This window comes from Varroa jacobsoni, unplaced genomic scaffold (genome assembly GCF_002532875.2).
Source record: "Varroa jacobsoni isolate VJ856 unplaced genomic scaffold, vjacob_1.0 scaffold_218, whole genome shotgun sequence".
Classification (NCBI taxonomy): domain Eukaryota; kingdom Metazoa; phylum Arthropoda; class Arachnida; order Mesostigmata; family Varroidae; genus Varroa; species Varroa jacobsoni.
Window position 1 is genome coordinate 1 of NW_019213120.1, and position 71,524 is coordinate 71,524.

At 43.2% G+C, this 71,524-nt stretch overlaps 4 protein-coding genes and 1 long non-coding RNA gene across 5 annotated transcripts; 2 read left to right on the forward strand and 3 right to left on the reverse strand.

The window, feature by feature from the left end:
• Window positions 1-954: 954 nt before the first annotated feature.
• On the reverse strand, window positions 955-14,593 carry LOC111273712 (chondroitin sulfate proteoglycan 4). Its single transcript, XM_022855599.2, has 7 exons — window positions 13,326-14,593; window positions 7,063-7,260; window positions 6,046-6,236; window positions 5,381-5,517; window positions 4,975-5,217; window positions 2,498-2,656; window positions 955-1,216 (listed from the first exon to the last, which is right to left on the reverse strand). Exons 1-7 carry the CDS (start codon window positions 14,553-14,555, stop codon window positions 1,005-1,007), a joined length of 2,370 nt encoding a protein of 789 aa, XP_022711334.2. The 5' UTR covers window positions 14,556-14,593; the 3' UTR covers window positions 955-1,004.
• Window positions 9,548-13,214, forward strand: LOC111273716 (uncharacterized). Its single transcript, XR_002688000.2, has 2 exons — window positions 9,548-10,683; window positions 12,796-13,214. It is a non-coding gene; the product is annotated as an uncharacterized LOC111273716 (long non-coding RNA).
• A 1,780-nt stretch (window positions 14,594-16,373) lies between the features above and the next one.
• On the reverse strand, window positions 16,374-19,061 carry LOC147753804 (uncharacterized). Its single transcript, XM_086973607.1, has 3 exons — window positions 18,936-19,061; window positions 17,761-17,883; window positions 16,374-16,580 (listed from the first exon to the last, which is right to left on the reverse strand). The coding sequence occupies exons 1-3, from the start codon at window positions 19,059-19,061 to the stop codon at window positions 16,374-16,376; spliced, it is 456 nt and encodes a 151-aa protein (XP_086829733.1).
• Window positions 19,062-19,224: 163 nt separating this feature from the next.
• On the reverse strand, window positions 19,225-41,850 carry LOC147753805 (agrin-like). Its single transcript, XM_086973606.1, has 4 exons — window positions 41,757-41,850; window positions 41,537-41,659; window positions 32,194-32,460; window positions 19,225-19,420 (listed from the first exon to the last, which is right to left on the reverse strand). Exons 1-4 carry the CDS (start codon window positions 41,848-41,850, stop codon window positions 19,272-19,274), a joined length of 633 nt encoding a protein of 210 aa, XP_086829732.1. The 3' UTR covers window positions 19,225-19,271.
• On the forward strand, window positions 25,269-31,521 carry LOC111273717 (uncharacterized). The gene is made up of 5 exons (XM_022855604.2): window positions 25,269-25,651; window positions 26,239-26,311; window positions 27,417-27,627; window positions 28,543-28,712; window positions 29,961-31,521. The coding sequence occupies exons 3-5, from the start codon at window positions 27,421-27,423 to the stop codon at window positions 30,280-30,282; spliced, it is 699 nt and encodes a 232-aa protein (XP_022711339.1). The 5' UTR covers window positions 25,269-25,651; window positions 26,239-26,311; window positions 27,417-27,420; the 3' UTR covers window positions 30,283-31,521.
• Window positions 41,851-71,524: the final 29,674 nt, after the last annotated feature.

Here is a 71,524-nt window from a genome sequence, read left to right on the forward strand (position 1 = left end):
ATATCTGTGTAGCTGTTGCCCAAGATTGTAGGACCTTCTTCGCTGTGCTTCAGTTTGGTCGGCACTCTATATAGACAATCCTTGCTGTCGTTTTTTTCTTTCACTTTCGCTTAGACCGCCTTTTCTCTTGTGTAAAGATGAGAATGGGGTGTAATCTCGATACGAAATTTGGCATATACCTTAACCGACTTCTAAGCCCTCCTCGGTACTGCTGTTTATTTTGTTGGCCAATTTATTTGATCCTGGAGCTTCTGGAAAGCTACATGGTCAATACGCATGCTACACACGTTGTTATATAGGCCCACACGTATAGTGAAAAAGTGTATTACCGCCAACATAGCACGTATTTGTCCTGACTTCAAGCACTTACAAAATTTGGGTGCGGGATGGCTTCCAGCCGTTGATAATTAGGTTAGCTGTAGGTCACTGTAGGATACCGTTTATAGCTAGTCAACGAGTAAACCCCCGATATTACTATCCAAGCGGCTAACCATAGGACAGGCTACCCCACCGACGACGGCCTGTAGACAAGTTGCCTACCAATTTACATGACTAGGTCCAGTTTATTAGTAGACCGCCTTAATAGGATCAGAGTAGCTTTAATGTTACCGCAGTACGATGTAAGAAGCAGGCGGAGCACAACTGGTAATTAATCCCAAGTGCAATAATATGATGACGTGTGTTGCTTAAGACTTCAGTGAGAATAAACACGTTTAGTTCAACATGTGGTATTTGAGGAAAACGTGCAGAAAATCGAAAATGCTTATCCAGCGATCTGGGTGGCTATGCCTTATTATATAGTTTCTTGTCATAGCTGATCTATACCTTTTTCACTGATTATATTTATTTATATTATTCTATAAGCCATTTTCGGGGAATAGCACAGAGTCTGAATCGTGAAGTTCACACCGAAGTGACTACTCATGTCTTTATCTAAAAAAAATAGTCTCCATATGCAGTCGCCTAAAGCACTCATTGCATCATTCACATGATTTATATAAAATTTACATATACACAAGAGTGTAGCTACCTTTATTGACATCGGTTTGAGTAAATGAAGTGATAGGTTTTCCGTTTATGAGCAGCTGTCCAAGGCGTGGCGGCCTTGCAAGACTGAACATTATATCTTCCGGTTCAAGGGTCTCGTGGATCACGTTCAAGTATGTACGGCTCACAGTTGCAATCGAACCCGCATCCAGGTACAACGTAGCGTTCCCTATCAGGAGCACAGATTTTAGAACGATGAGGAAAAAACGTTCAGGTCACTTTTGCTCGAACTTTCAGAAAGGTGCCGACGTGCGTCTCATAGCGTGCGTGAACGACGGCTATAATAACGCTAGCATATGGAATACACGTAATTTTGCCGCGGAGCATTTAGTTGTGAATGAGCGAGTTGCTTCATGAACCTATCTGACATAGCTGGTTTTATTTTGCACAGCGTTACTATCTTGACTGGTCTTTTTGATTTTCGTTACGCGGTAGCATCGCCTAAGTGCGTTGTCTAGTGCAGAGATCTAATCTGCAGAAAATCAACTGGTAGAAAAAAACTGGCTTGTATAGGTTTATCATGAACACCAAACATATCTATTATAATTATATCAAGCTCTTTCCACTAAACAGTTATAACATTTGGCTTAACTAAAATTAGGTGTCAATCATACAAGGCTCGAACAGTAACTAGTGGTGCACACGTATCGACGACATGGCTAATTAGTAATCAAGTTCTTGTATTTATGAATAAGCCACTGATTTTTCGTTAGCATACTTGGCTTTGTAAATGCACAAAAAAAAAACCTTTTATCTGCTGAAATAAGGCAATACGGGCACTGAGTAATAGTTTAAACCTTGTCCTAGTCTGCGGAACGTTTTATACTATCATGTCAAATAAGAGGACGGTTGGATTGACATAACTCGCATCTCTCAAAGCAATCACCCAAGCAGAACAGAAGTTGAAGGCTTAGTACGTTAAGAAAATTCAAAAAGTATAAAAGGAGGGTGTGAGCCATACTTGTCCACACCCAAAATGCGGATAGTTGATTTACAGGGCTGAGTAATAATATTTCTGGTTTCTTTCAAGACATTTCAGATAGTGGCGGTGGCTCGTTCATTTTCTCCGAACGTAGAAACGAATCTGTTGTACATAGATATTGAATAGTTAGCTAACTAAGTTAGTTAGAAATAATTCAATTGTTCTATTTGCTTGACCACAATCAATAACACACAGCATGCGAGTGTCGCTCCATCTTAAGTATGTTGAAACTGTTGGCTTTATTCAATAGCTTTATGAATATGAATTTCTAGATATACGAATTTTTCTGAGCTGTATACATATATAAGGTATAAGATACATTATGTATCGTACGTGCAGACGAGGAGACAGATGTGTTCCTGTTTGGTTATCCACTAGGGTACCGTCGGACGGCAGGAGAAGCATTTATTCGAACGGCACGTATTTATGTCAATGCGTTCCGCACGTATATTCGTTGGTGGTACGTACCTCCTCCGGCCTTGAGTTGCATTGGCGTCCAGAACGTGCTCGGGTAGACCGTGATTTTGAAAGACGCCTCCTTCGTCACTCCTAGGGCCACCACGTTGAAATCGAAGCGATCATTGTAAGCGGCTTTCGATGGAGACGTGTGAACGTACTCAATAATACCTGTGTGAATGTGGTCATTAACAAGACACATCTCGATATGTTAGAAGCTTATATTGCGCCCTATTGAGTTATTTACCTATAAAGAATAAATAACGATATAATCTATTATTATATATGGTCATGCGGTAATATTCTGCGCTCAGCACAACTACCGTAGGGCCTTATGGAACGTATATTATTGGTTTCTCTAATTACGTTTGACGACGAAATTGGTGTCAGTTTTATCCAGGGGCATAGAGTTCGATTCAATCGAGCTGATCCAGAAAATATACGTAAGTAGGAATTGACAAAAAGCCATTTTCTTCGCAAACATGCGTATACATTCCTATCGGCAAACGTTTCTGAACCCTCTCTACTCCGCCACCCCTGTCACGCGCTCTATAACGACATGCCATATCATATACATATGGTACGAGTAAGCGCTGTAGCACAAGCTTTGCCCTTTGGTGCGTTATTTTCTCTTGGTACCGGCTGGCATCATGACACAGAGAAGGGGGATCCTGCGCCACAGCTTTACCTGCGGGCACCTGTACACAGACAAACACACGCACATGCAAATAGGCGGCATGCGAATTTAGCGTTATCTCCCAAAAATCCCATTTCCTCGATGCCTCAAATCGACACTCGACCCATTACCCCCTAGCATTCTCTTTTGCCTCTGCCTCCTTCCAGTAATGTTTACTTCTCTGGTGTTGTCACGCCAGCTAGTTGACCGGCCAAAATACCATCCTGACAACGCTTTGTTCACAATGTTCCGTCTTCTATATTGCTGTCTTACATTCCGGGACGACAAATGCCAGCTGCTCCGACGACAATATCTTCTGACAGCGGCAGAGGCCTGAATGGTGTCGACCTGGTGAAAACAGATGCTAGCTTGATTTCTTATATGTCTCTCTCTTTTTCCTACTTTATCTCTTCTTACGCTAAGCGGCCCTCGCCCGAATAGAGCGACTTGGGTCCGGCCTAGTCCAAAAGTATAGTACGCATCAGCCAACCGGTGCTTGCTTCAAGAACAGCGTATCGGCAAACGAAATGTCGCTATAGCGGCGTTGGTGCTTAAGGCGGTGCATAGTTTCCATGGCGCAACGCTTTTCAAATACCGAACGAATCCCTAAACACGCATGACATGGCTGGGTATGCGTATCGCGTTATGTTTAAACAGTCCGTCGGCAGTGGTATCTTTCCGTCACAAAATCATCACGTTGCTAATCTATCAGTAACTGAACGAGGCATAGAAACAGGTATGAATTTAGCATAGCTAGAAAACTGTATCAACTGCTACCCATATTCGCTGATCTGGCCCAGTCAGCGTGATTGTAGCATGAGACATAACGACGTAGCATTAGCATCTTGTCGTTATTGTGTGGGTCCATTGCCGTTCCGCTTGGTTTCATCCAGTTGTCCAAAGGTCCATCTGTCTTAACCAATATGGCGATAGTAAATGCGCATTGTAGAAATAACTCGATCATTTCAATGAGTTAGGTAACGACGGCAGCAACGGCTGTAACCTTCATGGCGACTTAATCGTCAGTGTTATTGCAGATGAAAACAAAGCTAGGATGCCCTCGGCTTAGAAACAAACCGAGTCTTTCAGTCTTTGGTAAACTAGTATTAACCTGGCATTTAACTATTTGCTAGACGGAGAGAGAAGCAAGGTAAGTACTAGGAAGTACGCAAATAAAGTTGACTAGTCAGCTTCACCCAAAATAGTCATCACTCAGAACAGTCGGAAGTGGTCGTATAGAAGACCGTAAAGGATCAACAGCGGTCGCTACATGTTTAACTCTATAAAACTAGCAGTGCAGACCTTCATGTGTCCCAAATTCCTTTTCAACTAGTAGAATAGTACTGTAATCCTCCCAAACGCAGCTGTTGTCTACGTGTGACTTCTGCAAATACACTTTTTGTGTCTTATAAACTTTCAAAATTATAAAACCCTTGACACTGCACACAGCAGACGTAGTTAGCAAATACGGATATTCAACATGTTGAAGAACTGTTGACCCGTCCCGTTGTTGAATTTGAAATGAAAGACAACTTTACACCAGGAAAAACTCTCTATCTCAGTATTAGCCATACGACACTATGGTCGCGCTAAACGACAATAATTTAGCTTATTTACACCCAAGCGAAACAGTTCCTTTAAATGGTGAACTTTGACTTGCGTTTGTAATTTGTTATATATATTGAAGTGGGTTAACATGAATGGAGGTGAGACGAATGTTGTGGGTATTGTGAAATAAAGGCTTGAAGTCGCAACCTGTTTCGATCTCCGTGGAAGCATTTTTTAGCTGTGAAAGTTCATGAAGACTACTTACCCTCCTGAACGTCTCGCATCGTGAATTTGTTGATGACTTGCTCGCTGCTTTGGGCAAAGCGTAACTTCCCAAGCGTCGGTGCTCTCATAACCTTAAGCACCACCTCAGAAGGTTTTACGTTAAGATTCGTGTCAATCGATAGATTACTTGGCAACAGCGGGGCAGACGACCCTTGTTCCAGTAGAAGTCCCGTGTTTGTCGTAATGTTGAGGTATGGCGGTGAAGCCACAATCTCCAGAATGCCTAATATATACATAATAACGTACATCTTTTTTAATGTTACGTTATGCCAGTTATACCAGCCCACTAACATAAAATTATTACTCACGTTCTATCACGCACATAAAATCCTAATACTGTGTGAAATGAATTCAGTAATTACGCTCTTTTTAGGGAATCTACATACCCGTAGCATAAAACTGTCCGTCAGAGATCCAAAATATTGCTCTACCGTAATCTCCACCGGTATGTCTGACGAGAATCATTTCATCATCGATGTCCTTCTGCGTGAATTGCTGAACTTCTTTTCGGCTGTCGTCGTTCCTGAGAATTTTATGGAGGGGATGGGAAGAAAAAAATACTTTTCATTTTTTGACATTAGCTTATTTTTAACTTAACCCACCAGAGTACTGGTTTAATGTATTGATGCTCAGCTATTTTCGAAATCTTAAGGCTATTTTCAGCGTATAAGTAGTAAGTACAGTTAACGATGTTCGTGGCAGCCAATGAAATAAATCACACAGTTCCTGCTTGACGGGCGTCACTCAATCAATAAGCTATCATGTAGACTAAAAACAATGAATGTATAGATATCTAAACTTTATCTTACCAATAATTACAGATGCACCTATGTCATTCAGCTCTATGCCTTTTTTAATAGTGGCCAATAAAAGGAAAGTTTCAACTTTGAACTGGTTCCGTTACAGCGAATCACCACTTGACCTGAACTTTAATTAACTGGCTTGCTGGACCGATATGTGTATATAAGGAAATGAGTTAATAAACTATTTTGCTCGCCTGTCAATCTGCGTCGGCAAGCGCTTAATGTATATTCTCTGTTTGTTCTCTTACCTGACTAACATTGCGTTGGGAATCTCTTTTCTGCTGATGGTGATCTTTGAAGGATCCGTATCCGTGTCAGCATCCTCATAGCGCAGGTGCATATTTGAAAGGATTTTTTCGGCCTGATACGCAATATGAAATACTTGCTCCTGAGTTCTTCGAGGCGGGTTGTCGTTCTTCAGAGAAATATCGATGTTTACCTAAAATCGAATGGAGAATAAAATCGAAGTTTCGTGAACAATAAATTTATATTGCAAGAACCCCGTAAAGCCATATAGCTTTACAGGCCATTCGAACTGGAACAGAATTTCGAAACTTGCGTGTGAAAACAGGTATCTACCAGTCCACTCCTATTGCTACGAGCACACAGTTTCCGGTATTGCTTAAGTAGGCGATCGAATGAGAAAGCAAATAATTCGGTATTGCATCCATATTTCTTTTCCAGTATTCAGTCGAGTGTCACTAGTACTCCCCAAAGGTTTTATATATTGGACTAGCTCACTATAACCACTATGAATCTAAGTACATTCTCCAGTTTCACATCTACGATGTTCTCCTGTCGGATCAAGAGTCAAGTAACCAGGCCATCTGAGAATTAGGAAGTAGATTATTCACGAGCGAAAATGGTGTCCTTAGGGGAAACGGGAATAGTGGCTAACGCGTCCTTCCCCCAAATCCGTCTCCCGCATTAACTTAACCTAGAGTATTCCACTTGGCCACGCTAATGGGAAGCATATATTTAGAAAGATATGAATTTACTGGGCTCGGCTAAAGCGCTTGCATTTAAAAGTACTGAAACACTTAAGTACCCTCGTAATTTTACAGCGATAACTGACAAAACGCCATCAGAGGCCGTAATTGAATGACCAGTCGTCGTTTTATTCGTCAGCTATTGAAATGAGGTTTATTATAGAATTAGCGTATAGAGCTATTACTACAATATGTTAATATTGAGACATAAAAGAGTGACTTATGTACACCAGAATTACAAGAAATTAGTTACGAATAACATTGTGATTTGTGTACCTCTCCGGTTTGCAGAACTTCTGTCGAGTTTTCCTTAACGACATCGTACACGACCTTATCCCGCGCGGATTCGCTGTCATCGTGTTTGTAGAATACCTCACCGGCTGCCACGGCTTCCGCAGAAAACTCCGTTACTACCCGGAATTGGCCCTTTTCTTCGCTACGTTCAATGGCGCCGTGCGAAGGTTCTCCAGTGATCTGCAACAGAGACCGTGCATTAGGGATAGTTCGGGCGTCCTCATGGTTGACATAGCAGCTACAAGTACCAACTTTACCGTCTAGCATAGCGTTACTCACTCTAGACACCTATGACATGCCGAATAACATTACGGTTTGATGTACAACACGCTGCCGCAAGTGGCGCGAAATTCTGAAATGATATCGGGCTTCCATAATTTGTTGGCATCATTTAGATAGCGGCTTACTATCATTAAGCATTGCACAGGCCATCTAGGGTCGTAGCAAGGACGGACCGAGAAGACAGGCAGCCCGTCTATTCTGCTTCGACGACCATGTTAAAACGATGCTGTGTCAAATGAGTAGATCATCTCTTTCTCCCTCACTATATATATATATATATATATATATATATATATAACTGCTACTAGTATTGGCGGAGTGGCTTTATTTCTAGTGCTGACAGCAGTTTGCTAACGATAGATGACGTTTACAGCTTTAGCCTTTCTAGTCAGAACGCGGTACTGGCAACGTTGGCAGGATGGATTTGCCACGACTCGTCTGCAATACTCTCTCCCGTTCCCTTCAGCTTTTACCCCGCCTGCGCTGCTTTGGTAGTAAGGCCGGACCGTGCTTGACGAACGTAGAATTACGCTATGAAATATAGAGTAGGCGGAATTGAACATAGGAGAGATGAAAGTTCGCGTGGAGCCAGCAGCGGAGCTACTCCCATTACTGCTACTGTTTTCTACTGTCACTCCTACTACCAGTTACCTTTGCTGCCGCATTTTCGCCGTCCGTTTGTTAGCCGGCTAGCTTGTAGCCTCGCCTCACTCGCTTGTATGTCATATAGAGGCGACGCTATTGCCCAGTTGCGCTTACCGTACTGCAGTGCCCACTGGTCTGTTGCGTTTTAGCTATATGCTTGAGTCGTGTTGCACCTTTGCTCTATTATGTGTCTTTGTTCACTTTCAGAGAAAGAAGCAGTAGTAGTAGTAGTAAAAGCTGTGGAAACGGCAATGGCAGCGATGGTCGCAGGGACAGTAGACTGAAGTAACCTTGACGGCAACGAAGAGAGTGAAGAACAGAACAAAAAACTGGACGTGGGCTGAGAGCGGGTAGCTTCGCTAGTGGCTTGGCCAACAAGAAAGGATACCAAAGCTGGCGTCGTTCTTTTTCGTCTCAGTTACGCTTCAATGCCTCAAGACGCTGTCCGAAATGGGTTTGTCTCCTGCCGGCTTGTGCCCGCAACAGTTACAGTGGGCATAAGATTTTCGTCAAAGGAAAGGCTTCTAGACATACCAACCCCGTTTGGGACGTATAGTACACAGATCCCTCGTCCTCTTTGCTATCACCCGTTTACTCCTCTGCTTTGCTTCTGCCTTGCCCTTCGCTTCTGTTTTAAGAAGCCCGAACCTCTACAAACGACTTTTGGAGACGCCCAGTTCTACGATTCCTTTCCGCCCCTGTGAGTCCCGCATGGGCTAGCTCGCAGCTTGCTTGTTTCCTTTGCCTCTTCCTGGCTGGCGATTTTTTCTCAAACTTTCTTCGCAAACTTCACCTCCCTTAGTCCCCACTTCTTTCTCGTGGGTCCTGTTGACTGCCTGATATCAGAGTCTTTTACCCTTCTTCGTTCGTTTTTTCTCCTTATGAGTTTACTGGTACGGCACACTACCACGGGCTACTTGCACCGCAACCCCTGCTACTAGACATGCCGTTCAAATTTTTCTTATTTATTTCTGCCTGTCTTCCGTTTTTAGTATTCCGGGTGCGTCCGATTATCGAGAAAGCGCGCAAAGGCTAGAACATATGCGTATAGAAGAGGTACTAGAAGACCAGGGATCGAGCAGCACTCGAGGCTACCATATTAGAAATGATTGTCAGGGTAGCGTTGTAGACTGACGTAGATGGCATCAAGAGGGCGATACAAAACAATCCAGAGAGATTGTCGAGCAGAGAGGCTTTACAAAAAAGTATTGGTATAGATATGGTCGTAGTAGCAGTCACTGCGGTAGAGTAAACAGCTCTTCTTATTAGAACAACTTAAATCTAAAAACGTGGAAGAGCGAAAAGGCTGACGGTGATCGGATTGATGGCATAGACGAATGGGAAGAAATTGTGGAAGGGCGCCGCGGGTGCCTGCTTACTTTCCGACTGGTTCACTGGCTGTGTTGCCTGTTCGTAAGCGGCTACAGAGATACAGATCTCACATAAGCTGGTGCGCGTTTCATCGTTTATTTCGCTACACCCCATACTTTCCTAACCCTTCCATGTATGTATGGATGGTCAACTGGTCGGTTCACTTTCTCGCAACGAGGAGTCATCTAGAAAAGCGCAGGGCAAGACGCCCCGTCTGCTTGTCACGATGGCTATACGCGCGGGAAACGAGGAGCTCTGGAAAGCGCTATGCAAATAGCATGCAAGCACTACAGCTACTACAAATGGACACGTATGCACGAGGAGTCCGACAAAGGAGTGACAACACGCGGAACAACGAAGAGGGCCGAGGGCTGGTTGGACAGGCTTTGTGGCGCCATCTTTCTCACAGACCCGCTTGTTGTTTTACGGTATAATGGTGTACAGAAAGCGGCTGAAAGAAACGGTGTAGCCGAGGGCATTACGCCGGTACATTGTAAATGCGGCAGCAGTTAAACATAACCGTTACAGCTAGTCAAATAGGGCACTGCAATGGATGAATAACAGGATGACAGCCCAGACTGTGTATGGGGGCTACTTGGGGAGGCTAAAGCTTTCGGCGTGAACGGCGCGGTGGTTGGAGGCAGGCTAAGAGAAAGGAATACCAGCGACGGCTATTCTGAATGGCTGGGTCGCGATAAACACACTTACTTGGCATCAAGAAGTGCCATCAGTGTTACCTTCAAGTACCAACTTCAAGCTCCTATTTTGTCTGACGACGGATCGGGCCGTAAAGGAGAAAACGTTTAAGAAAAGAGTCTGATAGACACAGTCCAGGGTCTGTGCGGGTCTTGTACGTCGTCCTGCTTGTTCTTCCCTTCTTAGTCCCACATTCGTCAAAGGAACGAGATACACAGAACAGGGAATTAAAGTACAGCGACTAAGCTAAAGCCCTACTATAGTTATAGTCTCATTCTTTGAGAAATCAACATTATTTATTGTACGCATGTCTGTCTATATGTTCGTCTGCCTCTGCATGCGTATATTTAACATGTCCGTACAGACGTATCTCTATCTCAGTTTTTCTGGCTCTGTCTGCAAGTGCGTTTGAACACAACCGGGGGCCTAGAGCAGCTCACAATGGTCATACGCGTCGTCAGTTTTCGTCGAGGAAAACAAAGTTTGCACAATATAAACAAAAATCGAAGGACGGTTTGGTTCTGGGCTATGCCACAGTCTGTCAATGTTTCAGCAATACCAGCGTGTAGAAGCTCAGGTTCATCATTGATCCGACGGCAAAGCCAAACGGTAGGTAAACAGCAACCACTGGGTTGGTTGGTCGCAACATAAATTTGCGATGACTCGAAGTGTCGTTGCAGTGTGGTGGGTTTATTGTCGAGAGCCTGGAACAGACAGAGCACACCAATAATTAAGCGATACGAGACACGAAACGTCCTTATACGTGCAACGGATGGCCGAGGAATCATGGCTTCTCGAAAAGTCCAAGTAGATGTCGAGGAAAAAGGTAGAAGCGGCACTGACAAACTTTACCCAGGTACCAAGTCCTACGCCCATGTTTAGGCCCAAGTCACAACAGTGCACGAAAAGAGATAGCGTCAACGCATTGTAGATTGGAGGCCACATATGCAGTAAAGCTCCGCTCATTTTGGGGGTAGTCCAGCAAAGTTGTTCACTCAAACAACTGCCACGCTCGTTGTGCTAGAAGGCGTCTTTCTTATCCTTCGCTCAGCGGCCGCTCTGGCGTCGCAGTGTTCGGGACCGATAAGGAGCACGAAGGAGCGATTTGGGAGCACACTCGAAGGAGCGCATCCAAGTCTAGAGATGCCTAAAAGCAAGAGTGCCTATAGAAACTGAACAGCGATAGTCTATGATACATCCTCTTTATTGTGCCAGAGACAAAAACGAGCGATCTTCGAGCTTCGGGTGCTATTCGGGCGGTTCAGCATGCTCCGAAGACCGCAGCGGCCATATATGCATCAAGACGAATTGGTCTAGGTGGAAAATGACAAAGTACCAAATCTCACTTCTCCTTTTGGCTATATTGTTACGATCATCTATGGCATAATACGATACCCCCTGAAGAAATTATTCTCCATGGTTATCCGCTATTTATTGTGGGGCTGGCTCAATGCTGTCGACGGCCTGGACGTACCGCTGCTCCGTTACTTGCTTCCTGCTTTTACTGCTGGGCGCCTGATTTGCACATCCACACATCGACGACTGTGGGGTTACTGCGCCAAGACCAGCAGCCAGCCAGCCAGCTGACGGACGCGACGAACCAACGACTGCAGCATGGGAGAGACTTAAGAAATGCAGGAAGTGCCGAAAAGACTGGACAGAGGAATACTATAGGCGCTTGCATATGCAAAATAGCGGAAGAATTTTTTCGTGGTCGCGTATGGTACAAAATGTAGCCATTAAGCTCAATTACGGTGGCCTTTCTCTTGTTATTGCTGCAGCGCGCACATGACTATTACTGCCCGACGTTATTCAGTGACATCATCTGTGAGGACTACGTTGGATCGTGGTCTCATATTATATGGCCTCCTCTGTTCGTGGACGATTTCTGCTAAAGCAATGAGCAAGCACCCCCGTTGAGAAAGTAGAAGTAAAAGTAGACGGTTGCTCTACGATGGCTAGCCTTCTTTAGGCCATAGGCAAAGAGGTTTTCCTCTTTCCATCGGCCGCTTACGGCGCTGTTGGTGCAAATCAACTCAGTGAGAGGCGAACGATTCAAAGCTGACTACCGTAGCTAGCAGCTTAACGGAATGATAGCTGCTGATAGAAAAAGCGAATATTGGCAGTAATCCTTGTCCGCGTGAGGATGTTCTCACCAAATGGAAGGAAAACTAGAAGGAATTAGTTGGCCAGCAATATAGACAGAGCAAACTCGCATAGCCCATTAGGGAAGCCTCATGCAATGTCTATTCAATGTTTTTCCATAACTTCGTTGAATAGTCCCACATGTGTTTCTATGAGTAACGCAAACCCAGAGGTAGTGTTTCGCATTTTAACGCTGTAATGTGTAAATGGGCACATTTACGTCTAAAGGAGTATATTATAGAAATATATGTAAGGTATTAATATACCTACAGTGCACTACAAAAACTAATGAATGATATTTAGTTAGATCTTTGTATCAACTCAATTATTATGAATTGGAGTTTTGAGGATCTGGCTCGAAAGAAAGAACGAACAAATTTTTTTACGCTTGAAACTCTCGGTAGCTAAATCGCAAACGTATTTTCTTCCTTTTTAAGGGTGTTTTGATTTAGTTCTCCGAAGGCATTTTTTCAAACCGTATTATTATGACATTGTGTTTCCTAGATGAAAAGCTTTTACGTTCGTGAGGATCAAACGTCTTTATTTTTTCTAATTCCGTCGTAAACTCTCTTGCAGGCGTTTACGGCATGAAGTTCAATATTCTACACATTTAATTAACCCTACTAAACTACTGAGACTACACTATAATTACTAATATGTAACTTGTGAGTATTAAACTCTAAGTAACTCATGTCTAACTAACTAGCTGTCTTCAATGGGCACCAATGGTTCATTCCGCCTACCTTTTTTCAAAGCAGGTTTTGCAAAATGCTAGATGCAGATTATTTTACATATATTTTTACAAAATCACATAGTGAGCATAATTACACTCTCGATCGTTCTAACTAAGTACTACCGGACACAAATGACTGTTGATTTATGCAGATTCGCGAAATGTACATTGTCAAAGAGAGATACAGATATGCTAACCACTACGGATTAGGTAAATTACGAAGAGGTTTTGGATCCGATAAATATGCACTATTTACTTTTTACTGCGCTGTGTCTTTACTCAAATAGCCGACCCTAATTTAACACATATATAAATAGATAATTTTTTACGTGAGCTACATAATGGGTTCATAATGTTATACCTCTACATTTACCTTAATAACAAGCTTCTTCTTTGGCGATTCCTTCGCCAGTTTGAACGCCAGCCGTTCTCCTTCGGGTACGCGCATGTTAGCTACAATCAGCAAATCACTATTCGCCGACCGAAGGGTAAACGTCTGTCCAGTGAGACCCGCCGTCGCCGGGTTGCTTGAGAACACGTTGAACTTGAACGAGTCCTCGAAGAAGATGACCGATTTCGACGGTCGATAGACGAGGTTCTTCTGGGCGAGATGCCGCTGGGTAAAATTCGAGCCGACCGAGAGCACGACCCCGTTGAGTAACAGCCGACCCAATTTTGGTGTGGCTGTCAACGTATATGCGATGCGTGAGTCGGCATATCCGTCCAGATAGCGAAGATCGCGCTCAGTGAGAACAATCTGCCGCGTGTCGTAAACAACCCGTGTGTTGTTTGTCGCCGCGAAAACGCGATCGGAGGTAAAACTTAACGTGAACTGGTGCAGGGTCGACAGCTTGGCCTTTTCGCAGGACACGGTGAACACCAGTGCGTCCTCCACAGGCTTGTCGATGGCGGCCTGGGGCGTCGGCACGAACCGTACCTTGTGACGGGTCAACTGCCGCTGCGAAAAGTGCGTCGTGTTGGTCCAAACAGAGTTGCTTTTAAGTCGCTGAATCGTGCCGTACTTCGGTGCTGTTGCAATGTCGAAGCGGATGTCAAGACCCTGTTCGGGCGCGTTTGTCACGAACGCCAACATCTGGTTCGTCATGATTGTAGGCGTCGCATGTGATACTTTGACACCGGTATTGTTAACTGAAGTGATGTCGAGCGGAAATGTCCGCACATCGACGAGGATCTCTTTCGTCATTGACGGCGAGTTGTAGGAGAGGCCAAACGATGTCGACGAAGCGTTGCCTCGATGATTGTACCAGATTAGGCTTTGTTTGAGATCGTGAAAAGTGAAATTGTCTAGAGCGACGCCGGGGTTCTTGAAGTTGTCAACGAACCCAGTATTCTCTGCCTCTTCAATGTGGACCATGAAGCGAGCAGCGCCTTCATCGACAAACTGAACATCGTCGATCTTTAGCAGATCGTTGGTCAGCTGCTTTTTTGTGTGTCGTGCCAATGTGAACACGACTTGTGTATCGTAGTCGTGCGTTGGCGAATTCTGTTGCGCTAGGATGGCGATGTGCAGCATAAATTGAATCTTCTCGGAAAGTGCTTTCGGCAGGCGTTGCAGTAGGAGCGTCGATGGCGCGACGCTCATCTCAAGAACGATGCTATCATTCGCTGCCTCGCTGCCGTCATGCGTGTACACGACGCGATACCGACTAATATCTCTGCAATTGTAGCAATATCACCGCATATTAAAGAACCACTATCAGTATTGTACCGTAAACAAAAGCCAGCAGTCAGTTTCGCTCTCCCTCTTTCGGTGCTATTCCAGTACTCCCGAGAATAAATAGCCACACACGTTTGGGACACAACGATCCGACATGGGCGGATATGATATTACACAACTGAAAGTAAAAACTACTGTTTCAGTAACGCTCACCTCTATTCTATATTATACGTAACGTCAATGTGCTAACTACCTTTTTGGTCAAACGGTGCCCGGAAAAGAGAATAGATACAAGCGGGTCGAAACGTTTGTCCCAATGTTATTTGGTTTCTGACAGTTGTCTTTCGCGTGCAGGTACTTTCTCAAAAAAAAGTTATGGATGAAGCAATCATCTTGAACCGATGGAGCCTTAGTTCTCAGGTGGCCCAATGCCCGAATGCGTGCGTTCAGATTCGCTTGTCTCCTTGTTCGATGTGTTAAGTAGCTTATTTCTAACAGGACACATCCAAAGTTCCCAATATCGCTAAGCATCAATGGCGGAGAAGAAGCCGTCGGCAGCAGGTTCTCCTTTTACCGCTACTGGCTTGGCGTCCACCGCCACTCATGTGTTCCAGGCCATTGACTTCGAAGCTGGAAACGCAGCTAGTATGTCCCTTCTTCGAGAAGCCTTTTGCTATGGCCAACTCAGTTCGCAACTTGAATGCATTTTTTTTTTTTAGCGTGCTACTGTAGCTGTCCTGACTGCTACGATCAGCACGGGCCTGATAATGTCGGCAGTAGGGAGCATTTACTACACAGTGGTACAGGGTATACAATAATCTGTATGGTCAAGTTGAGTGCGATCTGGGCTGAGCCGGAACGGTTTTGTCTTCTTGAGCTCTCGTGTTTCCATCCATTCTTGAAATTCGATTAGCTCCCTAGTGGGCAGACAAATGGAGCGCAAAAGCCATCCGAAACGAAAGACGCTGAGAGAACACTGCATATGCGTACAAGCTAGGCCGAAACTACGCGCAAAAACTAGACATCGCTTCGGCTGCATTGCGCAATGGTACTATAGGCCGTGTAGTCGGCAAAATCGAGAGCAGGACAAACTAATGATGCGAGCGTCCTTTCGAGTGATTAGAATTACTAAAAAAAAGACGCTACGGAAACAATTTCTCTCGAGTGGTGCTCCTTTTTTTTTGTCTTTTCGATCTTCTTTTATGTTGATCATGCTTAGCCTCTTACTTATAGCAACCATACTGTCAGTAGAGCTAAATACAGTGACACTGCGCCTAGTAGTAGCCTCGTGTACTGCCGGTACAGCTTCGTCATATTGGCATAAAACTCGAGCACTGTGCAGTCGAAAGGAATGGCCTAACTATAGGCCGTTCGTTGGTAAGGCCACGGAAGACAAGAACATTTCGATGCATCTGTTGCGAACTGCAGTACCAATAACTATATTATGTATAAAATATGCATAATCTCAAAAAACATCAATACACACTGTGGTACGATTTATATGAATACACACCTTATGAGATAAACGTTGTTAAGTGTTCTGCAACTAAATGTTTGTTGCATGTTTTTCTCTATATTCAAGCGTCTGCTTGCACTCGATAATTTGATTAATTTAGATACGTTTGCTAGTTTTTACCTGTATCTGTGTATTACTTCTACGACCGACTATTCCTGACAACCTCGAAGAGTTACAACCAACCATTTTTTTGCGAATGCATAAATGATCAGCAAATTTTATGCTTTTCACCTGTATGTAAATGTAGTAATCACATCAGACGTCTTCAGGCGCTCTTTGGCTAGCGAGCCGTGGTGGGGGCCCACGAGCACCGAGAAATGTATATCACCCGGACGGAGACCTAACTTCTGAAGATCTACCAAAAGATGAATGTGCTCAGGACTAAGGTGCTCAATGCCACCGTCATGTACCACAACCGGGGTTATGGCTAAAACCTGAAAAATCGAATATGCTAACGTAATTATTTTACCCTGTCTGCTCTGGCTGGGGTTTTGGGCTTCACTGAGACAGATATTGTAAGTTGTACACTTAACGAAACCTGTGTTATCTGGGAAGCTGCGTCTCACTGAATTCGGTAAAGTGACAATACAAAGCAGGCAACAATCAGCTCATTAGCATTTGGTTTAAATCGTATTACAAAAACGATTCTTATATTGATTATACAAAAGTACCTGTACGAGTTCTATATATGCACACTTATTGTTATCACAGAATGATACTTCGTTTTACTCTCTTAAAAGGCAATGCTCATTACACATATCATACGCATCTGCAAGTGCAACACAAATCAGTGTGTTCTATTTCAGCAAAGACCAACGTCATCTCTATAGATCACACAAACGGCGATAGTCCATCGTTTAGTTACGAGGGCACATCCCATTTGAAGCTCTGACCAAATAGCCTCTGCTCCGAGACCCACATCCTGTGCATGCACGTGTAATTACTACTGCTGCTGGCAGGTCAGTCGTTAAAATTGGACCGGATAGACAAGCTGATTGATAAAAACTCGAAAACCCATATCCTGTCGTAGCTATGTAATAAACGACCAACGAGCTAGGCTTAACTGTGCTTAGACGTGCTGTATGTAAATACCTGAAGAAAGCTTTAAAATAAATAGAACGATATCATAGTGCAATATGCGTGTACGTGTGAAGGAGTTTTTGTTGAAACCACAATGCAAGCACGTATTTCGCCTAACGTGGATCAAAATAGGATTTTGCTTGAAATGCCAGAAGGGCATGTGCCTGATGAAACCGCGGTAGAATCTGCTTGATATCAAAAAGTGGTTAAACGGAAGGTAAATACAATTATTGTTGTCCATTTCAAATAGTGTGAAGAGTTCTAAAGTTTATAGGAAAAAAGAGTTGACCATATGTTTCCTTTGAAACATCTTTATAAAGGCAATCTATTCTTTATTGCCGCATAATTGTGCGTGTTTCGGTTAGGCTCAATAAACTAATGGTTCGTTTTTTCACAGATGAGGCAACGAAATAACGAAAGCCCGTAGTGTTTGAGTTGTCCTCATAACGACAGTACGATTTTGGCTCATGTTGTTGAGAGTAGCAAAAAGCATTATTATTTAGTAGTAACTACGTGCAATCGGGACAAACTTACATTTTCGCTTGGAGAATCATCGTCTGCGCTAGTTGCATATGTCTCCTTATAGTTAGCCGTGAAACTCTTCTTCGTACAAATTTTCGCAGTGTCGCAAACGCATTGAAAGCTGTCTATTCCAACCTAAAAAGATCACATGGAAACCTTCAACTATCGGCCGGGAGATCTAAATAATGAGAGTTATATTTTCGAAGATCTCACTCCTGGTTCCATTGGACTAACTATTGTGAGCGATAAACAACAACGGCAGGATGGCATTAGTTATAAACACGTAGATGGCCCCAGCATTATATGGAAAAGATCATCATAGTTTGATTTTTGTTATGGCCAATTGCTGCGACACGCCATGCGTTCGGTTGTTCCTCTTACTGTTGTTTACAGTACTAGCGCACTTTTTTAAGGAGTAAGGGAGAACAGCTTTTTGAAATTCGTGGTTTGTCTTTTCAGGAGAGCTTCGATTGTGGCAAGTAGATAATATAGTCAATTTCCCTATGCCTAACAATAAATTACTCATTACTCATGTACATTGTCATAGAGCAGTCAATCTACATAACACACAGAACTGCTACACTTTTAGGATACATGGCAACATGAACATTCGCTTGTCGTCTATTGCTTGATATATCTGTGTCCTACATTGTTATTTCACAATGAGAACGTTTTGCGCGTTTGGATACGTTTTATGAGCTCGGAAGTGTACGTAATGCATGTATATGTCAGGAACTCAGTTACACGTTAAATTTTGTTGACTACTACTGGTCATATATGGCGCACTGTAGGTTTATCGCGTCCAAACGACCGAGTGGGTGGACTTGCCCAATTTTAGAAGCGAAAAAATTGGCCCTAGCGTATCCAACGTCCTACACGTTCTGATGCAGCCGGGAACCGTCATAGTCAAATAATTTAGAAATTCATCTTCCTAGAACATCGCGAAAAGACTCATAGACGACATCAGGTCGTACGGTTCGGATAAATACCTGAGTTCCGTTAAATGACCTAATTTGACCTACTAGTAAGTTTTAAACAACTATCTTATCCGCGAAAATCATTTTCGCGTATAAAACAGATCCGTACAGCATTGGCAGCAACTACAATGAAACTTTGCTCCACTCGAATGATTTGATGGCAAAAGCAGACGCTTTCAATGTCAAACAAGTGCGAAATATCTGTCTTACCTGAAGACAATCAGCGCCATCAACGCAGGGCTCTTTGAGGCACGGGTATTTCCAAACACAGCCTTTGGAGACGGACTTTGTCACCAGTGCATTCTCTAGTCCTCTTATCTTGCCGTTCAATCTCATGTAATGAACACAACCTACGCACCCAACGAAGAGTCAGAGTATCTGTCACGCACTGAGCAGGAACATGTTGTTCTGAACCTTTTTACCAGGCTAAAAAAGGCTGATCTCGTACTAGATAAACATAAGGCCAGGTCAACATACCGTTTTAAATGCGCGTGTACGATTATTTTTATATTTAAGGGGGGCTAAAGCAGCTATTAAAAAGCGTAACTAGCCTGATAGTGAGTATTGGTATGGTTTGACGCCTTGTGCCTGTGCTCGTTGCCGGTTCTTGGCATCCACTCCACCGATGTAAAAGTGAGTATCAAACGAACAATCCTCTTCTGCTAAAGACTGCCTTTCTCCACGGGTGTAGTTTGCTGGAATTTATTAATAATAATATAATAAATATACCGAATTAACGCTGAGAAAGATGACGTCAATAACGATGCGGTAAATCATGTAAACATATCGATACCTAATCTTACGAAAAATTTCGAGATAAATGGAAAGCGTTTACGGTGCCACATCAGCTTTGTAATCCTGTTATTACTATTCCTATGGGCTAAATCCATGTAGCTTAAATTTAACTTGATTGAATCCGTGAGACAACGCGAGAAAAATATATTGATAAAGAGGTAGGGGAAAATGATTTGTTCCCCCGCCGAGTCTACCGTGACGGCGAAGAAATAGGACACGAACAAACTGATGTGATGTATTAGCCTGTTCGGAGAAGGACAGTTGCAGCGTGTATCTCAAAAGTGTCCTGTATCGATTACATTACATCTTTCTTTTTCAGCTGACTTCACCATGACGTTTGATCCCTTTGACTGGCTGGCTGGCTGGCTTCACTGAGGCGCCTTAAGGCGCAATATCAGAAGCCACTCCATCAGAAGCATCCACCTGTCGTTGCCCACGTGACAATGGACGTTGCATTAATCGTTCAAGCGTATCACCATTCATAACAATGAACTCATTTGGCTAGACATTGACATCTAAATTTAGCTCCCAGTAATATGCCGAACTTTGAAAGGTTCGTACCTTAAATGTCTTAATAAGCGCTTGTATGCAACCTTATCTTCAACCTCAAGGGCGCTGACACTGCTTTACTTTCGTCAGTTCTTTGGTTGCTGTTGATCTTGTTAAGTAGTTTGTATGTGGCAGTTGCCATTGTTTACATGCTTTTTTTCTGACAATTGATGCTTTGAGGCCGTTCGCTACGTTTGTGCGAGGCGAGCGTTTGACAAATCTATTGCCGACTCTGGAAGAAATGCAGCTTCCCTTGTTTAGACTACACAGTTTAGATGCAGTCTCTCACATACGTACATCAATGAATCCATTTGTAATACGTCGGAAGTCGCCATCCGGCCGGTAACCCAGGCCTTGTCAAGGGAAGTTACACAGACCTAAGGATTTTTCAATTCCGGCTACATTAGCCTTGTATAGGTGTTTCGTCATTAAATGCGCAGATTCGTCTCAGCCTGTTCATGTATACGAGGTCTCCGTTTCATTCGAGCACTGCCGCAAAGCAGTGATGATAGCGAAACAGAATCCTTAGTGCCATTAGCATTCGTTGCTGTGTCTGTATGTGGTAGTGGTTGTGGGCAAAATGGCACGAGTTCTATTCGCGTCTAGGGCAAAAGAACCATAACTGTCACCAGCTGCCTCTTACCGAAGCGCTGACGCCCCACAAAGAAACAGCACTAGCAGGGAGAAGCTTCCCTGTTCTTACCCCCTGTAAGTCAAGCTGCAGCGTGCAAGTAAGTGCGTGGCTCTATATTTTTATTTATCTGCCTCTCACTGATCCCTTACTTTCTGCCATCTGGGAGCATCTGTTGGAGTTCAGCGGGAAAGGAATCTGGTGAGTGTCGGAGCAAGTGCTATGCTCAGCTGTAGAGGATCGGTGTATATCAGCGATAAAGATGGCTAGCACTGCCAGCAAGGAGGTGTGATAATTACTATTTGATATATCGGTTAATGCTTGCCAACGTTGAGCTTGCATACAGCTGGATAACGGCAGAAAGCATGGTGAGTGCGCGTCAGACCGCTGGCTAGTGGGGAATAATAGAGCGGCTGGTGAGGAGCTAGTTGGGGCTAAAGGCAAGAAGCATCAAAACTAAGTAAAGAAAAGGCGCAGGCATGGTTGAAGCTTCTGCAAAAACACTTCGGACATCACCAACATTACTGTATTCGTGTCGCATCCTTATGCGTAGTTGGCCGCGTGGATGTGCAATGCTGCTGCATGGCAATATAATGGTGCTAGGCTACTATGCAGACAGCTGGGAAACGGACCATGTTAGAGGCAGTGGTGGCACTCATTGTAAGTCTTGCTGCAGCACTAACAAAGACCCCTTTTAGTTTTCGTGAGATACCCTTAATGTGCAACGGCATACTGGAGCTGCTTTTGCTGCTGCTGCCCCTAGAGGGGAGAAGCTATCAGTTAGTGGGTGCTATGGCGTATGCTTTTGAAGGAATATCTGCTGGCTGTTTTTATTGAAAGGAGGTAGCTTCCTCAGCCGCTTTAGTGCTGTTCAGGGCAGGAGATGACGTGGGCTCCCTGGCTGGCTTACAGGCCAGACCTATATGCTCCAGTCGAGGCATGCCGCTGCCATTGCTGACATTTCTTCGTCGAGTGCTGAATGGAACATCACGCATACGTGTAAGCGTGAGGAAATAGGAAAAGACGGATAGCGCTAGCAGGGGACGTTTAGAGGAACAGAATGAACGGGAAAAAAACGGGAAGGAGTAAAAGTCCGAGGAAGAGACAAGTGTTAAGACGCTTACAGCAAAACGTGCGGGCCAGCAAAAATAAGCTACGAGAGAAGGCGATGACAGCAACCACTAACAGCCAACCACCATCATGGATGACAGCATATGTCGGGGTCCTAGCGCTGGGTTCGAAGAGGGAACATTCATGGTTACGCTGCTTGGCTCTATCATGCCTCGGCTACCGACGAGTGGTTTAAGCCTAAATCGCTCTCGACGCCTAGCTTACCGTCTGCCCTTCTGCGGCCCTCATACATCTAGGTACTATTTTATAGCCTTGGGGCTCGATGGTGACCTAGACCTGCTCTAGTTGATCCCTACCTAAGCAAGCATACCCTGCCCTGTCCTACCCTACCAAGTCAAGCTTTTTACCCCCTTCTGACTAATACTGTTCTAAAACGACTTGCAATGCTCGTACTAATGTTTACAAAATCTATGTATAGGCACTTCGGCTTCCCTTTCCCCCATCTCTCTCTCTCTCTCTCTCTCTAGGCAAGTGTCAAGAAGATGACTGACGATGAGTAGCAGAGGCTGCGTAGCTCAGCTGCCTGCTCACTGCCACAAAGACGTCACTTCTGTCGATATTGTAGTATCGGACTGGGATGAAAACGACGCCTTCTGTTTGGCACTAGGCTGGTTGATAGCTGCTGTTGCTGAGTTTGCTATGCCAGTGGTCTAGTCACGCTGTTGTGACTGCCGCTCCATGCCGTTGGCTGTGAAGAAAGAACAGTTTGCTTGCTCCTGGCTTTCCAATGTAACGGACGCCCGCCTCACAGACGCCGTGGTGAGGTTGAACGAACAGTACCGATAACGGGCTATAGCTTGCACCATTTCAGTTCTTTTCTCTTCACTCCTATCCTTTCATAAAGTAACGATTAGCTCCAGAGACGCAGGAGAGCTAATCGAAATAAGTGGTTCTATTTGTGACTATACAACAACACAAAGTTAAAACATGCAGCCTTTAGTCTAGTCCGTTACTCATTACCTGTCGTCTGTGGGCTAAGCCACGTTTAGGCTACCCATCGACATTAATTACGAATAGGAACCTAGGAGCTGGCGGGGAAAATCAACGACTCAACTTTTGAATGGCGGCAAGGTTAGCCGTTGGTCGATGTCTAGGCCTTTGCCTTAGTAACTAGATAATAACTGAGGGCAGGGCATCGAAAGCAAGACCCCTACTATAAAACGCGATTTTCGCTTACTCAGAATAACAGCCTGTCGTTCGTCGTACCTCTCTACGCTTCGCCGTTTCGATTGCTGCGTCTTCTTTACAGCCATAGCGAAGGTTTATCGTATTCGATAGTATGTCGAAGCTTTTCAGTGTCTTTTCGTCGCCTTCCCTGCAGGTCTTTCTGGCTACATCAGAGCAGCAATCGCTTCAGCGTTCGATTATATTCGTCCCGAACGAGGTAATCATTGCCCAGACTTTTTGGGTCCGATTCAACTGACTTCACTCAAGCATTGGTGCGTCCGTCCGTCCGTCCGTCCGTCTTCCCTTTGATGCTTTCATACTCAAACAGAGAATATCGAACGTCAGTCAAAGGGGTTGAATTATCGGTATAGTTATGTAAGAAACGACTAAGCCGATACTCAAGAGTACCTGATAGCGCATAATAGCAATAACGGGGCTAGAACAAAAAGGACTATCGGCAGTTTATGTTGAAAAGTAGACATCTCAATCGAAGTTAGATATCCTTTCTGCTTGGTTATTGTGACCAAGATGGCGTGGCGATGTCCCACGAGCCTGCTCGTGCTCCGGGGAACATCAGCTCGGTCCGGAATCCTTCGCTTAGCAAAGATTTCGCTGTCTGCTAAAGACGGTGTGTTTGTCGAAGGGCGCTCAAGGTCAAACACTTAGACATTCTCATTTGAACCAAAGTCAAATTGACAGAGTTCTCGGCTGAATCTGGCAAAAAAAGCCTCTATTTTAATATTTTGAGCACCAGGCAAGCTTCCAGGATACGCCGCGCTAAGCCAACTAAACATAGATTACGTTGTTCTACAAAAATAATTGTTTTTCAGCAACTGAGTAATGATGAGTAAAAAACCTACCGATTACCTTAAATCGACTCAATTTAAAAAAAAGAAACGATCTTTTCTTTACGGACTCAATCGTTTGAAATAGTATAAACGTAGCAGAACAAATGTTCAAACTTAGCACTTATTCAGGCATAACGAATTTTCATATTCTTGCTTAAAATGTGCTCTGAACACCGTATAATTATATTACGCAGTCTACTTAATAGGATCCTAAAACAATCAAACTTCCAAAAACATTTTAATAGTCACAACCGGGGCAAGCATCTAGTTGAAGACGTACGAGGTTGTCGAAAAACCAGTTTTCCAAGATAGTTTGTAACAGTTTTTTTAGTCACATTGTCCTTTGGCTAAGTCGAGCAGGTAGGGCCGATCGAGTAGCATTGTCGTAGACAGAAAAAAAAAGTATGCCCGATAACATTTAATTTCAACGACCACCTGATGGCTTGACTCGTTTTGTGGACGAAGTGTGACCGCTGCTGTATTGCGTCTTTCTCTCCTCTCATTCTATTTAGCGGTATGTTTTTTTCGTTGTCATTACCCAGCACCAGACAGCGTTGTGCGCCTGTCGATGGTAACTAGAACGTACTTTACCTTAGAGGCAAAATGATACTGTATAACGTGCCCCCTTTGTTTTCTGTCGAGCGTAGTCTCTTTAGTGAAGCACAAAATGAGGATATACAATGCTACTTAGCCACCGTTGCAGTGGACAGCTGGATGCGTCCACCCGAGCAACCAACTGAACTATCTAAAACAGTGCTCTCGCTCCTTCATTTCTCTGATAACTTAATGAAAATGGGTTTACTGTTACGTTTTTTTTTTTTTTATATGTACATATGGCGTAGTTGCAGGCCATAGAATATACAGGACAAATCGAATCATGTAAATTGGTGAAAGTTGTTTTCGTTAAATAGGCGTGGCAAAAGTTCCTGTGGCTAACAGTATAGTTCAAACAGTCAGATGTAGTTCAGTAGAGTCAAACAGTTCAGCTCGGAAATAGTACAATTTGTTTTCTTAATATTTTAAACAGCTGTTTCAAACGAATTCCGACTCTCCTTGTTATGCGCATAGCGGCACGTATTTAGGATCGATAATACGAATGTAACGAGTTCGTCGATTGATCGCTCTGAATAGAACCGCAAGAAATACGCCCTTCCTAGCATCACGAAACTCGTTAATCGAACACGTGACCGTTATTTTCGTTTCTGATTCAAAGAAAACACTATAGAATTCTATTAGCCGCCTCCCCCCTCCCTCAAGACGCTTCACGTCCCGCTGTTCTTGACCATGCGGCGTCTGTTTTCTGTTTGTGTTCCGTAAAGGCGGCAGGCAATCCGATCACCAAACGAACGGCGACACAAAAAGCGTTAGCGATCAGGGTAGATGTAGAACCATGGCAGCAGCAATAGAAATGATGAGATAGGAAAAGTAGGGAAACTATTTTGGAACTGCGGATCCGTCTCGCAATCTAAAGCCGCTTACAGACTGCCTGGTCGGCTGGCGTCGTAGACTACGCGTTGAATTGACCCACATCTGCGCCACTTGACAGGAACCGTCCACTAGCTTTTGTGGCGATGGAACCCGTACAGCTGGAAGTCGTCAGCGGGGGAGATGGAAGGATCCGGCCTGAAGAGTGCCGGACCACGCGATAAAGACAAGCCCTGCATAGCTTATTTACAATCAACACGGCGACAAGGCACTCTTTGCCGTCAGTCACTTCGTGTGATTTCGCTGGTTAAGGTTGTGCAATTCAAGGATCTGTGAAAAGATAATCAACCTTTTCCTCATTGTACCGAGCCTTTGATAAGGTAAGTGGTGAAATTATGCAGTATTTTACTAGATGAAGCATTCTGCACTACCGATGAACTCAAGCATGTGCGTAGAAATTTACGTGTATTCGAGATATTTTTTATCGCACTGGATAGGCTGAACTGAAAATATTTAGAGAAAATAAGCATTGCTTAATGCTTATTAATTGCTCGGGTCGATTTAGTAACAACAACACAGCGGAGGGTGTGCAAGAAGCGAGACCACAGTATAAGTCTGTCATGTTCAACGCGCGGCAGAAATCAACTTTGGATAGTTCCGTTAAAGCTTGTATCCATAGACAATGTGGTCTGGCGAAGTATATTCCATTAAACAATAGCGACAAAATAGCGTAGAACAACGTGTAATATAGTACAGTTTCTCCAAAATCTCTAAAAGCTCGAATTAGGAGTAGCCCGTCCCATAGGTCATATGTACATTAACATGACAACAGAAAATATATCCGTCTCTACGGCGCATGCCAACACTTCTCTTATCACCAGACGCTACACACTTTGAAAGACGACAGTCTTCGACGTTAACTTTGATACAGAACTTTTTAACCTTGTGTTTGGTACTCTAACCATAGGACGCATCAGGAACTTGAGAAATTTACTTCGTCCAAGCCAAGTTTTGTCCAACGAGCTCAGCGTCTGTGCACTGTAAGTACATTCATGTATATAGTAATACCTGATGAAAGCCCGCTAGATCAAATCATTGTTAAGCTGTACAGGTTCATCTACTGCAAAACGAACACTGACAGTGTTCACAGGCAACCGTCAATGCCAACCGTTACCGTTTCATATGACCTATTCTCAGGCTATACAAATAAATGCTATCAGAATCACCTGTGTTATTAATGAAGCTCTTCGATGTCCTACTTGCCAAATATAATTAAGCTCTTCGAAAATCGTGTCATGTGTGTGTGTGTGCGTGGGTGATTCTCTTTGAAAACAGTCCAAGAAAGTACTTCACTGCCAGCTGATAAACGATAATCTATGTTCTCATGCTTTTGTCAATGCCATTGATAACTACTAAATCATTATTTCGCAAAACAACAGCAGTCCTATATGTATACGTGTTTGTGTTCGTGACGCAGCTGTAAAAAACAAGCATCGATCATGTGTGGTAGATCTGAAAGAACATTTAGTGATCTGGACGGAGCCGGTCAATGGGCCAACAATAACTAATGTGCAGCCTGGGTTACAAGTATTAAATAGAAACCCTTATAGTCGATGCGGCTTAAATAGGAAAATGTTAAGGGGAAGCTTGAGATAAATGTTTTTCATTGCTCTGTACTGTGGAAACGTGTATCAGTATCAAATGAAATGTACGTCTTTATTGTTAAGAGTTATTTATTAGAAGAAGTTAATCGATGTAACCATCAGTAACTTGATTGCTGTTTCTTTATCTGTTGCTGAATCTGGTTGCTATACTTCGGTCTGGCTACCAATAAGCGGACAGGAAGCAAGCTGAACTACAAGCATTTTTTTCCAAAACAATATATTGCTACAACGTTACATCTGTATATCCTTTGATATTACAACTTTGTTGTGAAAGTTGAGATTGTCAGTGTTCGCTAAGTCCTACAAACATCTAGGACACAAGACGTTAGTCGATGGAAGCGAAGAAAATAACATGTTTTTTTTTTAACACTTAACATGTTACTCGTCCAAAAACGGATCAGATCGGATTAGTTATTAGATCAGCTAGTGATTAATAGCGAGACGCTATTGTAATTTGTGCATTTTGCCGTTTTCATCGTAGGATAATGAAATTCTTAATTGCTGCAATGGCATTGGCGTGCGTTCTAAACGTTGTCATAAACGCCCGCCTTTTCGGTCAACGACAGGAGGAGGCAGAAATCGATTTCAAAGGCGAAATTGACCACGAGGAGGACGAAAGTTTGGCCGAAAATAAAGAGCTCGACAGAGCTCTTCAAGAGATTCTCTATCAGGACGAAGACCAGGATCTTTCGGTACGAACCCGTGCCTAATACAGGGCTTTTCTAGCTAGTCACTGATTTAGGTATTGAGCGAACAAATTCGAAATGGTACAATTCTCTAGAGAGTTGCTACACGACATATCTCAATTTGGCTTGGCGATATTGATGGCAGTTCTGCCGGGGGCTACCGTGCTTAATTCGAATAAGTTGTACACTTTCTTGACACTGACATGGATGCAATAACATCTAAGTAGTTGGTCGAGCTGTCTTGGCCTTTCGGGCTTCCTGCTCTAAGGAAGAAAACATCAAATATATAAACAATTCTTCGTATTAATATTATTCATTCCGTCATTACGGAACAAAAATACAATGGCTACCTTACTATAGGTTTTCCAACAGCTAAGGGATAATGTGTTATTCTTCTATCACACATTGAAGTCGGGTTGGCTCGCATAATCGTACGCGTTTTTGGTCCTTCTATCCATCACTCGTGGTGGAATGTTATAGCTATACAAGAAGACGTTCGTCGTCCCTAAAAAGCTAGCCCCGTTTCGAAATCTCTGAAAAAGTTTTATGCTGAAACCTTGAACTATCGAAGTCTTGTAAACGCTGTTCCTAAGAAAAGCTAAGGAAATTCACAGACAGGAATTGAACGATTGTAATCTCAACCGAAAATTGCTCAATCTTTCTGAGTCTAGTTGGGAGTCGGCGTGCCTTCATTTATAGTCCTGACTACCTGGGAGTTTAGCCAAGCATATCTCTAGCCTACCAAAGTTTACCAACGTGACGAATGAACCCATCAGTACTTATACCTATCATCTGTAAACAACATGGTTCCTTCCCTCGTAAAAATGAGAATCCAGCGTGCAGCCCAAACAAAACAATAACCACCATTTTTACTACTATTACCATCAATGCTAAACTAAGCTGCTTAAATCGATCTTGCAGGCTCGTGCTGCTATAGCCAACGGAAACGCTACCATGCAGTGCCGTACAATCTTACCAAATGCCGTATCAGTTATCGGCTATTCGAATTACAAACATCCCTGCGTGGCCTTCTGCAAGTATCGGTACCTGGCCGTGGCGCACGGACGGGTTAAGAGCCTCTACGATGCTACGTAAGTCGTACATTCCCATACAACACAATTCAGTATAATGCCTTACTAGCATTAACAACACCCCTGCCTTGACCTTGTTGACCTGCCCACCGTAGGCAGGAGCCGGCCTTGAGCTTGCCGTGAGTGTGACTTTTGCTATCTGCATTAGCTTCCCTCGCAGGGTGAGGCTCGATCCGGTCATATACTTCTCTCGCCAGCTAAGGGCTTTTCTCCTTGCGGCTCGACAGACTAAATAGGTCACTACCGATGAAGGACACAAGAACTCGAAACAAATGAGAGCGAAACATAAGAAGCAAAGGTATGCCTCAAAATGATATTCCGTCCGACCGCGGAAGCTCTGCTATGTAAGGCCAATCGTACAGAGTGAATGGGGTAAACGGCCATTTTTGTGCTACTCTAAGATGCATTTAGGACTATTAGTCGGACAGGCGCCAGATCCGAAGAGAAATTTACCCTAGCCTTGCCACGGGGAGCAGGGAGGTCCAGCTAACCAAAGGTTGGCTAGCGTAAACAGACTGAAGGCAAAATAGAAGGGACTACTGATGAGAAAGAACTCCGTGTTGATGCCAACTATGCGACAGCGGATGTCTACGCTGAGTGGCTGACAGTCTTAGTGAGTGTCTGTACTCGCACATTATTATTGCCTATAGAATACTAATTATCAGACTATCACAACAGGTCCGATCTGTTAACGAGATAAATTCGCTGAGTTTTTTCCGCCTTGTTCTCGACATAATGATTATCACAGCAACGTGCGACCCAAGGCAGTCCCCATAAAACAAGGGAGAGGGAAGCAAGGAAGCATAGTTTTCATTTGCAGAAATTCGAATGCAAGGATAAGCACTTTACGAAGAGATTGGGTACTGGCATAGCCCCATCAATGTAGAAAACGATGAAAAAGGAAAAGCAAAACAACAAGATTCGTCACAGGTCTCTGCCATCATTGAACCACTAAGTGTGCATTTTAACAGAGATAGTTAGTACTACCACGTCGCAGTAATGTGAACGCAGTACAGTGTAATCCTAGACTGAACGCTCGCAAAGCATAATAAAGTATATTATTCGGAACATATTATAGCATGTCTAGTTGACTCGGTCATGACTAGCGTGAGTAGACAAGAAGGTAGAATAGAAGAGAGTGTCGAAAAAAAAAGACATCTCAAAAAACGTCGGCCCACACGTAAGTTAACAACCGAAAAAAAAACATCGTCGCTGTATGCTTAACTAAATACTGTTTCTATCTTGCAGATACATCGCAATGAATGCCGTTGCAAGTTGCGGTGGCACAAACAACGAATACGTGTGTGTCGGCAGTAGGTGTGTCCTTCCATCAACCAATGACGCCGATAATACTACCTGTCAAGCCCTTATTCCGAACCCTACGGTTGAAACTCGGGCCTTTATTGTCAAGCCCTGTCAGATTCTGTGTGCTGACATCGGCGCATACGACGTTCCCAACAAAAGTCAATTTCAGTATGCTTATCAGCCGGACGGAACTACTTGTTTTTATGATGGCCAGCAGGCAACTTGCCAGAAGGGGCATTGCTCGCTACAGAACACGAGCACATGAATCGCTGGGCAATAAGCTATATAATTATTAGACCGACACGCAGAGTCGATTGTATAGACAAACGGTGTTTTTCTTTGAATTCGAGGAGATAAGCGTCGCTTCTCCGACTTCCTTGGAATAAAATATGGTTAGATAACACAAAAAAAAAACTTGGACATACCAGCGGCACACGATATGCGGCACATATCAACTGCTACAACGACTTTTTCAGCTAAGAAATATACGGACGTATATTTATTAGGAGGAGTTTAATGAACGCTCCGTTTCATTTCACTTCATACGTACACTTCGTTTTGTGAATTGTTTTTCTTCTATTTGAATGGAAAAGGCACAACGAAGTCCCACGATGTCTATTATAACAAAGCGAAGTCAATGATCGCATTTAACATTGACTTGTCAAAAACGTCTTAACCATTTTCCAGCCGAACTACCCGACGCAAATACTTTTATACGTTAAAATAGTAATAACAATATTATTACTATTATTATTATTATTACTGAACTAGGTATTTTAATTGATGATCTGTTATCTTTCCGGTAGCACCATATTTCGATCACTACGGTTTCTGGTGGAAAAATTAAGACAAATGATTTTTGCATCTCTCCATTTACACTGAATTACGGCAGGTCTGCAGAGACCGAAACAGATGATGGTCCGATGGTGCAAGGTCCGGGCTGTACGACGGATGTATTGAAATTAGCCATCCAAGCTTTTTTCATTTTTGCCCCGTTGCTCATAAGGTATGTCGTCTGCCACTGTCACACGACGCTATTTCTTTTTGTTAATTCCGGTCGATTTTTTCGGTGGCAACGGTTCGATTACGTTAATATTGCTAGAGAACTTCGCAGATAGAAATACAGTTGAGTACTTATCTTCCTTCAGTTCACATATCGCCTCCTTTTTGTGGCTAGCCTACTTCAAATGATTTGAAACTGTCCTTAGCGATATCGTGCCTAATTTTCATACTACCTCTATAAACCTTTTTTTCGTGATCGGTTAACTAAGTGATGCATCTTTAACATTAAAACGAAAACGACAGACGTATTTCTGTGCGGTTTCTCTTCGTATATTTCGAATAACGTACCATATAACTATAAGCCGCATGGACCTTTCTTTGTGCGTCTAGGCCGTATCTTCACCATAATAAGACGGCGATGCGACCTCAAACTACCTGAATTATATAATTTTGAATTTATTTATTAGCTAAAGGTAATAAACTATGTTGTGATGTCAATCAACGACTTACTGCTATTTTTTCAATAGTGTTATATAATAGTTTATTTTCTTTTGACAACAATGAAAATGTATTATAGTGAAGTATTGGAGGGTTTGCTATTCTTCTTTTTTAATGAAAGAAAGTATTTTTCTTAATGGATCTCGACAAAGATAGCTTCATTTATAAATATAGTTAATTACTAGTCTGTTGAGAGCTGCGGCACCTGTATAATATTTGTTCATAAACGGTAATAATTGCTGATACAATAATAACTGTGCATGCAAAGGTACCCAAGCAGAGGCCTTTGCTGTCGAAAGTTATCGCCTCAAGGAAGCACTGAACCCCAACGTGTACAATTTTTTGTTTTTTTTTACGGGATTTGAGTAATACTATTTACGCACTGTCACACCAAATTCGAACCTATTTGTTGAAGACCGAGCGTGGAGCTCAAACCTGGCCGCTGGGCCTGTTTCCACTACCCTCAGTAATTCCCAGTTTCTCCATTTTGTTTCACCCCGTGACAGCCCATAAATATCTATATATTACATATCGTTTTAGCTCGTAATCTAATGCTAAGTTAGTAATAGTTGTTATTCTGAATCTATTTCGGTGAGCTAAGTATTTAGCTAAAAAAAACGGCTTTTTTTGTATTATCGTAATTATTTTGGCTAGTAGACATAAGGATATAACTTACCATCCCACGTGATCTTACTGGTGTCCACGTAAAAGATAACGCTTCCGTTGGTGTGCATTTCGATTTGTAACTTGTGCCAATATGCGTCTGAAACACGCTGCGGGCTTGTGAGTGTATTAAGCTCGCCGCTTCGTTTAAAAATTAGATTCACTCGCCCATCATCTAGCTCTAGAGCCAGCACGCTCCTCCGACCCGACTGATAAGCGAGAAGGCCCTGCGGAGAACTCGTCTGGAACTGCAGGTTTAATTGTAGGCCGCCAGAGCATCCTGCAAAAACCGATATGATTATAGGCAAAAAAGAACTGTAATAGTAATCAATCCACGGCTTCAGTCGAGCCAGGCGCATTGCAAACTAGATATATATATATATATATATATAAATGTGGTCAAGAAAGTACACAATAACCGACTGCTAACCCAGACGTGGTTGGGGTACAAAAGGCGCAGCCGCTTGCTGATATATCGTCCATCTCCGGCTAATGGGTTAGTTTTTCACCATGTAGTGACAGCTATGAAGTCGCCGCCGGACCAAACCTGTGAACCATGAATCCTGGAGATCGGCCACCAGATTCCTATTCGATTGTAGGACACGGGGACGTACTACGACGATCGAAAGTGCAAGGATACCAGGGTTGTTGAAGGACTGTGACGACGAGGCACAGCTTTACGTAAAACACGAGAATGGGCGTAAGATGAATACTGTTTACATCTTATTTCTTAGCTAAACACTTGTAAGCTTCAAAAACAGTAGACTGATTTTGAAATCATGATGGCCAAATAGGCTGTAGCTGTTGGCATTGAACTTGATAGCTTTAAATACCGCAAATCAGAAGCACATGGCCAAAAAAGCGTCGTCTGGGTAGTGTTTGACACTAAGGAAAAACAACCCATTTCTTACGAAGACGTATGGCCTTCCAATATGGTCACTTCCGTTAGTTGTGTCTTCCTAAATCTTATGATTAATTGAGTCTAAGACAGTGGACAATGAACGTTATAACCTTGAGTAATGAGAACAAAAATGCGTACCACACAATTACTAATTGTCGGTACTCAGTCAGTGGAGAAGATCATTGTTTTCTGCAGCCATATTCCGAAATAAACAAACCACGAGCGGTTCGAAGATGATTTACGTGTAAACAACATAGCCGCTAACCGAACGTTATCTGTATCCGATTCACGGCGTAATCCGTCTCCCATATATGTATATAATTTATACCGATATAAAAATGCTTCTCAAACCTAAAGACTGTCTTCATTCTAAAGCCATACCGGTACGAATCATCAGAGAATCAGTTGTCATCGCGGGCGATCACGCTAGACTACATACATATATATGGTGCAGTGCACCACCAATCATAGCAACCGGTCCCATAATGGTTAACATTAGTATGGTGTGCATTTAAGCTGTACTAGTTGGTAGGCTTAACAATAATTAATATCGGTCAATAGAACAATTAGCCCATTCACTAATTAAAATTGACCTGCATAAATTATATTAAATACTATGAAGTACACAAATAGTTTTACTTGTTTTTATGTCTTCACAGGCCTATGTCGTATGTTATGTATAATATGTAGAACCACACGACAGGTGTGGTTAAATAAAGAGACAATAAAAAGTTAAATTCCATAAAAACTGAATATCTGTCAGTAAAATTCTCGTTACGCGTTACACTTGCATTTGTCGCTTTTTTTTTTTACTTCTTCCAACTTATCTCGTCGGGACAAAGTTCACGATCATCCACGCATGCAGATCCGCGAGATGGTTCGGGTTTAAATCCTCATGTGGACACTGCTGCTTCACTCAGTCGTCGAATACAATGTTATTCAGAACGTACAACTTATCGCACACTTAATTAACGTAAATTTGTCACCACCATTTAGTAGCCTTACTCTGTTTTCAATGCACTTTTTTTTTGTGTTATAAACAAGAGTGGCAGCGACCTAATCTGAATAGCTCCTCTTAGAAATTCGAGTACATTTCAGCTAGCCTGCCTGTGAGCCTATGTTCCTTCACTGGCACTGGTGTACAGTTTAGCGAAGCCTTTCACACCCGTTACTGAGTTCACTGCTATTTCAGCCACCTCAGCGTTCATCCTTTATTCGGCGATCGTCGTAGTGATGTGATCCTTTGTTGCAAACTCTCTTCCTTCTACCGCTTCAGCCACCTTAAGCTGCAAGAACAGCGGCGAGGCGAGATGTGCGTCTATGCGATGCCAGACCTGTGTGTGGTATTTTCTCAAAGCAAAAGAAACTTTCGCAACGATTCGCTGCAGCTCCACCATTGTAAGAGCCTCCTGTTGCTTGGCTCCGCTAAGGTATGCCCGCTAAGAATCCAGTCCTGCTGTCCATCCAAGCGGCAGAACAAGTAACCGGGTCAGTACCATCAGCTGCCGCAGGCAGGTGGTTGAGCCTATGTTTGAATGAGAGGCGGAACAAACTCACCGGTAGTAGCGACCTGCTTCAACCGCCGTCGAAAAGGAGAACAAGAGAAGGCCACTGCTTTCTAATCGTAACAGCAGCAAGCGACAATGACGAAAGAGAAAAGTGCTGCAGCACGGATCAGCTAGCGGTAACGGAAGGCGTACTGGTGTTAGACTAGGCCGACGGAAAGGTGCAGCTAGGACCGGGCTGAGCAGACGATAAGGGCGACGTGGGAAACGAGCGAATGAGCAAATAAGGGATTCAAGAATTAAAAAGTTGTGTTACGATGCCCGTCATTCTCAGAGTTCCACTGTCGACCATCGCTGCCAGTACCGGTAAGGTCCGTGCCGTATTTTCTAAAGCCTGTTTACACATTCACATCCAAACGTTTGGATGGTTGCAGCATGCCCGTCATCAGGTCATATAGCGAAAGACATGGCCAGACACAAGCAGTCGAGAGACAGCCAACGTTAGCAAGAACATTGTGGACAGCAAAGGCTGGATCAGCATTGGCATGATGAAACCATTTAATTTCTTGCCTGGGTCCGTCATCCGCTCTGTTTGCGCGCAGTGGCGCGAGCAGCCAGCGTTTCAGGGAAATGAAAGGAAAGAAAGCGAGTGGAGACCCAAGAAGGACGCCGGCCTTACATATAGTACTACGATGACACCGGCGTCCTACTGCTCTGTTCCTACGCGTACGGTCTTTCTCTTGCTTTATTTTAGTTTCTGTCCCAAGTCTCCTTCTCAGGCCGTTTTCCAGATAGCCCCTGCTATCCTCTGTCGGTTGTCGTGGGTAGAGGTGCATTCCGCTGAGATATTGAGGTACAGAGGCAACAGCGGTCTGGCCTGTGACGGAACTAGCACAGAAAGATGATAGCTAGCTCATAGTGAAGGTAAGACTTGCTATCGTGCGTGGTTTGGGAACGTAGCTGCCAAGTGGGCCTCTGACACCTTTGTCACTTCTCTCGACATCTCGCTACAGAACACAGCGCCAGTAGGAATAAAGCAGTTCGCTCCGGTCGCCACGAAGCCGAGAACTTTCAGCAGCGGTTCTTCGTCTGCTACTCCTGTCCTTGCCCCGGGGCCCCACGTTTAGAGGAAAATAGGGCAACTGAGTTGGATATAAAGTAAGTCGTTCGTGGTGAAAAGTATATAGTGGTATGGCTTCGGACGGATCGAATCGACGTCGTGCCTCTGCGCTGCTCGAAACAGAGAAAAGCCTCACCCCTTGTCCATTGGCTGCGCCGCTGCCATTTTGCAGTCAGCACTACGGCTGATTCTCGTCACGTCACTACGATAATCTGGTTAGTCCCTGAGGAAAAAGCGGTGGAGATTCGCCCTGCTTGGGTGGTTGTCTGTCACTTGCCTGTTTTCTTGGAGTGCGGCACAGCGTCGGGCGTCTGACGCTCGGCTGGGCCTTTGATAACCAAGCAAGCGATCCACTCACCCTGAAATCGCTATCAGCGAGATATAGCTTTCAAGGTCCAGCTTTGGGCTCCGGGCTGATCGAAGATACCTTCAGCAAGCGAAGCAAGACAAGTAACCCGTTACGGTGGGAGCAATATAGCGCGCGACAGAGAAAGCGATGAAGCATCGTGGGTGCTCCCACCTCCCAAACGGTTGCACTTGTTTGGCTCTACTTTGCAAGACGAGAGGGAGCATGGCGAAGCAAACGTCAGAGGATGGTAAGATGAGGCACAACGGAAGATTTGTGCCAATAAAGTTCCTTACGAAAAAATGCTCCCCTAGAGACTTTGGTCACTCCGATTCGCTCAACCTCGTCGAACAGAGGTAGCAGGATTGAATGAGAATGCGTTTCGAAGAGAAAGAATAAGGAAAAGGGAGAGGCAAGGGAACGCAACGACAAGGATAAAAAGGAGCGAGTCTAGGAACAGAGCCAAATTCAGGGCCAATGTTACGAAAGGTAGCGACCAGAGTCGCAAGGTAGCGCAGAAGCGCGTTGCTGTTACGGTGAGGAGGCGGTCGCACACGAGGGCAGCGCAAGGGCGTGTGGCAAAGCCAATACAGCTCCGGTGATTCGTTGGTAATGTCGTTAATAGAAGGCGGTTAAGTTGAGCGTTCATGAGAGCATGACGGTATGGAAATGGACTCTTGTTCGACGTGTCGGCTATCGCCCGGGAAAATGTAGGTGTATTCTAAGGCCGGTCGCGCGTCGCAGGACGCTAATAGACACACTTGTGTAGCGCGCGAATGCAGAAGGTGGCGTTGATGTGAAGACAGCTTCTGGCGAGATAGCCGGAGGTTAAGGCAATAAGGTTGGAAGTTTACAAGGGTGTCTTCAAAATAAGATAAAAGTGAGCCGCGGCTCAACAACTAGCCGGCTTTCCTCGGCGTCAGCTAGTATTGGTCGTTGGGTATGATGGCGGACACGGAAAAAGTTTTTCCGGTATGCAATTCTTAAATAGTCGTTTTAATTGACTTAAGTTAACCGAAAACGTTTTTGTTACAACGCAGCAAGAAAGTGCGACTGGCTGGTTTCTAAGAGGTCCACGAAGTATTACACTTTAGCGCATATACTTTAATTAATATGAATATTTATTATGTTAAAGCCAAAAAAATCAAAATATTACGGCTCCACGAGACAACATTCGGTATCAATCACGCAAACTACTGGATTCTTGAAAAGTTTTGAACATTTCTAAGCCAGAACTTAAATACATATCTTTATTTTAAAATAACATTATTAAATATGCATTATTTTAATAGATTATTTTCTAATGTTTTTCTGGTAACATCAAAACTATTGTAGAACCTCCATCGCCATAGAATTACTATGATTTCTAGACGAAAAATTGTGTGAAGCTCAGTTGCAGCACTGATATCTAGCTTTCCCAGCTTTTTAATGACTTGCTGTTAAAAGTCTACGAAAGATCTGAAGTAAGCACAACTTAAACTATAGATGAAATGCGGTCATGGACAACAGCTGTTTCTTCAAATTCGTGCGGTCTTCTATAAGATAAGGTCATCGATAAGTTGTCGTTGCTACTATTGCAGGCACCAGCTGGGACTAAGTTGCTGATTATCTATGGTTCTACATAACGTACTTGATACCAGTGTCTAGAAATAAAATTCTATATTAATAGAGCGTAGTTTGAGATGAACTATTAGGGATAGATCATTAGCATAAGCTCATCAAGAAGGAAGACCATTAAGTTTGTAAGCATCCCCTAACTTATCTGATTTGCAAATGTAGTTGTCGGTAATCGATTGTGAACAATGCTTTACTACGTTTATGTTTCTTGCGTTCACTGAGTTTATAATGTGTTCGCTACCAGTATCGTCTATGATACAAACTAACGGATGCATGTGCGTCTAAAAATGAACGATTTTTCTGCTGTGTGATCTTTGGGCCTACTCATGTCTCTCTGTGGCGGCAGAAACACGTTACTTTGTTTTGACGCAATGTTCTCGCCGTCGGTCGCCCCTATGCACGCATTTTGGACAGCGAACCCAAGCATCAGAAATCGTCGTGGCTGCAAACGATCTTTCTGCCGCTTGACTAAATTCAGCACAGTCCAGGTCGTGACGGATGGAACGATGTGGAGTATACGGGATAGACGAAGAAACCAGCTTTCATCTCATTTCTTGGGCCATACATATTTCCACTCGATTTCGAGTCGAACTCAAAATTCGTCCTAATCTTTCTATGCGCGTTGTCGTTCCATCGCACTCTCCACTCTCCCCCCATTTTCTTGGATATCGCCTGACTGGCTGGGTGTCATGCGGTCCACTCGTCTAACGCAGGAATATATGGCCAGATTGCGTACGGCCCGAGAAAGCCGTTTTATGTCGCATGCGCCCGTCATTGTGTTGCGAGTTCCTCGTGCCAGCGGGTACGCACCCATACTCGCAGCAACCGCTTTCGCTAGTCCGATTATTCCCGATGCTATTTCTTTGATCGGTAAAAGGCACCGCAGCGCCTTGATGGCTCGCTTGGCTCTACCCGGCTTGCGGATCGACAAAGATGCCCCACTGCTGATGGAGGGTTGCTAGATAACGAACGCGGAGCTCGAACTGGCGATTTGCCTTTCTACAACCAGCTCTGCTGACGGCTTGTGCACTTGAGCAAGACATCGCTTGAGTTTAACAGTAGCAGTTACAGTTGCTCCCGCTGCCACTTGCACCGGTGAAAGCGCCGCTGTGCTCTCACACACCCAATAGACACACATCGAGGCCGAGCAGACAGCTTCCGCAGGACGTAGACGATCGAGTCGGGCAACCAGACAGGGCGCGACCGAAAGGAAGAGGGAGCAGCGAAGTCTGTGTTCGTTGTTCTGTTGCAATGAGGTGCCTCCATTTCATAGCAAAGGTAGATACTTGCTGCAATAGTAAAGATGGAGAAGGAAAAAGGGGCGCTTTTTTAGGGACCCAATCGTGGGGACTAGGCATAAGAACGCCGTTGGTGCATCTTGGGTTGGCTTGGATGGGACGGCCTCACTGAAACGGAAACGGCATTGAGTAATGGTGTGCTCCGTTCGCATCACCCGGTTGTATCACAAAATGAACGCAAAGAGGGGCACAAGGAGTTGATAGCGCCAGGAGCTCATGGAGCCGTCAACAGCCCTAGAGGAAACGCAGCCGTGCAAATGGCCAAAAGAACTGTCGTAGATATAGCAATTACACGAGAAACAGTAGCAGAAAAGCAGTTACCACCGTGGCATTCATAAAGACATATAACAGTATGGCTCCTTTCTGCCTTTCGCACAGTTCTTTACTATTTTATATTCGTTACAACCGGGAATGGGTGGGAAAATCAGGAGAAAAGGAGATATTTCGTACCATTTCTCTGATGTGCAAGACTACCCCTATGAGCGAGCTATATAGCTAGGATCTAGTATTTCGTACGTGTGGCTTATGAGGCTGCGTTGGAAACAATACCAGGTAATTGCATCTCACTGCTGTTTGGCCAGTGCCGTCTCGATAAAGGACACAGTGCAGAAATTATTTTGTCGCTTTGAAAGAAACTGGCTGTCCAAACAAACGTGTAACGCGTGGATACGTAGACGAATATGTATGCACAATATGTACATAGCAGTATGAACCGTGATATTATTAAGATGTTCGAATCGCACCTACATAACATATACAAGTAAGCTGCTACCATGCACATACATAATGTTTACAGGCTGTCATAATAGTGAACCTACATGTTCGCTGGAAAAACATACAACATGGAACGAACATGGAAGAACGTGGATTAACGACCTCCAATGTGTTCTGTGTGTGTTTGAACTTCAATATTTACATAATATAAAATGTATTTGTTCAACATCTCTACACGTGTACATATAACGATAGAGAGAGATCGCACTTCGCTTAACAGCACCCGCTCTCTATCGAGCGTTGTATCGTTTCGCAATGGCATATCTGTGTTGCGCGTGACCACCTTGTTCTTATCGAGCCAAAGATCAAGAGGCAGGTTCGGTAATATCCCGAAAAGTTTATAACGCTTTATTGCTATTGATCGTTTAGATGTTACACGTATCACATTAGATGAGCAGCGGCGAAAAAAGTATCGTATAAACATTTCTGAATACACAAGTAGTAGTAATGATGAAATAAAAGGCTAAATGAGTGCAATAAAAAACGAGTCAAGGTGACCCAGTACGGCTAGTACGTGCATAATACCTGAAGCATTGCAAACGTGCAACTATGAGAAGTAGTAGTGCCTGTGGCTCGCATGCCCAGAAGACTATTTTCACATCCAAATTCAATTATGGCTGCTTTTATGTACCCTTTTTTTTAAACCCGACCCATTAATATATATATATTAATGAGTCGGGCATCTTTCAAGCTTTCTCTAGCCTCTTCGAGCGTTCAACTCGCACTTTATATAGTCCTCACTTGATATAATGGCTTCGTTGTACCATAGAAGTTTGGCTTGAACGTTTATCACGGGCGCTGTTTAGTGCTGGTCAACATAGCGGTGATAGAGCCGCTATAGTATCCGCCTACGGTCATTGCTCTATCCTCGATGCTACAGAGTGCGTGATGGGATAATACTGTTGCTATGTAATGTTTAAACTACAAGCGCTTCACCAGTGGGCCTAGGCTCCTGCTCTCTTCTAGCTGCGACAGTCGTAATGGACGCTGTTAGGAGCAGACTAGACGGATATGATAGTCTAGCCTACAATGTATCTGACATGGTGGCGGGCAGGCACTAATGGGGTATAGGGATAGTGGGCAGTGGAGCTGAGGGACGAAATATATAATTCGACCCCGCCTTGCAGTGGCCCATTTTGCCGGCTGGATTGCGATCGATTGGATCTATGCCGTTGTTTGTCGTGGCATATCTGTCGATCTACTGCCGCGTCTACAGTCTCACCGGCCATAGCCCGCACGAAAAGTAAACGAACGAGAGGGCCCGACGAAAAAAAACTGATAAATGTCAGCTGTGGTATTTTGCCTTTCGACGTTTATACACAGCACCCGCGTATATCGTTCTAATAATGCGCAAGATAATGCCTCTTTTTTTTTGTTCGCTACTCAAATACGTTCTCAGTTTCTTCTACGTGGCGTTGTTTTAGACGAAGCTTCTGCCGTTTGATTTTCCGGAGGTCGGTGAACTTATCGAGCTGGAAAATGCCGGTGTGATTCATAGATAATGGGGATTTCTGCCGAACATACTGAGTTGAAGCCCGTACTATAGACGTAATTTCGGCATCGACAACGGGATTTTGTGCAGAGTTGAGGTGACACTCGTCACGTAACTACGCAGATAGGTTTTTTTGGCCTATCTATCTTGAGTGTCCACCAATCAATTGAGGTTATCTACTGAAGATATTTGATTTTAGGAAGAAATTCGACATGCTATAGTCGGAAACTTACAAATGCCCTTGGTAAAACATGAATAATTATATAGTATAGTCGGTAATTAAATACTTGCTGATTCGATTACCTGGAATTGTTGGCAGTGCGACGAAGGACTGCTGTCCATCAGTGAATGATATAGCATCCGAGTTTGTTGCCTCAAAGAGGACAGGACATCGATGACCGAATTCCACCTCGTATAGGACACCATCTAAGATAATAACGACAATTCGAGCAGATATTATTTAAGTCAACGAAAACATTCAACACATGAACCTATCTGTATTTATTTATGTAACAAAATGTACCAATCAAAGCTACGAGCATCACATTCATGCCCTGAGAGGCCACAGTCCTGGTTGCTTCAAATATTGCATACGGGTCACTAAGCAAGCGTTTCATCCTAACAAATGTGATATTCTCGCGAATTCATTGTGACTATAAAGAAAAATTGAGTTATATGTACATGCCTGTATTATAGGTCTTGGGCACTTGCGCTGTGCCACTTTGGGTAAAATGGCTTTGGGATCGTCGCTCGACTTCTTCGAAATGAAGTTGAGTAGCTTCACTTTGTCGAGTCAACGAGTTTGTAACAGCAACGGATATCACTGCTAGAACTGTTTTCAATGTTCTGTTTCTGAAAATAGGTTTGCTCCATGCTCATTGTACATACTTACATATTCATTGTTTACTTTCATGGCTTTTCCTCACTGTTAAAGGCCTCTGGCTGCCAACGCCGGCTTTAATAGTGCGTTTCGCATTAGTGCCATGTTTACGATAACCATCCATAGAATATATTAAAGGACTGAAAAACTATATAGCGCCACTATACAGTAGGTCAGGAGGTATGTTATTGAAGATCTGATCCATGGCAACGTAAGGCAAAGCAAATACATTAGTCAGGCTCAGCCGAGAGGTCAATTTAAGGCGGAGTCTGCAATCGACAAGGAAGTCGTTATTCAAGGGCACATCGAACTAAGCTATGGCCAATCAGGGCAGTGGTAGTTTATACACTCGTAAGCATAGCGTATAGCGCACGAGAGTGCAGAAGTAAATCCATTTCCCAATTTCTTGACCCTTAAATATAGGCTATAGGCGCCACCGGAGATCTCAATCGGCCGGGAGCTCGCTAAATCAGACTGGCTACTCAAATACGTCCAATACAAGAGCGATTGCAATAACGTCTATGCGACATGAAGGGCTCGTCGCAGACGCCAGGTGCGCTAGACCTTAACAGCAAGTAGCCTAACAAATTGCGGACATAGCCGAAGAACACCATGTTAATGTTGAACTCGAAGTAATGCGACCAGCGAGAAGATGAGATTAAAGCTACGCGAATGCAAGATAAAAAACGAACAACTAAATTATCTATCCTAGTATTTTTAAACAACGATAAGCATAAGGCTAATCGACTCTGAGAAGTAATTTATACCGCTTATGTTCACTTGCAAAGAAATACTACAAGCATATGGTGAAAATTCGTAGGGTTTAAGAGATCTGGCAACAGTCACATGGCTATACGGTCGAGGTCAGGACCATTACGCTTTCGGATCGTGACCCATTACTACGCCGGTTGGTCATGTGATTTTCAAATGAACCGATCCAGCGATTACGAAGGTAGAACAAAAATTGCGATGATACTACATCGCAACGTATCGGCCGCAGAGCAGAGGCACCAGCCATGGACCTTCTACCGTCGCGAGGGATTTAGAGGATGTTCTGTATACGAAACCATTTATCCTATCGGGGAGCACAACTGGTTTTTTTCAGATTGACAGTCCTGCTGGCGTTCGGATCGCAGCAGCACCACGGCCCTGGCAAGTATATTCCGCTATCCCAGCAAGAAGTCAACTATTTTTAATCTTTTTTCCAGGCACAAACTGTTAGAAACAGAAAGATATGTCGAAATCATGGTGGCGGCTGGTCCGGCATCCATATACATAGCATTTATAAGTGTTGAAAAACAGACCCGTAGAAGCTTGAAAAGTTATTTCTTACTAATGAAACCAGCGTCAAAGCTAGAATTTATGTTTTGGGAAAATTCATGGCGATGCGCCAACGGTCTCTGTTCGTGAATGCTATCGCGTATCCCGCAAGAATGAATGCTGACCGTAACATTCATTCTGTCAAATTATACCGAACTGTTTTAATAAAGTTCAGATATACTTATTATTATTATGATACGCATGCTAACTGTGTGATAGACCTTTGTGGGAAATAACAACGGAATAGCTTTACGAGTCTCCAGCTAAGTTATATTACATTATCTGCCTCTATGGGAATACCGTAACTTTAGGCAGATATTTATGTTGATATTGCTAGTATAACACAATGTGGCACGAAATTACTTGTGGTCCACCCGCACCTCCAATGACCACCTCTAATTACTCGGCGCACTGTCTACTATTTTAGGTTTTGTATGTTCGATAACATGTGAACCTTTTTTCTTCAGTATCCATGGTGCGCCCCTCGCACAAATACGCAACATATTTTAATTAATAATTAAAATGATATCTAATCGCTTTGTGCAGCCCCAGAAAAATTATCAACAGTTATAGTAATATCGAATTGGGCTCTGGACTCACCTGATTTTTTATTATTTGTTAAGGCTCTATGGAAGACATTAACGTTGTTATAGTAAAGTGACTCGATACATCCACGAAAACTGGGTGGCCTTCCCGTTGACAGAGGACCTGCGTAGCCCCCGAGGCCTCCGACATACACCGTGGACTTCTGTCCAGGTATGTCTAATGATGATGGCGCACCTGTTTCAATATAGAGACAACGAACTCCAGTAGTTTATAATATGCGCTACTAACAGATTCTATTTCTATATATATATATATATATATATATATATATATATATACGAGTAAGTTTTCTTTCTTTCTAAAACTGTATCAGATACTTCAAGTAAATCGTTTGCTTCCGCTACGTTGCTAGCGGTCCTGGTTGTTTACTATAGTCACGCTAGCTTTCACCTAAGCGACTCCTTCGTTATTCTCGAAATGTTTCCTTTTTAATCCACAATGCTAATCGTACGCCAAGCAATATTGGAGGTGTGAACTTCCTAAAGTGTCACTTCAACACACTATAAAAAATTATAGCGGAAATTAATTTTGGGCTGATGACGTGCTAAAGCTTTCAAAAATGGAGGGACGAAACTATTCAATTCTAAAAAATGCTAGAAGAGACCAAAGTGTCAAAAAGGCCAACCGTTAGAGCTTGATGAACGATCCACTAGGTGAATCATACTAAACAGCCGTTAAGTTTTCCTTGAATAATCCAGGTATATAAAAAATGGCTTTTTGAGCCCTTTTGATCTATTTTTCAGCGCTTTAGATCTGCAGCCTATTGAGGATTTCCCAGGATACCTCATGGAGTTATTTTCCAGAAGCGGAACGAAAACTAGTATTGCTTTCGGGCAAAGAAGAAAGCCCCGTTGACGCTTCACCCAACTAAAAGATTGGATAATAGGCCCAAATTCTGAAAACTGTACACTGTTTTTCGCTATGATGGGCCTGTTGTTCTAAAGAGAACTGCCCAAATGTTTCGCGTTGGGCACCAACCGTCTCATGGATAGATGCTTAGTCGGACCGGAAACTCGAAACATGAAGAAAGAACTGGTTTTTCTCTAATGACAAGAGTAGCGGGTAAGCACATGCTTGCTAAGATAATTAGCTCGTTAAAGTATACCCTGTAAGAACCCCGTCTATATCTTAGGCTGTGGATACAGTCTGACGAATTGTTTAATATCTATTTTCCGAATTTTTACTTTATTATCCTCACAAACCTTCCATTTGCTCACATTTTTTAAGATTCAAAAGATAATTTGCTCCTAGCTGTGGCTGACACCGAATCTATTGCAATCTTGCTTACTGCTTTAAACATAGTACATATATTACTTTTGAATTTTTCTTACGACTTAAGGACATCTTGCACTAACTTTGGTCAAGTCAGCCAAGCGAGCGTCCGGGCTTTCGCATACACCTGCGGTCCATGGATCAAAGCTAAAGCCCTTTTTGTCGCAGCTGGTCTTTTCAGCCATCGATGGATAAAATGAATTTGTGAGTGGAAGCACGCGTACGTGACAAATGAGAATACAGACGTTGGCCGTGAGCGCACAAACGCGGTGGCTCCTACCAGTCGGTGGATACATGTGTCGGTCGGTCGGTCCGCCACGAACCCGCTCAGAGGACTGAGGAAACGGGGTACACTTTGAACCATCTTATCATCGCCAAGAGTAATAAAGACAATGGAAAAAAGAGCCGACGGACTAGAGAGTGAGCATCGAACTGCAGAGGTAGTCTGAGCAACTTTCTCGGACAGACGAACAGCGACGGGACTTGTTCGCTAGGATCTAAAAAAATTGGTGGGTCCTTGGGTATATGCAGACGTGCGCAATCGTATTGGTAGATAGCAAATGGATTTTATAGGCTTACCTCTATGGTATATAGCATAGCGTCATTCATGCATGCTCAATGTTGAGGTAGGCAGAGCGCTGCAGAAAGCAAGTGTTACGTAAAAAAGCGGCAATGGATCCAACGACGTGCTCAGAGTTGGAATAAGCTTGAAGAGATATTGGGGCTTAATGTTCTTCTCCTGCTGAGCGTAAAGGTGAGGTTAGTTAGTATTTTCTAAACAAATGCGTGTCTAAGTCAGAATGAGATTGTAGTCTACTGGCTAATGTATTTACGGATGAGTGTACATCGAAACAGTTTGTGGAGAAACACAGGTGTTCGTCATTCAAGCGTTGCTTAAGGTACATTTAGTACAATTAATTTATCCTATAGGATCCACTCATAAATATGTGTCTCTCGGTAGTGTTTGTAATACTTCTCTCAAAACAACTGCCATTAAGCTTCTATAAACATGAATTTTCTATTAACCCTATGGTCTTAAACCCATAAGCGTTTGTGCATGCTACTGTGTCAAAAACAACCCTCATTCGCTTTTGTATCATCTGCACATATTTCAATCGATCTAATCAAAATTGCTGCCTTTGAAAGATTTTATACGGGTTTATTGCAAGCTTCTTCCCAGTAATTAAGCTTCGGAGCCCAATTGTGAGAACAGACCTGATCTACCTCTTGTTTTCCTTATGAAATCTTTTTCTTTCTCCTCTACAATGGCCTGTCCGAGATCTGTGAGACTCCCGGAAATATTTCCGAACTCTAGAAGCCTACGGGACGTTTGTAACGGCCATGAGATGCAAAAGCATCATATTAAGTCAAAAATAAACAAATACACTAGCTTTACTTCCGTTCAAATGCATGTTACTTCTGAGTCTGTATTTGTTTTTACTAATGATCTAGTAAAAGCTAGTAGCTATCAAAGTCTCATCGAAACCAGACTGATGCTATCTCGAAAAATAATCCGTGTTTTTATGTTACAAAGTAAATTGTGGGGGCTATTTTTGTTAACTAACTACTAAAAAAAAGCTCTTTATGCTTACCTACATTATTAAGGCCAATGAGTTTCACTGTTTTCGCTATTTGCCTTATGTTATATAGTTTGTTATTGGTCCTCACGACTTATGGAAATTATCGGCTAAACAAGAGTCCAATTTAAGACTCTGATGCCTCACAAACCACGTCATGTTGTCAAATATTGTTGATACAATTTATTATTATAAATGTAATAATATTCTATACAGAAATACGAGCATCAAGAGCAGGAATAGCGAGTTAAATATTCCTTGTTTCATTTTTATCACTTCTTAACAGCTGTGTAGTTCTAGATGCGAGAGCATATATCTCTCTAGGAGGCTCTCTGATCTTTTGCATCATGTCCATATTGCAATGTTGTCTTCTATGGACGATCGCTCCGCAATGACAGGCAGTGAAAAGTGCTGAGTTACAACCAACCCCTCGACTCCTTAGCCAAAACCTCAACCAGCAGATCCAACAGACCCGCTAGTAAGCCATCCCTCTTCTGTGTCGTTTGTCGCCTCCTGATCGTCTTACAGATGTCGGCCAATTTCCGTTCACCAACGGGATGTCAAGGTGTCCCTGCCGTCGGCAGTTTTGCCTGCTTTCGTTTTAGCCAATATCAGCGCTCCGCTCCTACTCCAGTTTTCGTAACTCTGCAACTTCGAAACCCCAGCTACACCCGGGTTATGACATCACCCGTATTACTGAGCATCCCTACAGGTCTACACTGCGACCAGATTAGCTAGCATCGGAGACCACTGAGGCGCTCTATGAGGGCGCCGGACGGAAGCTTGTGGGACGTAACACCAACTAAACTACTTTAGAGGACCATCCCGGTGAAGACGATAGTGAAAACGATGAATGTAAAGAATCCATAAAGCATGTCTGCTAACCGGCTGCCACTAGTAGCTGTTAATGGTGCTTAGACTTTACTTTGGTCATTTTGGATCGTCATGGTCACGTTAGCTTTATGATACAGCCGATTAAGGGTAGAATGTTGTAATATCATCATTAAATAGGTGCGCTTTTCCAGGCTGAGTTCCGTCAAAGATTTTTGATTCGCCGGTATCGTATAGTCATACTTTTGACACACGTGAGAAGTAAGTTACTCAGCCTATGTTAAGTAAGTATGGCTTTTCCCAATGTAAGCTATTGTTTTAATACTAACTGAAAATTGAAAATTTGTAGCTTTCTTAACTTGGCAGATAAATAGACCTTTGTTGGCATTATATATCTACGTGTCAATATTTATGTTATCATAATGCAAAAAAATACCTCAATCTCTATCATGTAGTATTATACGATGGGTTTAGCAGGCTTGTATAAGTTTCTTGTATGCATCCTTCCGTATGCTGCAAGCTTGATTGGTTGTATTATGATTTCATACCGTCTTCAACAGGGCTTCCAGTGAGTTGGCACTTTCCCGTGCAATCGAACGCCATGGAGTACGCGGATTTTACTACGAAGAACTCCACTGAAGATGCATAACAACGACGGAAAAGCACTCGAGGCCAAATCGTCACTCACATAAATAGCTAAAAAAATAAGGCGTCGCCGACAATGAAGGCTCCTCCTCAAAAACACCTGCTACAGTGATAGATTTCCATGGACGTTGTTGCAAGAGAGCGATAGTCTTAATACTGATGAATGACCGATGGCCGCATAGCCATACGTACACATGTGAAATTAATGATCAGACTCGACCATGAAGTACTTCAATTCGCATCAGCAACTTCTTGAAGAATGATTCTATCACCATTGAAGGAAGAGATCAGATATTCGCTCGGCACCAGCGAAAAACAGAGAATATTATTGGTCGATATTACTATGAGGTTGCAATCTGTAGTTTCAATTATTTCACAGCTATGCACAAACAAGCTACGAGTGCAGGCCCATCGTTTGGCTTTGTGGACTTTCGGTCGACGCCAGAACGGGTGAATCCAATATTGTTCACTCATATAGCAATGTAGCAATTTCTATGGAAGTTCCACTAAATTGGAAAACATGATATGGTATTACTAAAGTGGCATCAGTTTTTTCCCTTTGCAGTTAATTGTGGCACTTTTAGCGGCGTGTCCTTTCATAATTCTTACGAACGGAGGATGTAACGACGGCCTGCGCACGTAACGCTTCAGCATTTGCGTAGTTCCTACTTAGTATCATCTAGCTCCATTGACGGCTTGTATACATATACTCGCCTAGCATGTCCTCTCCGCAAGTAACCAGAACTGTCCAAGTAAATTTCCAAGAGAGATTTTTGCAACCAACTGAGCGGCAAGAATGGAAAGTGCCACTGAACTCTCAACACTGGGAGTTTCGTATTTTCACGTAGCTGTTTTGCTTAGATGTTTTTCCTGGCTATGCTTTTTGCTAACTCCTAACTTACTCACTGTACCATAGAGCCTTGAAAATGAGTTTCAAGCACATCCAGACACATCACGCTGTACGACCTGCATCTTTGGCCAGCTAAGTGACCCACGTTGCTAAGAATAGCAAGATCCTTCTAGCGAAAAAAAATTGCTCTATAGCTGCTTTGTCATTGCTTACCAGACTGCTATGTCTTGTCGCTGACCCCATTGCGCCAGCAGACAGGCCCACGTATGCCTTAGTTTTGAGGTTAGCCATCGCAAAGCTTCTCCACAAGCCCATGCTTACTGTGTCGGCAGCACCGTCACGGAGCCGTCAGCAACTTGAGCTGTAAAGAAAGTCGCACAAAGCTAACTTCAAAGAAAGGCTTAAGGCTTAGAGAAAAGAAACAAAATGGGCCGAAGCCGTAGTAGCAGAGGCTTTTCAAAAATAGGCAGGGTGGATATTCTTGAAGATGACGGGAAAAAGACACTGGGAGAAAATTTTAGTAGTCCACATGTCCTTTGCGGGTAGAAAAGAAACTCATATAGTTGCAAGGCCACCTAAGGCCTTCACGACCCTTATTATCCCACTGGCGTGAATTGCTAAGGCCCGGTCGTGCATATCTAAACGGCGATGAGAATGACCATACCAGAGAAGGCGGCGAGATGCACGAAATTTCGACGCGCAAAGCAATTGCCAAGGGTCTCTGTCTGCATGTAGTCTGGTGAGTTCCCGGAAAAGAGGTGCAAGGCCACCCGCCAAACGTAAACGGGGTGGCAAGCAGCGCGGCGTACTTCTCCGCAACTGCATCAACACAACATGAAGACGCTTGTCCTCGATGAAAAAAGCCTGCCAAATTCCCCTGCGCTCCTTGGATCTGTGTCCATTTCTCTATTACCTATTACATTTCTCGGAATGAGAGAAAAGTATTCTGCACTCATCTTTTGGCTTATTTGTATGTAGGCGCGTCAGTGTACACTGGGAATAGTAGCGTATAGCGCGTGTGAGAAAAATACAGCCAATTTTGATTCCCATTATGTCGCTGGAGAATTCTGCGTCACTTTATCTCGTTTTGTTTTCGCAGCGTGTAGCGTGTTTTGTATTATAATATTATATATGTGTTCTTCTTTAAACTCTAACAAGTAGGGAGGAATAAGCTTAGGCTGTGCCTGGTGATACAGAGAATAGCAAAAGTGTCTTTCTGAACCATGTACTAGTATTAAGGTAATGAGTGAAGGTGAGATTCGCCAAGGGGAGCGAGACATATAAATTTTTTCACGGTGAGAGAGAAAGTGATGCATGGGTTTAAAGTTAAGGCAAGTGGCTTCACTTTGTCTGTGAATAAAAAAAACGTTTTGCTATAGCGTGACGTTCTCTCGCGGCGTGCCCGAGATGCCACCGGCATTTCCTCTCGCTAGCAGAAAATAGAAAGCAGCTTAAAAAATCAAATCAAATACTTTTTTTTTCGCCATATCAGTTTGTGATCGTCGCTCTACAACTACTACCAGACATGGAACGAGTGGCTTTTGGGATCCGACGCTTTTGCTCGCTATCCGATTCTAAGCGCGGTCGAAAGTTTGGCTTGTCCCCTATTGACTCTCTGATACGCTTTCAATTATACCCATGAAAATAAAGACCCTGTATTGAAAACTCTCTCAGACCAATAGTCCGTGTGCGAAGAAACAGCAACAATTATATCTCATTTAAATCTCCATTGCGACAGATTTAAGCGATATATATATATATATATATAAGCTATTGCTTTGCCTTAAAGAGTCGTATCCAAAAGAGATGAGCTCGTATAAGAAGCGGCTTACAATTGTCGACGATTTTCTACATATTCGATTCAATTAGAGCATTTTTTCAGGTAAAACTTGTTTATGTGGCCTCTGTTTTGGATCAAAAGACAGGCCGTTTAGATCTAAGTTTATTTGTTCAAAATGATTATCGGAAGGTTAGTTTTGACTCTGACATAGTATTTCTGTAGGCGCCGTACACGCTGCATGGCAGAACACGAAGCTTTTAGGACAAGTGGTTTTACATAGATCCGCTTGTCGCCAATGAAAGCCCAGTAGAGGCAGGCAAGGCCTGTTTAGTCTGAAGGGTCCGTTTCCCTTTTGCCACGACTTCGGTCGTGTTCGAAAGGCCATCCGCCAAGCTGAGGGTTTGGGCCATTGGCTAAAAGGTGGAGCACGTATGGCGATGGCAGTGCATTGTATATTTCCGTAGGCTGTGGATTTTTACTGAATAACCTTCTCAAGAATGCATCCAATGCCCAGCAGTATAGTCTGTATGGCCGGTGATTGCCATACGCCGACACATTTACATGCAACAGCAGCGGTAGCATCATCAATAGTAGCAGTATATGTGCAGAAAAGTATAAGAATGCATACAAGAAGGGCGTCGTATTGGTTCTGGCTCGCCTTGCCTCTTTCCTTGCTCCTCTATCCATTCCTCCTCGCCATTCTAAGTCCGCCATGCGGACGCCCCTTGCCTAGTCACTTAGCCCCTCATCCCAACCGTCCTACCGTCGGCATGGGCTCTATATAAATCAAGCCATTAGCTGAAGCTTGGAGGCCCAGCTCGAGCTCTCTTCTCTCGCTCCTTCTCTCTCGATTTTCCGCTTGGTGTCTGCGGCTGATGTGCGACGAGCGCGTCCACGCGCAAAAATATGCCCTTCGTTTAGCGTCGATGGTAGTCGTCGAAATCGGCTTTGGATGCTGCTGGCAGAGATGTTACTGCTTGCACTGTCAGCGCCTGCTGCTATACCTAATGTTGCTTGAGCAACTGGGGAAATTGTGAGCTAACAGGCCACGGCCGCCGGCGATCCAGACCGAAAAATCGTAACGGCAATCTTGATTCAAACAGCACGTCTAGTGAGTCTGGTCGCCGGTTCAATTTCTTATCTGGCATAATGCCTGTAACCATCAATTTCTAACTGAATTCAGCAAAATCCTTATATACATATATATTCATGCATGGGTCGAAGAAGAGATCGCGAACTAGCTACCATTTCCCATTCTGTCGAGAAGTGTGAGTCTGCAAATAGGCACACAATCCAACATAGTTGGGAAACATAGCCGTTTTCTCGTTGCAAACACCTCAGCGGTCACATCGCTGTTTACCATCACCGCTATTTCGATAATGCCGTGTATAAGACGGTAAGATCTTATAGTAACTTGCAAATATAGCTTGTGAAATATACATGTACACACATTGATACGTACAGCTTGTTTAAGGTACCATAGATTCGAATTCAGTGGCGGGTAATTGCGTGCATAATTAGGTAGTGTGATAAAGTCGTGTTATAGCAGTTTCCTTTATCGTAATGGTCGAAGTATCGCTCAGCAGTAATTCCAGTCAATACGCGTCTGTTTTAGTGCGTGGTTATATGCGTCTGCGTGCGTGTCCGAGTATTCCGCCATTCGACAAGCGCATCATTTCTTTTCTACGGTCGAAGTTATGCCGCTACTGATTACGTCACCCGCTGCCGACACAGAACCGAAGAGTGACTCACTGGTAAAGACGATCATACCCAAGTCAAGAGCTTTGGCCGTACAAGGAAGGCTATTAGAAACTGCCATTAGGCAAGTTCCAGTGTGGCAAGACATCGGCGATGTACGTCTTGATATTGTGAACGAGAAGTAAGTCAGGAACCTATAGGCAAAGGCCTCGAGAGCTTGATGGTCCCAGTATCTGTCGTGATGATGACGCCGGAAACTACGGAGCCTGCGGCGGCAGCCGCCGTCACTAGATCAGGATCATTATCAGAGATTAGCAAGGAAGTATAGTTTGGTAGAGGGATAGGACGATGCAAGAAATATTGCGCGAAATTAACTTTCGATCTCCTGCTTCTCACTCATCTTCTTTATTTGCGATAATTAATGTTGCTTGCCCTCTGCTTCGTCGCCCAAAGGCCAGCTTCGAGATAAGCCAGCGCTGAAGTTAGCCTGATTGGGTCAACTTATTGGCCTTCATCAGGAAGTGGTGGTGTGGAGCCAGCGGTAAACTGTCGGTCGTCTAGGCTTCACAACATACACACGCTCGCTCTAGTGAGGGGTTGCACGCCTTGTTCCGCCCTTTGTGTTTTCCTGTGTGGTGTTCCACGCCCCGCGAACGATACTGTCTCGGTATGCCCTATATATATATATATATATATATATATAAGTTGCTAGGCTGATTGAGTAGCACAGGTACGGCAGGGATATGGGAGCTTACTGTATACAAATCGATCGACCCATCTTCACGGCGCCGGCCATCCGAAAATCTAATAGGAACTTACATAATTATATTGAGGCCTCGCAGGACCGGCTACCGAACGAAGTGAGCAATGAAGACGCGAGAGAAGAAACAAAACTGTTAGTGTCCTACGAATGTTACGCCGACGGCGAAACGACTGACCAAGTAACATGAAAAGGTCGCCTGTCAGTGCTTATGCCACACACTTGCGCTCATACAAACTCATCGACACATTGAGTCGATAGTGAACAAGGAGAATCCTCTATAGAAACGGTAACTAAATGAAGCGGTTGGCCAGAAAGGTTTTACATAACACTAACGACTCATACGCTACAAACATATGTATCTAGTCGACAGTATCGATGGTCGATGTATGCGATCGTGATAAGCGATTCTCGTAATCAGATATCTACGTAATAGTTACCTACCGATAAAAAATGTGAATAGAAGAGTCACAGCACTTCATCTGGTTTTTGCCTCCGTAGCTTGTTCATGAAGGTCGGAGTAAACCTATAGCATGATGGTATAAGATTAGCCCCAGTGTCTAGTTTCGGCCCTCAGTTATTCAATTACATGAACAGAAGTCATTAACCATTGTGACAAAGGTCGTGCCAGACTTACAATAATAGATCTATAAAGCGGCATATCAACCATATCGGCGCATTAGTAGGTTCTCAGTCCTTTTTCAATTTTTTTTTTTTATTATAAATCTTCCGTCGTTGTTTGCCAACGCTAAAATTTGAACCTGAAGAGGCCGGCATGATTGTGCACGCACTTATTAGATATATTATTACACAGTATATATATTATTTATAAGTTAAGGAGAAAATTAATTATTATGGAAACTACGTTACCAACTATTTTTATCTGTTGTTTCTACCAGTTTTCAGTATATCATAGCCTATCTCCGTATCTCCCAAACAGTTCCAGTGGAATCAAATTTACGCTGTGTTTTTTCTCGACTTCTTCATTCTGTTCTATACTATATAAAATAGCACTTTTGGGTTGGTTTTCTTTACTCTACATCTCGTTTCCATATAAATTGGCCGTTTGCTATTCGCCTACACCCGCCGTTTTCCATATATGTTTACTTGATAGTACGTTTTCTACTATGCATGAATCAGTTTGCCGAACGAGGAAAATAACGAATTTATTTTCAGACTGTTCCGGCGCCCAAACAGCAGTGGGGTGTTTGGGGTTCGTTTTCTTTCTCTTTCCCCTCTTTGTGCATCGAATTTCTGTTCTGTGCTGCAGGGAACACAATAATTGTGGGGTGACAGCGTGCAGTTTAAGGAAGTGGCTCTTCGAGAAACTCTTTCCTAAATTCGTTTCTTGAACAGCGCCTTCAACACTTCCGATCATGGAAACCAGTACGTTGTCTCCTTTTCTGTCTCGTTGTGACTCGGAGGGGGTAACTTGCCTGATGACTTCACGCATTCTAGGCGCTCCACCCATCCAGTCATCGCTTCTTAAACTTGGATCTGCTTAACCCCGGGGTGGCGGTGCAAACATTCTGCAGCATGAAAGGTCCAATTCTAAATGCGCGACCGCAACAGATTGGGCTCTGTCTGATTTCAGCTCCCATGTTAGTCTTAGCTAGCATCAGTAGTTAACTGCAGTGCAAGTACTCACTGTCGGATAACCGCTCAGCATACTGGAATACTAAACTTTTATTTACCCAATAAAATTACGCAGTAAAATCAATAGAGAGGTATTTGTCTTTAGATCGGCTATTTAGCTACTGCTTCCGGCAAATATAAGTCTACTTCTATCTATTGTGTCTTTCTTCCCAAATATAATAAGACTTTGTACAGAATTTACAGCGATGTTATTAAATGTGTTTCCTTCGTGCTCCTTCCGCCTGAGAAAATCTCGTATTTTGCGTGGACAATGAATAGATAAAGGGTTACTATGCCATATCTCGCAGTCTTCTCTGTTCTGAATCTACGGCCGGTGTTTATAGTGTGCTACTGGTCCGCCACCCTACCTTGTCGCTCTTTTGGCTCGCTGCCTATAGAAGTTTGTCATAATCACTCCCGGTCGCAGGCTATCGTTAGCACTGGTGATCGCAGGGCTCAGCTAGCAGAGACAGGGAGCGTGGCGGGGTCATGTGCCGAAATCTTAATGCTACTAGCTAACCCAAGCCCTTAGTGTCTCCATAGCCATTGTCGACGCTTCGACAAGTAACCCCCAAACGAAGCTTAGGCTTTAGACCAACGTCCAGTCCTCCTCGTCACTTTAACCCATCTCTTTCATCTTTCTCCCTAAGCCAACTGGTCATTCCCTGCGCCACTTTGTATGCCTTACATCTACCCCGTTCGCTCGCCGACTCGTGCGGCACTGCACCTAAGCAGCTGCCCCCATCGACGTCGGCTTTGGTTATCAGCGTAACGCAACTCAGCCTGATGCGCGGAGTTCCGATACGTCGTCCTTGGTTCTTAGTGTGCGGCGGCCGATGCACACGCGCCCGCGGACACAGAGATTCATATTCGCCATCAGCATTACCGTAATGTCGACCTTTCCCACCACGCCATCGTCATCGTAGTGGGCCAGTGACGTCAATGTTTTGATATCGTAGGTACGGAGGCACAGGCCGAGAATGGTCGCGTTATGCGCGAGCTATGCATTCGTGCAGACCATTGCGCCATCGAGGGACCAATGACAATAAGATGGGTAGGATCAGCCCTGTATGTGCAGCACTGCATAGATTTAAAGACAGTTATTCGTGTCATCCGGCTTCACCAGACAGAAACCAAGCAGAGCGAACATAGAGACTAAAGAATCGAATTTGACACAGGGTAATATCTCAATATCCGAAAAAAGCTTATGCAAAAGCAAGTTGGGAAGATCCCGTGAGCCATTCATGGTCTCGTGTTTCTATGTGGTGTTATAACACAAGATGTTTTTAACACACACAAACAAATGGTAACAAGCCAGTGGACGCCGTAGACTTTAAAGAACCAGCTTACTATGATACGAAGTAGAATATCGCTAAAAAGAAATGAAGAAGTGAAAAGCGGTAAACTCTTGCTTGAGATTTAGGAGCTCTGTTAAGTCGCCTGGTGCAAGTGCTCATGGGCAGAAAAAACAAAGACGTACCAGCAAATAGTTTCATACTTCTCTATGGTGACTTCGTATTTCATTTGCCGCTATAAGTACAACGGCATTAGTTTATGTGGTAGTGGAGTGTGTAGTAACTCCGCTACCGACGATAATGCCGCCGGCAACGGCGACGGAGTAGCGGCTATGCGGTGATGGTAATGACAATGATAGAGTAATTTTCCCAAGCGCTGTGGTTACTCACTAGTTGGGTAGGCTTTCTTAGGCACGATACAAGGTCCTAACAGTCTCTTGCAACGTTCCTTTGCCAGTTACGCCCTGCATATCTGGTTTTTCGTGTTCGACTGCTAGTCGGACACCCAATGCTGCACTTTACCTTCTTTTTCTCTCTTCTAGCTGCTTTTCTGTCCTAGAAAAGCAGCTATAGAAAGCTAAAAAGAATAGTGTGCACATGTGAGTCAGCCGGCCGTCCGTTTGTCCCAAACTAAATAAGGATCAAGGCTGTTTGGGCTCGTCAACCCTTACCTTGCTGCTCTTCTTCCGGCTCTGAATGTGACCACCATGTTTAGGCATTCCGTGGCACACAGTTGGGTGTTACTGTAGCTGACTTTAGCGAACAGTGGCAATAGGGACCCGGAGCTAGCGACTCCTGGTGCGATTAATTAGTACGCACTCGAGCCGACGAATAGAAGGATAGAGTGGTGGAAGGGAGGCATTAGGAGCTGCGACTGGATGAGGCACTGCTAGAAAAAAGGGAACAATAAAGTCTGCTTTTGAGAGGAAAAATAGTAGGACTCCCTCAATTCTGTCGCTGTCGCTGTTAAGAGTTCAAGCAGAAGAGCCATCAGTGCAGTATCGTTGCGCAATACATTTGGTGGTCGGCCACTCCAGACCTTCCTACTCAGAGCTCCGAAATGTGAGGGAGTGCTAGATAATATGTACAAGACGCTGGCGGGGAACGGCGTGCGCAGTAATCTCGAAAAATAAGCGTCACATATCTAGAGCTCATGAGATGCACTCGTATGCACGAACACTAAAGCAAGTTAAGATAGTTGTAGATACGGAGCGAGTGAGAAAGAAGGCAAGAGTTTCAAAGGAGAATGTGCGCTCTGATTGAGCAAGCGTGCGGCAAATTTAAAAGGCGGCAAAGAAATTGGGAGATAGGGTAATATGGGACGGTGGATGAGGACCATATAATATATGCAAGTAAAGCGAGACACAAAAACCAGCGAAGGAGAGCAGCGATCGGGCCAAAATGCGACAAGACTCGAGTCATTACGGCGCCGTCTGACAAACGGTAGATAATCTGCAACAGAAAACGAAAAGAAGAATGATATATGCAGGGCGTGTTACGAAGGTTTACTAATATGACAACCAAGGATGTTAACGCTAACGATGATGTTACAAACGGCGGACGAGTTTTCTGTCGGAAGTACTATGTTCAACATAGCGTCAACCTGGAAAGGTTGTAATATACGGCCGTTGCTAATTTGGACTCGCTATCTGGTGGTATGTATATGTGCCTAGAAAGCAGTGTTGGAGGCAGACAACGTCTATGATATCTGTAGGGGGTCACGAACAACGTTGTAGTTTCAGTCTCGTTCGAGAACAGTTAGGATGGGATGTGAGAATGCTGTAGGGGTTCTGTTGCGCTTGCAAGAGGTACGGGCGGCGACACGGCTTCATCGCGGAAGAGGAAATAAAAAATAGAGCAAGAGGTAGAGACTAGAGGAAGTAGATGGGAAAGTAGAACCTTTTGCGTATGCAATTCGCTGCCGTTGGACTTACCTAAATGATTTTCTTATTGGAATCGAAGGAACAAGGAGATACAAAATCGCATTTTCGATAATTTTGCACTTTCTGTGATTTGTTATCTATTTATTTAAATCTGACTCTTTAAAGTAAAAGTAAAGTAAGGTAATCTTTAAAGTAAAATTACCGGTTGGGGATATGTGGTATGAACTGCTTACAAAATAGAGGCCTCACCCTAATTTTAGATCCTACAATAATACATGAATTCAACATATGTGCATACATAAAGGTCCAAAAACGCATGTATATGTATTTGTAACATATGCACTGTTTTTATATAACAGTTTATTCTTGTCATGTTCCTCTTTAACTGAAGGAGGCAAAGCGAGACGATCGCTATTTTTATGCCCGGCGAAATTTATTGCACTCGCACGTTTTCTTTATGGAATCTTTTTCCTTCCGTTAGCTCTGCATTGCTCATCTACTCGTGTTTGTCGCTATGTCCCTTCGCTCTCTTATTTCTGCGTGTTGAGGGAAAAAGAGACATTCGCTCGTTTTTCCTCAGTTCTTTCCAACCAGTTAAGACCTTAGCAGGCAGTTTTCAGTTCATTCAATCTTTGACAGGATTGGGGAAGAAAACAGCACTTTCTTTCCAACCAGTGTGAAGCTGTTAGCTGGTACTGCCTCTAACTGATTTTGGATTTCTCCAGGGTGGCGACCAACCTCTAATCCTCGTCTCTCGAAAACGATCGCCCCATATAGCCAACAGAAGGAAGATAAGCAAGGTCGACACAAGGCTTGACCGATCCTCTTTCGCCTCCGTCGAGCGTCAACGACCGTTTAGATCGAGTTTAGCAAAAAAAGAACTACTATGCACAAATAGCTTCCGTTCGATCGTTATCGTCAGCTGGGAGTAAATGTCGCAACAGCAGCGGTCCGTACGGCTTGTGATTCTCCAGTACAGCGGTCAATGTTGTAATTCACACCGTAGTGCATGGTGTAGTGTAAGGGCATATTGTATGTAGGTGTGTGTGAGTTTCTTGTAGGGCCAAGGAACTTGGCAGACCAAATTACTCCCACAAACGTGGATCGGCCGAAAACCCTTCAATGCGACAGCCAAAACACATCTTGCTTCTAGCCGTGAACGAATCGGCCGATATTTTGGAAGTATAACCCCAGCAGCAGAAGAAGAAGGCGAGTAAAAAGTGGGTCGGGATGAAAGCGTTAAGAGAGGTTTCTCCAGTTCCAGATAAGACCCCATGGCCACTAAAGGGGTTTGGGGATAAAAAGGGCAGGAGAGACTGAAAGTGTTCATCGGGATCATGGTGCGGTGAGGGTAGTGACTCAAGGAATTTTCTGGGGTTTCAGGCCCCTACATTAGCCAAATAGCTGTTACGTGTAGCAAAAGCTCGTCCGTGAAAACTGCTAATCCTGACTAACTGACGCATAACAAGCCAGCTTGCGGAGAGAAATGCCTTTCTATCCTTATCGGAGGTCTATATAGCCAATGGCTATGTTTTGGTCATGCGATACACACACAGATAGATATACAGATAAATAGATAGATATAGATTAGATAGATAAATAGATTGATAGGATAGATAGATTAGATGTATATATATATATATATATATAAGTAATCAGCGCAGTTGATGGATGCACATGGTACAGAATTTAGTATTTCCTGATAACACTTTGCGCTTCAGCGAAATAATAAATATTTTAAAACATATGACGTAGAGTACTAAGTCTTGTTACGCATTTCTAAGTGATGGGCTTTCAATTAAAGCTCACAATTTTTTAGGATACTTTTGAATAGGAACTTGCTGTACCTACTAAGTCTATATTCCGTTATTTTTGCTACGTTGGCATTTTAGACTATGATTATGTTCGAAAGCCACCTTTCGGTTAAAGACGTTTCGAGCTTCTTGTATTCGTTTACAGGTATAAATCTTATGACCCTTGCCTAAATCCACATCGTATTTTTGAATGATTAAATGTGCTAGTCCCGCGCGTGTTTCGGACATTTTCATGAGAAACTGGTTTATTTTATTTATCCTTTGAACTTGAACTTTTAACGTACATTTACTTAAATTGTATCCCAAGCACGTTGGTACACTTAGTTTTGGATAAAAAAGAAAAATGGTCAAATCCGCGCAACGAAATCGGTGATAGTCTGCGATTCTGAAACTGGCAATGGTCGATGGTATACGCGCATGTTTAAATATGAATTAAAATCAGCAGTCTCATTGTACAACGCTACATACAGAAACCAAGTCTTTGCAAATGCTTGTCCTTCTTTATTATTGGTAAATGGTTCCATCGCGAAAGGACTGTACGACCAATCCTATCTTCACTATTTAACGTGTCTGGCCCAACGATCGTTCTTTACAAGGCTTCAATTATTCATCTTAAATCTCCCATAAATATCGTTAGAAGTTAGTACTGTCAGTATCAAAAACGTGAATAGCCTCGTACAGAGCCTATTTCTTTTTTTCTATTTTTTATATTTCTATTTTTTTCGAAGCGAAAGGATTAAGCGTCATCTGAAGTAACCACCAATATTCTAAAGAAGGTTCCATTAACCTTAGACAGACCAAAAAAACACGTACTGATTTCAAGCGAAAGACACGGTGGGTTGACTACTGAAATATTTTTTTAGGACATGTTCTCATTTGAGTTCAACGACTCAGTTGAATTCCTGCCCTGTGATAGTGCAATAATAAGGTTTGCATGCTAAGCTTAAGGACACGTAAGATGAACTACGTCTGAAACTGCAAACTCGTCTCATTTCGTACTAAGGGTCAGCCGCGAAAAGCAACGGCTAATGACAGCACCGGATGTAAAACCCAGAATATTTAATTTTCAAGGTTTTTACATATTAACATGTATACAAGTGTACCCTCATGTAGACTAGACAAGTCCGTACAATAAAAGCACATAGTGCAATTAGATGAAGACCCATAGAAGTAAGTTCAAGGTCGACTCAGCCTTGCAAACCTAACTTCACGTTGTACATGTTCAGGCTGAAACCTTCTTTGCAACTATTTTTTTCAACAATCTACACCAGGACAGTGCTACAATCGTCTATTATTTCATTACCAACCCGGACTGTCTGACGATGGAGTTTATAAAATGCACGAATATGTTTCAGTTATTTTATAGACTGAAGTTAATAACTGATAATAAGAGAGCATGTTAGAAACGATTCAGTAATAGGGCTCTTACCTGCGGCTAGATGAAGTGGATGGGTATTAAACTGTTGATCAAGGGTAACGCTGACGTTATGGCCCGCCTTGTAGAAAAAGGACACCTCATGCCAGCGTAGATCATTACATGATCCTTCTTGTGAAATGATGGCGAACTCCTTTGATGATCCGCCTAATTTGAGCCGGACCTGAAGTCATCAAGGAAAGAATTTTTCGCTCATTACTCAAAACATGTAATGTACATACCTTAGCGATGTACCAGCCAAACATACCGGTACCACAGAAATAGTCCACAATTATGCTGTATCGTATTAGTATTATATGAAGCGACAAGCACCATCTGCAAGGCATATCAGTATTTAAGATCGATATATATTTAATTTATTTCTCTAGTGCGCTTCTTTAGTTGACTCCTGTACCTTATATAAAATTATCACCAACGCTATATGTAACCCTTTTTACCAGTACGATAGCAACTTTCGTTCGTAAACATCCGTGGAACGACCAGCACTGCGCGCTGTTGTCGCTGTTGAATGGACCGCCGTTAATGTAGAGTCGACTTGCTTTCGGAAAAACAACTTGCACTCGTCTCCAGTTTCTCCTCAGAGTACTCTGGTCTAGGAAGCCACATGGCTTCATTCGGTAGGGCTAGTCATCCTTCCATCAACTCTAACGTCCACAGTAGCCTCACAGGCACCCGCTTTCCCATTTCATCGAGGCCTTCATTTTTCAAAGGCGTAGCCTTTTCAGCTGTTTCGGCTGTCTCCGGCTTCAATGGCCCATCTCGCCTCATTAAGGGTTACGGAAGGACCTGGCAACAGAAAAACGGCTCAGGCTTCTCCTGTACGAACGTATGCAGGCAGTGTTATTGCTCATAACGCTTTCACTCTCTTCTTTTCCTGTTTTTTTTACTACTTGCCTCCCTGTCTTATTACCTGTTTAAGCAGTGTCTCGTTTTCCTTCGTAGATTCTGTTTAATAGAACTCGTGAGTGTGTAGCCAAAGTCCTTTAACGCGGAAGCTAGACTACTAAGCCTTTCTAACGCCTTATTGCTTCAGTTGCTTTTTATTTTTTTTTTTTTTTGCTTGATGCTTACCAATTCAAAATACCTGGTTCTCTGATCCGATGAGGTTTGTGTGACTGAGTTCTAAAGGAAGACACGTTGTCTAGGATGCAACGTCGGCCCTAGAGGACTTGTCGACCTTTTAAAAGTTTAGCCTTATGATAAATTCCGATTTAGACTTTAAGCATTTATAATACGTATATTACACTATCACTAAATCTTAGGATGCCTGTTTTCGAAGGCCAGTGCTACTGTAGCTTTTCTTCAACCGTTGCATCTTATCTGTTGCGTATATGAGCTTCATAAATTAGCGATATAAGCACACTAGTTTTGTCACGTTTATGTTACGATGTGGGATATATGAATCGTGTCACAACAATCCTAATTAATCGTTTAGCTTTTTGGAAGCGGTTTCTCACAAGTTGAAGCTGATGAAAGCAAATGCTATTTGATTTACAGTAACCTTATTATATTACACAGTCGACCTGTTCGGTAAAACTGTTGTAAGTTATCCAGTTCCATGGGCTCTCTAGATACTCCTGAGCTGATGGCGAAACGGATTACGTTTGAGCCTTAATATAAGTTCCATGTATCATTTGCAGTAGTAATGAAAAAAATAAAGAATTCCCGCTCCCACGCTATGAAAGTACGTGAATCGAACGCAACAGTTCCGTTGCGCATTCAGATTGACCCTGATAATCTTGGCTGCTTGCTGCTTCACTGGGACCAGACAACTTCACCATCCTTCATCTCTTCCTCACTACCATCTCATCTAATCATCGCGTAACGATCCCCAACGATGTGGCTAGGAGTCTAAGAAGATACCAGTTTAGTATAACCCAACAAAGCAAAGGCTGATAAATGAGATAATACAGCTAGTCATTTTGCTAGCCACAAATGCTGACACGTGTTACGACCCCCATTTTGACGAGGCTGAGGCTCAGGTAGTCGACACGCGGCAGGGGGCTATCATTATAGCAGAGAGAGTCAGTACCACGTTTCTTTTTCTTTCAGCTACGAACACACGAAGAGGAAGAGAAACTGGAAGCGGTGAAGATTCGACGAGGATTTCCGCGTTTCTCGTGCGATAGAGCTATGATTCCAGCAACAACAAGAGCGCTTACGATGGACCAAGAGGCTACATGGCAGCAGTACATTGGAAGTGTCCTGTCGGATCACCCCAAGGCCTAGGGCAAAGCCATGGTCCAGCCTGCGTAGATTTGCCGGCCCTCCACAGGACGGAAGTCGATGAGGACGGAAGTAATCTTGAAGGAAAAGACTAACTGTTCCAGCCTGCAGACTCGCTCTTCCCCTTTTGCCTGTCTCTCATTTGTTGCTTCCTCTGACTACCTCTCTCTACAGCGCTTTCGTTACACGTGTTGCTATAACACGTATTGCACTGGCAGCAGCAAAAGGCTCGTAGGCGATCTCCTTAGGCTTGTCCCATCTTGCAGGTCCGCAACGTTCCCAATATCGTTGCAAAAAGATCGCGTAAGAAGAACCTCAGTGAATCAACGTCTCTGTTAGTGAATCGTCTTTTTTTCTATTTTATAGGTATCGTTGTAAGCCAGCCCAGCGTATAACTGGGCTGTTACAGTATACAAGCTCATACAAATGCACTTGCCATGAATAAGTGAATGTACGGGAAAAATAGGAGCCCAGGTCACCGAGAACGACATAGGCGTATATGGGAATCTGTGTGTTAAAGGGTAAATGGCATGGCTCTATTTTTCCCGGTGTTGACATGGATAAGGTTAGTAATACCATGAGGTAATGCCAGCTTGTGTCGAAGAGAGCCTTTAGGTGTCTTCATTAGATTATCTATGAGGTGTGTGCGGATGATTTAGGAGTGTTATTAGTGACACTTAGGATGAAAATAAAAACTGGGAGTCTTCGTATATATTATCAATGGTGAGAAAAATTAAAATTAAATTAAAGCTAAGCTATACGTATTTGCTTTTATGTGATGCTTAACGGCATTATTGAATGTAAAACTCTAGATATTTTAGTCATAGCTATTCAGCGTTTTTTTCCTTAGTTTGATCAATAGATATTAACATTTCGAAGATACTTGCTTTAGCTATCTCTTTCAATCTAAATATATCATATGCGTCCAACAAGTGGAAACGGTAATTCTATTTTTTTGGGTGTATATTTCCACAACGGCTAAAGAAGTTTTGGATTTTAGTATAGACCTCAAAAATTGCATAGAATCTGTATAAGGTTCTAGAGGAGCTACTGCATCTCGGAGGTTCTACTAAATATTTAAGCTACTTTTTCAATAATGATTCTTGTTTTTTCATTTTTTTTTAGCTCAAACCCATAGCAATTTAACTGAATTTGGTCCAAATTCGATTTCTTGTTCATTTGTACGTTCGATTTGTATTCCTATCAATGCAAACGTTATGCTTAACTAACAGCATGATCAGATCATGCGACCCAGACGTTCCTAAATAGTATTTCATAGCTTCTGTATAATACATGTAAAAATTTTGGCTCACAATACGAGAAGAAGCATGTGGATATGAACTTCTTCACTGAAAATAGTAGGCATGACCTGAAATATCAGATGGTGTAAGGCCTGACGAGAAAGACGAAGAAATTTCCCCTTCGAGAAGGGAAGGTGCTATTAATGCCAGTTGGAAACACACGTGTCGAGTATGCGTAGCTGCAAAACCGAACACTTCCATAGCAGTAATTTCAGTGCTGGATTCTGCATAGTCCTAGTGACCAGAAGTCGGCCAAAATAGAACCTTATGTACGAGACAGAGTGAAATAGACTGATTAATAATCCATTCGGCCGATTGGTGCTAAATTGGATAAAGCACGTTTGTTTTGGCGTGAGTTTGACGGGTTTGAGGTCGGTTATTATCGCACGATTCGGAGCGACTTCAGCTTCGATAGACGAAGCGTGACAACATCCCATAAAGGAAGTAACTACGCCGTTAACAGTTAAATTGACATTAATTATCAGTATATGAACAGCGCGTCATAATAGGTAATGTAAATTTTCAAATACGCTGAAAATAATAAGTGGAAACTACTCTGACGAATTATTGAATGTCTGCCTGCCTACCAGCCTGCCCGTCGGCAAAGGCCTTAGCATAGACACAACACAGATACCCTGTCCGCACATATCATGCCCTATTGGAATTGGCTCAGGGAAACTTTATAGCGAATGACTCGACATTAAACACAATAGTATCTCAAACACCTCTTACTGTTGCTTATTTAAAAACATGTATGATTTACGAACAACCGACAATGCACGCTATCTAGAAATGAAGAGCGGTTTAGAAAAGTACGCTTGCAGCTAAGTTTAGCTGAAGATCATCCTAGACTATGCGTATAGCAACTATAGTCGATTATTAAACTCCAAATATATGCAACAAAATCTAAGCTATATAAAGTGAGCTATAGGTCTGGATTTTGTTTTCAGATGGAAGGGCCATAGTATGCGTAACTACGTTCGGTGGAAAATCTCTACATTATTTTCTTTTCAGCACGAAACAAGCTTAATCCATGATCTGTAGTCTATATTTCAATGGGTTTGTTGTTTTCGAAAATTTCAACGCGCCGAGCTTTTACATAGAGGTCAATACGTATCGACGAGAGAGAGAAACCTATGGGGATGCGTGTGAACGCACCAGTATCAATAGGAAACTAGGCACTAATGAGACCTGAGTATGGAAAGAAGAATACGCGAACAGGAAGGCACCATCATAGGCGTGATTTGAGAACCAGTGCCCCGATCCCGTTGTTACAAACTAATAAACAATCACGCAAAATACCTTCATCGCATATAAATAATCGCTAGATATATCAGCTATATATATCGCATATAAAAAGAAGCCGTTTTATACTTTTGCTTCAAAACTGTTTTTTACTTTTCCTATAGGAATCGGTCCACTTTTTTCAACTAACCAAAAACTATTTTATCTTTTGCGATTTCGTTTATTATACGATAGCTTTAACCAACATTTTAATCATAATCACATATCACCCAGTTCTGCGGACAAATCTATTGGCGTCAATGATGTCAGATTTTTCCACGCAGCTTTGTGTAAAGAATAAAACGGTTCTCGTTTAAAGTGGACCCCACACTCTTGTCGACTCGCAAAATATGAGCCAATAGTTAAGGCACATCTGACATATACACTATACCTCGTAACGTGGCTAGGACGCTTTTTGCTGACACAAGAAGAAACGTTTAAAAGAGGGTAACATTATTTTTTTCAGATTTATATATAAAATTATATGAATATTTCTATAATGCATCCATTTCTTTACACATATAGATCAATGTTAAAAGGGCTAAGGTAAATGAAAGCAATGATATACAGCGCATAGAAGAACATTCCGTGTTAGTTAACAGATGTTGCAATGGGCTACCATACGAAGGAGCTGCAAAACGCTGAATATCGTTTGTTCTTGGCCAACTTTTGCCCGCCTTAAGTAAAAATTCCTATATCGGTAGCCTGTCGTTGACTCAGTAAATCTTTCGCGTCTCTAAAATGCCTCCAATAAAATAAGGATTTGCTAACGAAGTTCCGAGATAGAGAAAGGAAAGTATCCGTTCTACGTTTGTTTATGATTTAATCAAACAGGGCCTATAACCTTTGTTATGAGCCGAAGGGTGGCTCCAGATTCAGAAAGACGTGTGTATGTAAGTGTTAGTGATGCCGCGTTCTCCGGAGGCTCTAGGGTGGGGTGATAGGTAGAGGATCATAAACGACCTGGTGAATCTTATTCCATTGCCAGTCGAATTATTCTCTCTAGGTAAGTATTTGTCGGTTCAACTTGAGTTCAAGTTCACTATGCAGTAACTTAACAAAATTAAAATAAAACCTCATTAAAGTTAAAACCTGAGATTTTGCAGTTATCATTCCGCTGTCTTACGAGCCCCCTAAACTGGCAGTTCAAGTAGAAAAGGAATGGACTCGGCATATAGCTTCTTTTTCTAGTTAAAATGTATGAGAAAATTGGATGACAATGAGCGTTTCAACCCTGTGGCGGATTGATAGTAATCCGTTTACGTACTGACCGTAGGCGCATACGCATGACCCTCTATTATAATTTCTTATTTGGTTTTGCCTCTGCAGATTGATCCTGCTAATCGTCCTTCCGTGACGGGTCTTTGAGTGAATACTATACCGGAGTCTGTCGTATAAGGTATAGCTCAAAGCGCCTGTGCAATATAATTTCAACAATTCACACCGATATGCTATATTACTAAGTTGGAGGAACGACATTTTTTTAGGCATATGTTCAGTTTCAGCCCATATCTTAAATCATTTAGTCTTTTCTAGGGCAGGATGAACCGGTTCATTGCGATTCTAATGTTGAAATGTTCAAAGCCTTGTATCACCTCACCAGGAACTCATATCTAATTAGATTATATGGTACAGCAAAACTGTAACCAATTTAGATTTGCATTACGGGCTATTATTGCCGTGAAATTTCCTGTATCGCAGCGTCAACAAACCACCCACCTATTACATTATATACATATATATATATATATATATCCTAAATAAATAGATCAGAATGAAAAAATCTTAAAATGCCAATAGCATAATGTTTATTCTAAAGGAAAAAATCAAAAACACCATTAAATAAAAACACTTGTCTGATAAACGCTTTGCATCTGCCAATCCACCTTTTCCTAATATATACCTTTTGTGATATGACGTTAGATGACACTTCAGCAACCTATTAAATCACTTCAGCAAGACCAAGCAGATATGAATGAATCAATGCTGCTCATTGTTTTATTTATTCAGTGACCTTCAAGTTATTTGCAAGCCGATGATATACGTCATTGGCGTATCATACAACGTAGACCACTCTGAACTGCATGTTCAACTTGTACAATGCTAACAACTTTTTTCGGACAGCATTATACGAATGAAGGTAAGTATTTTCGACAGGAAAATATTTTGCTTTGCTTCCACGCATCTTCATTTTCGTCCTGACAGTCCAAGTTACGTGGGCAATTGACTTGTTGCCCCTACGAGCTAGCTATAAGTTAGTACAAACTTGGCCGCCGTCTGCAGTTCATTATGACCGTACAAACAGACGAAGGTGGTTTCTTTCTTAAAAATCTTCTGCATGTTACCGGAGCACTTTGGTCCGCCTGAGGCTATTCGAGGCCGTTCTGGTCGGCCAGGCAACAGGAGAGTGAGAAAGATTGAAAAAAAATATGGAGAAAGAGCGTTTAAGAGATATTGAAAAAAGAAAACGAAATTTTCCTACGACAGCCCGCTCCTGCAAGCTACTCGATCTTTAATCCAAAGTCTCTTTGAACACAGGTTCGTTCTGGGCTGCAGTCGACGAACCTGCCGACTGATAGGCCGACCAACTAGCTTTCAGCTCTCGCATTATCAGTGGTTTCTTTGCTTAAAATCGTGTTCGGCAGCGTGAGACCTCTGCCATTGGAAGGAGTGGATCTCCCATAAACTTCGCCGGTTTCTAGATAAATCTTTCCTTTTCTTGCTCTGTTAGTCCCACTTTCCTCTAGCGGGGCCTGCTTGGCTCTTGTGTTCTCCTTAGAAAAGCAGAAGTCTTGTTTTAGTTTTAGCCGCTGGCTATGCAGCTTGTCCTTATCTCAAAATTAGCCCTCTTTTTCCGAGACTACCCCGAACTACTAACGCCCCACACGTTATCCCCCTCTGCAAATTTAACGACTCACGCCACTTCGAATACTTTTTATCGCCTTTTTTTCCATACAGCTCGTCCAAGAACATCTCGAATCCTTTTTTGGTTCTGGCTTTTCTACCGAAACTCTGGACCGCTGTGTTGTGGAGGGCTCGGCTTCTCTACCATTGTCACGGTCTTAAACGTTAGCTATGGTTAAAAAAGAAATTTCAAGTAAGAAAAGGGGGCGTATAGAGGATGAGCGCAGATCCGCTGTTCTTTTCTGATTCCGTGGACGACTTCTTTCTTTTTACTTATTTTCATTTGCCTCTGCATTCGTTTCGTGTGGCTTGCTTTATTCTCTGATCTTTTTTTCAAGGACAGCAGGCTCATGGTTACGAGCAGCACTAGTGGTATCAGCGGAAGGAAAATAAAGGAATAAGACAGAAGAAGCTAAGGCAAGTGAGAGCCGGGAGACAGACGCAACTCTCAAGCCCCAATGACCAGCGACCCGCAAGGGTAAGGTCCACGAAGAATCTTCTGACAGAGAGAACCGGAAGAATGGGGGATGGGCCATAGAAAGAAGCTCGGAACCGTTAGCTCGAACAGTGTGTGGAGGAGTTCTGGAGGAACAGCTGGAGAGCGCTAGAAAATGAAACGACGAAATTCTGTCCTAACTGCCGAAGGAAACGGTGGTAGCGGTGCAGTCGTCACTGAAACCGCGGACACTAGAAACCGTCACCTGAAGTCGCCGGAGAGATAGGTGGAAAAAAGGAGGCTGAGCTAAACGCTGAACAGCAGTAGCAGCACGAGTAGTAACTGCAGAATGGGACAAGTACAGAAGGGGCAGAAGCAGAGACACCAGTAGCAATGACTGGTGCCTCCAAAAGGCACAATCCTTTCTGTCGTCCCCTATTCACCCCTTGCCTGGTCTTTCTCTCCTCTTAGATCCTCAGCTATTATACCCCAGCGTTCCAGTGAAGAAGAAAGCACTAAACATTGATAACTGAATACCAACATGATCTTCTCTACATACGATCTTCCATTTTGCCACTTCTGCCCTCAGTGGCAATGCTCACGTCCTACCTACAACTTAGATGTTGCAACAGAGTACGAAGTGAATAACGTGCTACTTTTTAGTACTACGGTGTGAATTACACGTAACGACACGTTGTATGCATTGCGGTCTTCTCCGTATTTCCTCTCTCTGTCTTGTCGTGACTTCTGTCGGATGGCTTGAAGTATTGGCCAAACGTAGCTGTCGCATGCATCCTGTGCCATATAGGATTATTCAACATGAGCAGATAGCTATAGACGATTTTTTTGGCCTTTTTCCCACGACAACATGGGTTCGATTTTTCGAATCCGGCGCTGGAATCAGTAAGTGAAAAGCCGCTGTCAAAGCTAGCGTCCCTTATATGATGTTATCTTACGCAAAATATACTGCTTGGTTTTACGGAAGCATGGAAAAGCCTACCTGTTAGGATGTTTCGAAATAAATTGAGTAAAGTCAGGCACAGTTCATTGGCTCAGTGGTGCATTCATTCGTAGCTTCATTCATTTGTAGCTAGGGCCTCCGTGGCTATCTTTTCTACCTGATCAGCTATCCATTCATTTTCTCGATATAACGAATGATCATCTGCCATTGCAATTGTGTTGAAACGTCTGCTGAAAGCAATGAGCAGATAGGAAAGCGGTGTGGAGAGGGAATGATCTTCTCCACTGGACGGTTCGATGATCAGGAAAGGAACGCAGTAAAGCAATAGAACCTCAAATGGCTGGTGGACCACAGGAGGTCGCAAAGAGGAAGCCTCAAACCACTATCGGTTCGCGGTTCCCTTATGCAACACAGGACTTGATTAAAATATTAGTCCCAAAAGACTACGAATCTCCGGTGTGGTTCTATGGCATCACTGCAGCAAAACGTCCCACCTTTTTCCACCATGTGCTGACAAAAAGTACTTTTCCCCCAAGATCTTTCTGCCAGACAATTCAGTACGACCTTATCGCTCTTCTCTTTCCTATAAATTCAGAAGCTTGAATTTCGTATGAACGAGGTTGTCCGTCCGAGCATGGCACTTCCATCGATTCTTCCACGACTTCTTCCTTCTTTACGCGACAGAGGGACCTAACGGACGAGAGAGCCATGGTTTATTACGATGGCCTTTTCCCAGTCTTTACAAGGACAGCCCACCGTCAGGGGTGCTCAAACACTGCCCAGATTGTGAGAGAAGCCCATTACGCTTCTTTATTCTTTTTTACTTTCTATCCTGTTGCCGCATCGCACCCAAAGTGGCATCTTACGTACGCCCAGTTCGCTGCCAGCTTGTACGTAA

Excerpts from the sequence above, each read along its gene's own strand:
- LOC111273712 (XM_022855599.2), bottom strand. The coding sequence starts at position 14,555 with ATGAGCGTCGCGCCATCGACGCTCCTACTGCAACGCCTGCCGAAAGCA. Across the intron at positions 6,237-7,062 it reads AAGTTCTGCAAACCGGAGAG|GTAAACATCGATATTTCTCT; the intron begins GTACACAAATCA and ends ATTCGATTTTAG. Across the intron at positions 5,518-6,045 it reads CCCAACGCAATGTTAGTCAG|GAACGACGACAGCCGAAAAG; the intron begins GTAAGAGAACAA and ends TAAAATTCTCAG.
- LOC147753804 (XM_086973607.1), bottom strand. The coding sequence starts at position 19,061 with ATGAGATTGAACGGCAAGATAAGAGGACTAGAGAATGCACTGGTGACA. Across the intron at positions 17,884-18,935 it reads ATGGCGCTGATTGTCTTCAG|GTTGGAATAGACAGCTTTCA; the intron begins GTAAGACAGATA and ends TGATCTTTTTAG. Across the intron at positions 16,581-17,760 it reads ATGATTCTCCAAGCGAAAAT|GTTTTAGCCATAACCCCGGT; the intron begins GTAAGTTTGTCC and ends TCGATTTTTCAG.
- LOC111273717 (XM_022855604.2), top strand. The coding sequence starts at position 27,421 with ATGAAATTCTTAATTGCTGCAATGGCATTGGCGTGCGTTCTAAACGTT. Across the intron at positions 27,628-28,542 it reads ACGAAGACCAGGATCTTTCG|GCTCGTGCTGCTATAGCCAA; the intron begins GTACGAACCCGT and ends TCGATCTTGCAG. Across the intron at positions 28,713-29,960 it reads AAGAGCCTCTACGATGCTAC|ATACATCGCAATGAATGCCG; the intron begins GTAAGTCGTACA and ends TCTATCTTGCAG.
- LOC147753805 (XM_086973606.1), bottom strand. The coding sequence starts at position 41,850 with ATGAAACGCTTGCTTAGTGACCCGTATGCAATATTTGAAGCAACCAGG. Across the intron at positions 41,660-41,756 it reads GATGCTCGTAGCTTTGATTG|ATGGTGTCCTATACGAGGTG; the intron begins GTACATTTTGTT and ends TTATTATCTTAG. Across the intron at positions 32,461-41,536 it reads CGCACTGCCAACAATTCCAG|GATGCTCTGGCGGCCTACAA; the intron begins GTAATCGAATCA and ends CGGTTTTTGCAG.